At 37.8% G+C, this 71,482-nt stretch overlaps 5 protein-coding genes, 1 non-coding gene and 1 pseudogene across 9 annotated transcripts; 5 read left to right on the top strand and 2 right to left on the bottom strand.

Moving 5' to 3' along the window:
- Positions 1–511: 511 nt before the first annotated feature.
- LOC144707704 (protein TIC 20-I, chloroplastic-like) lies at positions 512–2,724 on the top strand. The gene is made up of 3 exons (XM_078580918.1): positions 512–671; positions 1,436–1,629; positions 1,989–2,724. The coding sequence occupies exons 2-3, from the start codon at positions 1,446–1,448 to the stop codon at positions 2,588–2,590; spliced, it is 786 nt and encodes a 261-aa protein (XP_078437044.1). The 5' UTR covers positions 512–671; positions 1,436–1,445; the 3' UTR covers positions 2,591–2,724.
- Positions 2,725–22,304: 19,580 nt separating this feature from the next.
- Positions 22,305–28,375, top strand: LOC144707959 (Transducin/WD40 repeat-like superfamily protein). 3 transcript variants are annotated; one of them, XM_078581245.1, is made up of 14 exons: positions 22,305–22,682; positions 22,784–22,842; positions 22,919–22,999; positions 23,167–23,240; positions 23,631–23,713; positions 24,889–24,992; positions 25,071–25,213; positions 25,305–25,352; positions 25,664–25,743; positions 26,231–26,283; positions 26,617–26,701; positions 26,923–26,989; positions 27,071–27,181; positions 28,180–28,375. In XM_078581245.1, exons 1-14 carry the CDS (start codon positions 22,360–22,362, stop codon positions 28,342–28,344), a joined length of 1,476 nt encoding a protein of 491 aa, XP_078437371.1. In that variant the 5' UTR covers positions 22,305–22,359; the 3' UTR covers positions 28,345–28,375. The 3 variants fall into 3 exon arrangements, 2 of the variants coding, with proteins under 2 accessions (XP_078437371.1, XP_078437372.1); XM_078581246.1 differs by lacking the exon at positions 25,664–25,743; XR_013582604.1 differs by lacking the exons at positions 27,071–27,181; positions 28,180–28,375 and having other exon boundaries at positions 25,664–25,769; positions 26,923–26,985.
- A 3,669-nt stretch (positions 28,376–32,044) lies between these two features.
- On the top strand, positions 32,045–35,975 carry LOC144707863 (uncharacterized). 2 transcript variants are annotated; one of them, XM_078581114.1, is made up of 9 exons: positions 32,045–32,204; positions 32,562–33,295; positions 33,606–33,794; positions 33,865–33,973; positions 34,055–34,113; positions 34,195–34,321; positions 34,965–35,011; positions 35,089–35,204; positions 35,646–35,975. In XM_078581114.1, the coding sequence occupies exons 1-9, from the start codon at positions 32,072–32,074 to the stop codon at positions 35,716–35,718; spliced, it is 1,587 nt and encodes a 528-aa protein (XP_078437240.1). In that variant the 5' UTR covers positions 32,045–32,071; the 3' UTR covers positions 35,719–35,975. The 2 variants fall into 2 exon arrangements, with proteins under 2 accessions (XP_078437240.1, XP_078437239.1); XM_078581113.1 differs by having other exon boundaries at positions 35,089–35,266.
- Positions 35,976–36,764: 789 nt separating this feature from the next.
- Positions 36,765–39,042, top strand: LOC144707733 (uncharacterized). The gene is made up of 7 exons (XM_078580965.1): positions 36,765–37,097; positions 37,262–37,326; positions 37,440–37,469; positions 37,611–37,796; positions 37,920–38,307; positions 38,390–38,554; positions 38,699–39,042. Exons 1-7 carry the CDS (start codon positions 36,933–36,935, stop codon positions 38,777–38,779), a joined length of 1,080 nt encoding a protein of 359 aa, XP_078437091.1. The 5' UTR covers positions 36,765–36,932; the 3' UTR covers positions 38,780–39,042.
- Positions 39,043–58,377: 19,335 nt separating this feature from the next.
- LOC144707814 (GPI-anchored protein LLG2-like) lies at positions 58,378–61,166 on the bottom strand. Its single transcript, XM_078581060.1, has 3 exons — positions 61,006–61,166; positions 60,879–60,935; positions 58,378–58,813 (listed from the first exon to the last, which is right to left on the bottom strand). The coding sequence occupies exons 1-3, from the start codon at positions 61,088–61,090 to the stop codon at positions 58,446–58,448; spliced, it is 510 nt and encodes a 169-aa protein (XP_078437186.1). The 5' UTR covers positions 61,091–61,166; the 3' UTR covers positions 58,378–58,445.
- Positions 59,568–59,679, bottom strand: LOC144708177 (5S ribosomal RNA; annotated as a pseudogene).
- A 9,370-nt stretch (positions 61,167–70,536) lies between the features above and the next one.
- LOC144708131 (small nucleolar RNA Z223) lies at positions 70,537–70,631 on the top strand. Its single transcript, XR_013582671.1, has one exon. It is a non-coding gene; the product is annotated as a small nucleolar RNA Z223 (small nucleolar RNA).
- Positions 70,632–71,482: the final 851 nt, after the last annotated feature.

Here is a 71,482-nt window from a genome sequence, read left to right as displayed (position 1 = left end):
TACATTTCTAATTTAATCCTAGCCATTATAACTAAATATAAAAGCTACATTAAGATATGATCCTAGCCCTTGATATATATATCCTATCTAGGTGTAATCCTAGCCATCTATCCTTAATTGTATTCTAGCATTAAATTGATTTGAATCCTAGCCGGTAATTCTCATACTTAGTAAAGAGATACATGTTCGATTACTACTAGCTAATCTTTATTAAGAATCCTATCGGTCCAGCTGACAGTTGACTGGATGCTTGGTTTGCTGACTCACTTTACAGGTTGAACTGATTGAATCTGTTCGAACTTATCGACAATCGATTTCGATTTCCAACCTGTTCGATCAAACGTCTAGATCGATCTGGATGGCATACGGGGTTCGACCAAGGAATTCAATCAGATTGAATCGAATTGGATTTTGATCAAAATTTGATCCGTAATGTCTAAATTATTCAATTAGGTTGCCCCATCTTTTTTCCTTCACTAACAGCTGACTCGTTGGACGACTCGGCCGTTCCAGCTGACTCGGTGGATAGGTGAAGAGAAGGCAAGAGCACTTATCTAATCCCTCTATCTCTGATGCTGCATTCTCTCCTTCTCTTCCCTCAAGCCGGGCAAGAAATGCGGGTCGGATAGGGTTTATCCCTCCCCCTTTGGGCAGGGCGATTGCCTTGAAAGGTGGCGCGCTATTACACTCCTCCTCGTCTCTTTACTTTTGCATTTCCGGGTTTTCATCAATCTCTGATTCTGTTCCGCGTTTAGCTCACGGTGTTCATCTGAATCGTCGTTGCGAGTTGTCTTGATTATAATGTTTCAGTCAATCATTATTTTGTCTACTTCTGCTCGTAATCTTGAGTTTCTGGTGACAAAATTGTATTGCCCCAGTAGTTGATGCTCTCCGTTGCGCTGTTTGTGGAAATGGGTATACACCTCAAAATTTATTTTTGAGCTTGCTGCGTGGATTATGAGTTTATGGTTGGCAAATTACGTTGCGCTATGAATTGAGGCTGCCCATTTCTCTGGCTGAAGATGCGGGTTAACCCTAAAAAATGATTATTTAGATTTATTGGTAGGTTATGGGCTTCTGGTGAAGTAAATCTAAATTACACCATCAATTGAGACTTCCCATTACGCTGTTTGAGGAGATGGGTTTACCTAGAAAACGAATTTTCATCTTGTGGCATTGATCATGAGTTTATGGTCACGCGAATACATTACACCAGGAATTAAGACTGGCCATTGAGCTGTTTGAGGAAATGGGTTTACCAAAATAATATTTTTTCAGCTTTCTACTTAGATAATGAGTTTATGGTTACACGAATACGTTACACCATGAATTGTAACTGCCCATTGCGATGTTTGAGGAAATGGGTTTACCAAAAAAATGAATTTTCAGCTTTCTGCATAGATTATGATGTTTTTCTTTTAAATTTCGCGTCCAGAATTTCTGAGATGATTTCAAGCTCATTCAGTATGGCTTCGGGCATGGCCGGTGCATTGAAGCCGGTTGCCCGTTGGCCATGTGCTGCTAAACCCCAACTTGGACGTGTTTGCTCTTCCTCTTGCCGGGCTGTCTCGCCTCGAGCTCTGAGCTCTGGTGGAAGTTCCATTGATAGACTTGCCTTTTCTTGGGGAGGTACGCATTTTTCTCTTATTTTTGGATAGATTGGGGATATTGATGGTGGACCTTCTTGCCTGGAATCCAAGAAGCATCTGCAAATTTCCATTTAAAAAGTTGCCAAACAGACACTACACTTACCTGGAAGAATCAGATGTTTAAAAAAATCCTCCAGCTATCCAATACAAGTGATATTTGTTATTTTTTATGGCTGACTGTAACGTTAAGACCATTGATGTTGACGCCGACAAATCATCAACCAGTTGTCAACATCAACATCCCATGCCAACATTTGCTCTCCCGCTCAATCAACTCATGAGAAACTTAGAATAATTCCTCTTGAACCCACAGTTGTTATCCTTCTCTGGCAATGGCAGGAGCACCATCCATTAGATCTCCGTCAGTGCTGCCAGAATTCGGAGCGGGTCAACAACGGCGGCAGCGGGGCAGGGCGGCACGGGCGTCAAAGGATGTGCCGACGAGCTTCCGGTTCCCGGCGATGACAAAGAAGCCGCGGTGGTGGTGGCGGACACTGGCCTGCATCCCCTACCTGATGCCGCTGCATGAGACGTGGATGTACGCAGAGACGGCATACCACTTGCACCCCTTCCTGGAGGACCTTGAATTCCTCACGTACCCGTTCCTGGGGTTCATAGGCCGGCTGCCCAGCTGGTTCCTGATGGCCTACTTCTTTGCCGCGTACCTTGGCGTGGTGAGGAAGAAGATGTGGCCTCACTTCTTCAGGTTTCATGTGGTGATGGGGATGCTGCTGGAGATAGCGCTGCAGGTGATAGGGACGATCAGCAGGTGGATGCCGCTGGCCGTGTACTGGGGGAAGCTGGGCATGCACTTCTGGACGGCAGTGGCCTTTGCTTACCTCTTCACCGTGCTCGAGTGCATGCGCTGCGCCCTTGCTGGCATGTATGCTGACATCCCCTTCGTCTGCGATGCCGCCTACATCCAGATCCCCTATGACTAATTCATCACTGATCACATCTCCCTCCTGCTTCCATCTCTCTCTCTGTCTCTTTCTATCTATCCCCTTCTTTTAGACAAATAGATGTGGAACCTCTTTACTCGCTCACCATATCTTAGGGGGCATTTTGACTGTGATATATTCTCTCTCTCTCTCTCAACCTACTTCCATTCTCTCTCTCTCTCTCTCTCTCTCTCTCTCTCTCTCTCTCTTACCAGGGTGAAGCCATCTTCCCATTGTCCATTCTTTTATCTTGAATGTGACATGCATTGAATTTTGTCCTCATCTTCATGAGAGAAAGTCAGGCATTTATTGACCAAGGCAGAAAGTATTCAACCTAGAAAGGAGAGACTTGGAGAAACAAAGAGTTTTAAGTTTGGAAGTGACAAAAGTTACCATTTCTTCTTGAATCATAGATTCTAGCAGTAATTACGTAATTTTATTCTCAATGAGAAATATTAAGATCATTATAGATATACAATATTATGTCCTTCTCTTAGATCATTTCCCTACATGAAAATTCCACTAACTTCCAACTCTTAAATTAGGTTCTCTTTTGAAATGGCTTAACCTCAGTCTTTATTTCTCTAATCGTTTTATTCCTTTAAAATCTCACATACAATCATATTTATAAAGATTCAATACATCTCAGCTTCATTCCAGGTTCCATGGAAATGACCTCGACTCATCCACTGTGTATGTAGGCTATTAAGGCATTACTATTAATTTTGTAGTTTTGATTGAATGCGTCTTAGGCCTGAATTACACCTAAGAAACCTACTCATCAACTTTATATTTTGATGAATATCAAATGGCTGAGACTTCAGTCTTAGACTTGTTGAGCTCTCCCTTTGTATGTGAGTTCCACATGACAAGTCGCAAAGCGTTAAAACAACATCACCTGATTTTGTTTGACAGTTTTTTGAAGAATAAAAGACAAACTCACCCAGATCAGACAATATTATCAAGGATTATTATATCACAATGATGTCTCCATAGAATATAGGGAACATGAGCAACATTAGTCACAAAAAACACATGAAATATCAGTACTTAGTTGAGAGGCTCTCATACGTATTTCTACTCGATGGTTCTCAGATATATATATACATTTGATTTGAAAATTAAGATATCAGAGCTAATTTGGAAAACCATTTAGAGCAAATTTGGTAATTTGGTAAGATGAAGGCTGATTTGAAAGGGATATTTCCAAAATTAATTGTTCTATCAACCACATGAGATTAAAATTGACCATCGTACTCACAGTAAATAAATTAAGATTACTTTTATAAATATATATTTCATAAACAAACATAGAAAATAAAGATATTTTTAAAAGATAAAATCAGTCCATCACAATCGATAGAAGTAGAAGAGATGGAATAGCAAAATCATAATAGTTAAGGAGCTTGTTTGGTACTCTTGAATATAAAAAGTGTTTCTTCAATTATTCCAGTAAGACAATAAAATAACTTATCTTGAATAATGAAATAAATTTCTTTGACACACTTATTAAGAAGCACCGTTTGCAAGATTTATCTATCAATGGCATAATTCTAGCATGATGTCCAATTTTGGTTACTTTGGAGAGGACGCAGAAAGCATTGAATTGAAAAGTTACTCCTAGAAATCACATAAGTTTCTTTTACAAAGAGAAAATTAATATTTATAACAACAGTTGATTTTTATTTTCTCTACAACCCCCTTAATCATAAAAGAAGGGAGATTGAGGAGGCAGTCCCCGGAACTACAGGGTGTTGGGTCCGATGGATTTGATTAACTGTCTAAGATCAGATAATAAGTGATAGAATGAAGAAATAAATACAGAATTTATATATAAATCTGAAGATAAAATAATATCACAATGTATGGATCTGATTCTTCTTTTACTTTTCTCTGAAGGTATATCCGGCAGGGCCATCCGTTTCGCGCCTGAGGACTTGGCGAACTACATCGCCGATCTGTTTTGTGATGGCCATGGCTCGAGCGTGTACTCGCGACCAGCGTCATCCCGTGAGATGCTCCCCGGGCGCTCCCACTGAGCCTATAACTTGCACATTGAACTCATTACATGTTGTCGCCCGGCTTCTGTGGTGGCTTCGGCTTACACATATATATTTTGTTTGAATCCGTTGCATGCAAGCTTAAGGAACAGAAGGAAGATACCTGTATTCGAGAAGATCAAGTCCCCCATGGTCTCTCTAGTTCTAGCATGTACTCGCTAGTTCATTTTCAGTAGCTGCACCATTGGTTTGACCCATGTATTGGTCTGGGTAATAAATTGAGTGGTTCAATAATATGTATTAGCCTACTTAATTAATTATCTATGACAGCATATACATTTAAGCAACTAAGGATTGATAAAACCGAATAGTTAGGTTAAGCTTTCAACTGTGGGTTGACAAGCTACACCTCCTGCTCTAGAAGATACAAATTATTAAAGGAACTCTCTCATCAAACATTTATCACCATTAGTTACTAGAGATGTTGAATACTTCATTTGTAAGAGACTTCGGATTAACTCTTGGTATGGTTAGTCATCAACCACTAATATGTCATTCAACTTGGTACTGATGCATAATGTGGATCATTGGAGAACACTTTCTCTGATATCTCCAATACCATAGCTAGGCATTTAATGCATCTTCTTCCTCACATAAATCTCCTCTTACACCGAGGGCTGATGGTACCATCTTGACCACTCAATTATCTGTGTACTTCTTAGTATATCCAAGCTAAGACTCATATAAATCCCATGATTAGGAACTTGTAAGTCATTGTCAAAACATACCTATCCATCCACAAGTCGTCCTTGGTATATCAAGTCAATAGATTGCTTATGAAAATAGGACATGGATCAACCCAATTGATGTTTAGGTGTAATCCCAAATACAGATCCATTAAGGTTAAATTGAATGAACTATTTCTCTAAAGAGCACCTATCATGTGTCCTTAATTTATCTACACTAATGGCCACAAGATCAGCCATACTTATCGTATTATTAGAATAAAGAAATGTTATATTTTCCAAATAGTTCAATTTTTATCTTGAGTATCAATCGAATAGGAATATTTATAATACAAGTTTAGAGACTAGTGATCACTTTACTATAATGGTATTCATTGACTTCATTATAAAGATCAAACAACAATATTATATAATAAATATTAATTTCAATGAACCTAAAATGACATGGACACATAATATCCATCAGCATGCCAACTAATTACCTCATTTTTGGCACTTTAAACCTAGCAGGAACACATGTCCCTAAAATAATTAAAAATGTATGAAGCATTGCCAGTTTATTTATGGGCTTCGAATCATGTGGCCCCACATCTACTTGCAAGAAATGAACATGATAGATAATAATGACACAATTATTATGCCTTTTCTCACTGTTAAATCTTGTCTCCACAAGTGTACTTGCGCATTTAAAAGACACCATTTGAATCAGAGTGCATTCATTGCAAAAGATGTCTTTTTTACCATCGGTTGAGCTTTAACTTAGGTGAAAAATCATTAAAAATGTATGTAGGAAAGAGCATCACAATCATTGGCCACAGAAAATATTGATTGTTACCAATCATGTGCCATAGCCCATGATGGCTAACTCTAGCCGATCCCTGTAATTTGACAAATTAGGTTGTGCCACCTGGCAGAGCAGATTAACTAGCATTTAAAACCTTTTAAATATTTAAATAAACCCATAAATATACATATTCCAACTTAAAAAATTAGTTTCTTACTTTAACACCAGAAACTTCAATAAAAATACCAGAAAACACGTAAAAATGAAAAAAATCACTTTTAAAATAAAAACCCCTAATAGTAAATAAATAAATCCAAAATATATTTTCTAACTTTAAAATTTATTTTATTTATGAAATTGATGTCAGAAAATTATTTTAATATACCATAAAATCAAGAAAAATCATAACATCATTCTACAAATGTGATTGTTCACTTTTAGCTTTAATAACATCTATTTATGATCATTTTGATTAAATCACACGCATAAAATATGTGATATTTATATGATATATGGTATTCATGATTATCAAACATCAGGAAAATGTAACCCCATTATGGTCATATGCAAAATTGTGTACTAGATTAACCCTTTTTAGTATCCTAATAGGCAAACAATAGCATGCAAATAATGAGCGTACACTTCAGAATACCAGAAATTTGAGGTGATTAATGAAGTCTTTGAATAAAATGGAGTGATTAAGAAAATGTGTTGAATAATTGATAACATGATAAATGCATATATATTTCCATACATTTTAGATGTTTTGATATTATTAATTTAGAATTTATCATGTTATCACTTGAATTAACTAAATATTTATGCACTAGCTATAAATTCTAATTTTTTCACATTACGGTTATTTTTGACTAAAATCCTTGACTTCTTTGAAGTCAACAGATTGCAGTACTGATGAATATTATATAATATTTCACATGTGCAGAAATTTACACGAATGAGAAGATGGTAATTCTTAAACAATTGTAGAATTGTTTAGAGTTAACTGATTCTCAAAAGGGGCTTGAAAGGAGCAAAAGGTATTTTGGGCCTTCAAAAGAGATATCTGAGGGAGACGGACCACAGACTGGCATGCCCATTGGGCTCTAAAAGCCTTTCAAAGAAAGAAGCTAAACATTACAAGGGGAAGCTCTCAACCAATGGAGAAAAAGAGGTGAAATGGCAAGAAAAGATAATAGAAAATGCCCAAGGGGGTATTTAAGTAATTATTCCAATGTATAAATACACTTTTTATCCCTCATTTCCCCTCATTCTGGATGTGCTCAAATAAGTGGCTGGCCAGCAGGACAAGGCATGTTTTAAAATCCAGGTTGCTCAACCTGCTTAATGTAAGTTTATTGAAGTTTTCACTCAATCTCAACTCTTGTTTGCATTGAAAAATGCCTGATACTGGAAAAATATGAGGATCCAGAATTGAGAGGAAGCATTGAGGTCCCATTAAGCTTGCATTGAGGTTATAGGAACTTAGATTTCCATTTTCCCATCATTATCCATCCATTTTTCCTTTAAAAAATCACTTTCTCACTCTAAACACTCATTTTTATACTTCATCTCTATAAAATTGGTTCGTTCTCTATATAGACCTTAATCCACATCCCTATTTCGTCCCCCTAAAAATTTCATAAAAAATCTCTTTCATTTGCTCCTTAAAATTCCATCTCAAACTCCCTCGACCCCCTTCTTCGCTTTCTCTCTCTATCTCCTCATTTTGACATTTTATCTCTCTAAATATTTTCCCTGTCTCTCTAAAACTTCATCCATACCCCTATTTTATACCCTCAAAATTTAATAAAAAATCTCTTTCATTTACACCTTCAAATTCCATCTCAAACTCCTTCCACACTCTCTCTTCATTTTCTCTCTCTCTATATCTTAGTTTCGGTCATATTCTCTCTATAAACTCGTTTTTTTATCTCTCTAAAAATATTTCTATCTATCTCTAGATCCTCCAGCATTCCCCACTTCGAATATCAAAAAAATCTCATTAAAAATCAATTTTATCTTGTAAAAAACTCATTTTCTCCATCTTGCCGTCGCCATCGTGATGTGCGGCGCTTGTACTGCAGGGGCACCCCTCTTCCCGCCGGTCCACATGCAACCGCAGGGCACAGGAGTGCCCTGTGCAGGACTTAGCCAAATCGGGTAAGTCATGATCCTATTGGGTCTAACCCATTTGGCTAAGTCCTGACTTAGCCAAATTGGGTTGATCCTTACAGGGCTTACCCACTAAGGCCAGTACTAAAAGGGCGCACCAAGCCCGCCGGCCCATTCGGTCTGCCGCCACCGCCACTGGCGGTGATCGCTGGAGCAGGTAATTTCTCTATTTTAAAATTTAAAATTTATAAAAAAAATCAGAAAAAATCAGGAAAAGTTAGGAATTTTTTGCATTTAAAGATTCCAAAAAAATCAGGAAAATCCCTAAAATTAATATAATTGATTTCTAGAGATTTTAAGATCTAAAAAAGTTCTAAAAATCCCTAACTCTCATTTTAAATATTTCTAGTGGTTTTTCGTGTAAATTAAATTCCAGAAAATTCTAAAATATATTATTTTCGATTTCTGTTGTTTAAAAAAATTAGGAAAATTAGTTTTAAATATTTTTGGTGTTTTTTGTATTTTCGATTCAATTTAAATCATAGGAAAGTTAAATTAACTTGAAATCCAGAAAAATCCCAGAAATTTCAAGCTTGAGAAAAAATTCTGAAAATTAAATTTCTGGCTCTATGTGAAATTAAAATTTTGCCCTATATAATTATAGAGTATTCAAGTGAAAATTTTCATAAATATTTTTGGTTAAGTTTAAATTAAAAAAATGACATAAAACCCCTAAATTTGGACTTATCAATAACATGCAATTTTAACCATAATAACATTAATTTTTTATTTTGATTTTCAAAAAATCATAAATGCATTTTAGTTAAGCTTAAGAATTTAGTATTTTTAAGCTTGAAATTCTTATTTTTGCCCAATTTTCTGGTCTTTTGTCTTTCACAGAATTTTATGACATTAAATTCATAAATAAAATATTTTTAAATACAGAAAAATATTTTTTATTTATTTAAATACATTAATGGTTTATTAACCTTTTATAAAGACATTATATTGTTTTCAATTTTCTGGCTGATGATGAGTCTGGACACACTTAATTGGATGGTCCTCAATCATAAAGTCATTAACTAGACTAATACATGGGCCTAGAGGGTTACACGCAAATGGTCTTTGGACGTCGAAAGATATACACAAGTTTGGGGGATTTTTATGAATACTACTGACTTAGTATGGATAGGGGAATGCCTTGAATGAAGATCACCTAGTCTAGAATTGTTTAGATGCGATTGGGAAGGTATGACAATTACAATACAGGGTCAATGGAGATCATCACGGTGAAAGAGGAGATTTGACATGCCATGGATCACATGGATACGTCTATACGCTACATACATGAGCAGCTCAACTCGTCTCACTCGAGGATCCAAGAAATAATAGTTGTGATTCGTGCATAGGTTCCTCATTTCAAATTAAGAAGATGATTGAGTGGTCAAGATGGGATCGTCCACCCTCGGTATAATAGGTGACAGCTCAAGGAAGATGATGCGATGAAGTCCTTGGCCAAGGCAGTGAAATATCGGAGAATAGTTCTCCGATGATTTCTAAATGCATCAGTACTAACTCGGACTACTGATTAGGGTATGATAGTTTACTATACCCTATGTCATCCTTGGAGCATCAAGTAGATGAGAGATTATTCGTACACGGTAATTGATAACAAACAGGTTCCATGAGTAAGTCAATACACACTCCTTTGTATCTTCTAAAGCACGAGGTGTAGCTTGGCACCCCATGGGTTGAAGATTCAACCAATCGATTGGGTTAAATTGATCCGACGTTAATTAATATATATGATGATATAGCTAATTAATTTGGAAAGTCAATAAAGGTTATTGGGCCAATAGTGTCGTTAACTAAACTGATACATGGGCCTAGAGGGTCACACGCAAATGGTCTTTTGGACTTCGGAAGATATACTTAAGTTTTGGGAGTTTTTACGAAAAATACCCACTTAGTATAAATAGGGGAAGATCCTGAATGAAATTTACCCAGGCTAGAATTGTTCAGGGGTGTTCCCCTTCTTCTCCCTTCTCTCCACACCCCCTTTCCACTCCCGATGCAATCGGGATGACGTAACGACTATGATAGAGATTGAATGGGGCTCGCCAACGAGAAGGAGGAGATCTGACATGTCGAGGACCGCGTTCATACATCTAGAGGATGCACACCTGATTAGCTCGGCTCGTCTCGCTCTGGGATCCAAGAAATCACAGATGAATTTTGTGCACAAGTTCTTCGTTTTAATCATTTTAATGATGTCGTTTGATTCCGTTTAAGTCTTCCGTTGTGAAAAGTTTTTTATTTTTTCATCCTCATCAAGGCCTCTAGAACCCAACATTTTGGTCTCTATTGCTGCCACTACAAATCCGATTGACTCGTTGGCCTTGCCAGCAGAACCTGGAGCTTGGGGGCTCTTCTCTCCCCACTTGGCCAATACCCAAGGGACTATTGACTCCATCTTCTTGAAGTTGTGCATTGGGCCTTCCGCTGGATCTGCCGTGATCTGCTACATATTCTTCCAACGCCAAGCCATAGGTCATGCTACTTTCCCCTTATAGTAGTGTAATTATTTCTTTTAGTGTGGGTCTCTAATTGCTTGTCGCCCCTAGAGAGTTTTATACTCTAATAGGACCAGCCAGCGTTCTTGTGTTAAGTAAATTTTCTTTGACGATGTCAGATTTGTTTGTTCATGTCGACAGTGTGGACAATCTTGGATGGAGATCGTTCCCCACTCTGTCGGTCTTTGAACTGATTACAAGGATCATTGGGAGCTTGGCTGTGCCTTGACTCTACTCGGTGACGTTGACTGGGTTACACCACGGATCACCCGAACCAACGCACCTTCTTGTTAATTCTTTATTTATTTATTAACACACATCATTTCCTATTGTCACATCGCATTGCACGTTAATTTCCCCTGTGGTGTAACACAAGCCGCTCGATTTTGGCTGTTGTGTTACACCATATTGGTATCATAGCCAGATTATGCTAACCTCTGCACTTAGCACCGTCGATCGCATTTTACTCGTTTCTGCATTTTTAAATTGCATGCATTCATATTTTGAAATTCATTGTACGTGCATACATACATATATTTCCTCATCGCGTCATTCTAGATAGGGAATCCTAGACTACTATTTATATGGCCAAAGGATGGTTCAAACAAGCGGCCAATTTCGGTCCACAGTAGATGTTACATCACACGTAGAGGACACCGTCTTTGATCACAAACTCCCCGATCTTCCCTTGGAAGATCCCATGCTGGCATTTCCTTAGGTCGCTATGCTTGACTTCGTCGAGGTTGAGTCATCTCCTCGAGCCAATAGGGAATCCCCTCCGAGGTACCCTACTCCCCCTAGCGAGCTGCCGATGACCGCGACCCTACCTCGGTCGGATGACCTTGGACATACCGTATTACCCTCGGCGCCTGCGTCGACGGCGAGCTCTCACCTGGCTCCAGCATGATCAGACAACTTCGTCCAACAACCTGAGAAAGCGTCGGCCAGAGATAGCTCGAAGTCCCAGCCGCCCCTCAACGTGCCACCTCGATAGCTCGAGTAGCCAACATGCCCCTATCAGCCACGTCACACGCCATGGGGACAACAACAACGTCAACAACCGCCGAGCGGCCAATATCATCCTCCGCGACGCAATGAGGACCGATACTACTACCAGAATCGCTCACAGCACTAGCCAGAGCTGAGGTTTTACCACGAGAAGAGGCATCCGCCACAGCCGGATATTGGCCGGGAGGACCCCGTCATGATTACTAGGGCCGACCTTATGAGCTGGCTCTGGCTCAGTACCCGACACATGACGCTTACATGCTGCCATACCCGAATGGCCACCCACCAACAAGAGAGGAGCCATATTACCTAGTGGCTCCTTAGGCGAATCTGACACTGTACAGACCAGCGCCACCATATGACACCTAAGACTACTATGAAGGGCCTCATGCACCCACGACATTACTACATCTGACTTACGCGCCGGCACTAACCTACGCGCCGTCATTGACCTACACGCCACGCAACCCTTATGTTGCCTCGACGCCACCCGTCGCACCGCCGGCCGCTCCCGCAGCCTTTGTGCAATACGCGCCACCTGCCCAATACAGTCAGTATACTCAGTCGGCACCACCCGCACCAAGGATAGTCGACGTGCCATCCGGACCGCCTGCACCACAAGATTATTATCCAGCCCATCAGGTCCTGACTCCCGCACCAACCCTAGATCCACGAGATCCATACGGGCCATAGGAAACCCAGTGGCACCAGCCAGCCCATCGTCATTATGACCATGACGATAGAGACTTTCGACGGGAGGCCCATCGAGCCATGATTCAGAAGAGTGTCTGAATCGAAGTTCCCGTCTACAAGGGCACACATAATCTGAAAGACTATACAGACTGGGAATCTGATCTAGAGCAATACTTCTGATATGGGCGATGACCTTTGCGTCGCATATGCCGAAGCCAAACATGGAGGCCAGGCCAAGATATTCTAGAAGAACGAGAAGGATGTCACGAGAGATCAAGGAGATCCACCGATCACTTGGGAAATCATGCCGAGAAAGCTTAAGGATAAGTACATCCCTAAGCTCTCTATGACACGACTCCTCCTGAAGTGGATGGATCTCAAGCATGCAGACGCAAGGTAGGCAATTACATTAAGGATTTTGAGGAGTACCATATGCGCTGCCACTTTGTTGATAGCCCACATGTTCAGATTGCACTTTTTGTGCATGGCCTCCATCCCGAAATAAGAGCTAAGGTGTTGGAACAAAACCCAACATCAGTGGATCAAGCTTATAGTACAGTGGAAAGCAATGAGTTCTCCATCAAGGATACACCTTCGGTGGCGGCCCTGACTTCTCGTACTCAATCTGCCGCCACGACCACAACCATCAGATCATCCCCGACTACCGGACTGATGAGAGGGCGATGGAGGACCATCTGGCCGACTCCGCTTTGACCCGTCGCCAGCCCCGTCGCGGAACTTGAGCCGACGTGAAGAATCCACAGTTCCACTACCAGGTTTGATAAGCCGCATCGTCGTCTCGCTACATGTCCAATGTTCGGGTGCAAAATTTTATGATTTTATGTTTTCATTGTTGTTGAACTGACAAGTGGCCCCTCCTGCGCGAGTACCGGCCTCGTGAATGCGTTCCTTATTTGAATTTGCTTAGTGTCCTCTTTAGGGGAAGAAAACCTTGTTGGGTTTCTCTTCCCCTAAAGAATCCTCTTAAGGGGAGCCCAATAGGCTCCCCTTAAGAGGGGGAAGGGCCCAATAGGGCACCTTCCCCCCCCCACAACTGCAACTTCCCCAATATAAGAAGGGAAGAGCAGATGTGGAGAGGAAGTCATTGTTTATTCCAGATCTCGTTTTGTGTTCAGCAGTTATTTTTTTCTTTCATCGTGTTTGTACTGTGAAAGGAGAAGAATGAACGAAAGGGAAAAATAGAAAGCCTGGATTGTTACTTGGTGTTGACCAACACCAGATCGCACCAGTGTTCGCTTGAAGAAGTGCAGATGTCCTCTTCCAGCTTCGACCTTTCAGATTCTTCAAGGAGTGTCTTGTTCAAGAAGAAGAACATTGATCGATTGTTGCCACTCAAGGGAGTGGTTATTTCTACAATCGTGATTAAACAACGGTGCTTGTGGCTCACTTTTGGCAGAAATTTACCATACTTATTATCTGATCAACGACCTTCACCAAATTCTTCCTCATCTTTCTGAAATCGTCGTCAACAAATCCCATTCTTTAGTCCTTGGATTGTATTCTAAGCCGCGCGAATTATGATGGGAGTCGGTTGCCTTTTATTTGGGTGATCGATTCCCCAAACTACTGAAGATTGCTTGAAGACGACTCAGCGAAGTTTTATACCGTCACGTAATTTTTATGGCTGCTGTTAATGCAAAATCAGCGATGGATCGGCTCTGGGAAATCCCATATTTCTGAATGACGGTGGTGAAAATCAGTGTTGGAATTGCTCTCCTTCTTTGGGTATAACTCATGGATTTGACGAGAATCGCCACCGGCGGTAAAATTATCGTTGGCTTCAGCTCTGGCCTTCCACCATTTTGACAGACGTGAGCTGCCCATATCAACCAGTCGGGAGAACGAAGCACCTTGACAAGCAAACCCCCCCCCCCACCTGCGGAATATTCTCACCGGCTGTTTTGTGCGACCCCCTGAGTTCTGTCGTGGACTACATCACCGATCGTACCAAGTACCGATCTTTCCAAGTCCACCACCTCAGCCGCTCGATGAAAACTATCTCTGGTGACTATTCCTACTACGGTTGTGACTCAGCCAAGGAGGATTGTCACTACTCTTGAAAGTGAACCATCATCACCGAGGTCAGGTTTCCTTCCCTCTCCTCGATTTCTTTACAGTATTAGTTACCTTTTTCAGTGCCGATCTCTAAGTTGCTCAACGCCTTGAGTGATCTTAATCGAAATTTTAGGAATATCCACCTTGTTGTGTTAGAAAGATTTCTTGACAGTGTTGGATCGGATCGACTACATTGGTAGTGCGGACGCTCTTGGGCGAAGTTTATCCCCACCACGTTGCCTCTTTGAGTTAGTCACCTGGATCAATGGAAACTTGATTGTGACACCACCCGTCACGTGTTGTATAGTTGATCTGTGTCTCGGATCATTCGACGATCAACGTACTTCTCGTTATCATTTTCTCAAATCATCTTAATATTCCACATCATTAACATTGCATTTTGTGTTTATCATCTTGACGTAACACGAGGTATCAATTCCAATCGTTGTGTTACATCAGAGGGGTTCCCACTTCCCCTAGGAGCACCGCTCCTCCACTGACGATGCCCACTACGGCCCCTGGCGTCTCTTCAATTGTCTCGACTTCTCGCGTCCTGACCATGACCCGCGGGCAACTACAATGCTTCAAGTGCAAGGGATTTGGGCACCAAAGGTCTGACTACCCATCCCTACTTTTTATGGATGATAGCGGGAACCAGATCGATCCACCACTAGAGGATGATATAGAGGTTGACATCTACCTAGGCGCATGCCCCAAGAATTAGTTCTATGAGGAGCTGTTAGGGTATATCTAGATTACTCCCACTGCTCTAGCACCGATGTCACCATTAGTGAACCTCGGGATCCAGTAGAGGCTACATAACGAGTCGTCCCTGGAGTTCAGCACCCTACCTCGATCGCGCCACCCACACTACCAGCTAGGACTTCAGTGGTTCCCGTATCGGCGCCACATGCGCCCCAGGCATGTCCACCCCCAGTGACACCCAAGGTCGCATCGTCACGGACTCCTACTCTTGCGGTCATATTACCGCCTCCGAGGGCACAGTTGGCACATACCTCCGATGAACTTGTGCAGCACACTTCGATCTTCTACACCTACATTAAGATCAGGGGACACATGTGCAAGTTGATCATAGACATTGGGAGCTGCATCAATGCAGGCTCTGACTATACTGCGGCCAAGCTCGGCCTTATTTTGATGCCGCACTCGACTCCCTACATCGTATCATGGATTGATGTCTCTACTCTTTCGGTGCGATCACAGTGCCACGTACCGCTGAAGATGAGCATCTATGACAAGTGTATACTATGCGACGTCCTGCCCGTGAAGATCGACAAAATAATACTGGGATGTCCATGGCTGTACGACAATGATGTCCAACTATTGGGTCGAGCGAACAAATTTTCATTCATGTATGGTGGACGACGATTGATATGGTACCCTGTGGTACGACCATCCACTCAGTTAGCGCCAACCGTCCCAATGTCGGCTCCCTCGTCGAAGGCACCGTTGATTACCAAGGGTGCATATTTCGACGAGAGCTTGACTAGAACTGGGAAGACCTGCCCGTTTGCTTCGCTCTCACCCTAGATGTTCCCTTGGAGGAAGCACCACGAGCACCCGATGCTCCCGAGCTGAGCGAGCTCATGGCCAATTTCGGGGATGTCTTCCTCGAAGAGCTCCCCGACGAGCTCCTACCTATGCGTAGCATCTAGCACGCCATCAACTTTATTCTCGGTGCATCACTCCCGAATCTATCACATTACCAGATGGGCCTGGTAAAATACGAGGAGTTATATCGCCAGATAAAGGAACTCCTGGCCAAGGGTCTCATATGGGAGAGTCTCAGTCCATGCACCGTCCCCGCACTACTCGTGCCAAAGAAAGATGGGATGTGGCGCATGTGTTGCAACCCTGGCACCATCAATAAGATAACTGCGAAGTACCGTTTCCCGATCCCTAGAGTGTAGGGTCTGTTCAATCAAATGGCCAAAGCGACAATCGTCTCAAAGATTGACTTACGTAGTGGATATCACCAGGTTTGCATCCGACCAGGGGGACGAGTGGAAAATATCCTTCAAGATTAAGGATGGCCTTTTCCAGTGGAAGGTCATGCCATTTGGGCTTTCCAATGCCCCGAGCACGTTCCAACGTTTGATGATCGAGGTCTTACACCTGTTCATTTGTAGATTTATCATCGTTTATTTCAACAAGATACTGATCTTTAGTAGGTCCTGTGTAGATCACCTACAACACCTTCGAGAGTTGTGTGTCGTGCTGCAATGGGAGAAGCTCAACGCCCACTTGAAGAAATGTAGTTTCTTCATGGCCAAGATTTCCTTTCTCGGTTTCATCATATCAACATGTTGTGGCCTAAGCCGAAGGTTGTTCATGATGTACGCAGCTTCATGGGCTTGGCGACTTTTTACCGGAGGTTCGTTCTAGGATTTTGCAGCTTTACCGCTCCTATCACGGATCTTATCGAACTCAACAAGTTCAAGTGAATGAAGGCAGCCGACAAGGCCTTCGAGGAAATCAAGCACCGCATGACTAAAGCACATGTTCTATGATTGCCCAACTTCAACAGGGTGTTTGAAGTCGCTTGGGACTCCTCAGACGTAGGTATTGGTGGCGTCCTTAGCCAGGACAGGCACGCGGTCGAATACTTCAGCGAGAAGCTGAATGACACGAGGCGACAATATGACAATTACAATCACTCTTGTTTAGTCTCTCTGCCATTGGCGTCACTATCTCCTACCCAAGGAGTTCGTTTTTTTCTCCGAGCATAGTGCCTTGCGGTACCTGCACAACCAGAAGAAAGTCAGCGACCGACATGCCCGTCGGATCGCCTATCTATAGGACTACACGTTTGTCATCCGGCACAAGAAGGGAAAATATAGTGCCGTAGCTGACCCTCTTAGCTGAAGGCCCAATAACCTTTATTAGCCATCCAAATTAATTAACCTTTAATATCTGATCGATTTAACCCAATCAGTAGGTTGAGTCTCCAACATGTGGGTTGCCAAGCTGCACCTGCTGTAGAAGATACAAAGGAGTGTGTATCGACTAACTCATAGAACATGCTCATCAACGGCTATCATATATGTATAGTCCCTCTTCCACTTGATGCTCCTAGAACTACTTAGGGCATAGTCAACTATCATACCCTAATCAGTAGTCCGAGTTAGTATTGATGCATTTGGAAATCATTGGAGAACTCTTCTCCCAATATTTCACTACCTTGGCCAAGGACTTCATCGCATCATCTTCCTTGAGCAGTAACCTATTATACCGAGGGTGGACGATCCCATCTTGATCACTCAATCATCTTCGTGAACTTCTTGATATATCCGAACTAAGACTATTTAGAATCCCATGATTAGAGACTCGTTGGCCATAGCCAAAGTACAACCGTCCTGTCCACAAGACGTCTTTGGTGTCTCAGGTCTAAGGACCACTTACATAGCCGTGACGTGAATCAACCTGATTGACAGTTTGGTATAATAACATTCAGGGATTTGTACCGATCAATTCAGTGAACTCTTTCCACTAAAGAGCACCCACTATCTATCCTTAATGTCTCCACACTAACGGCTACAAGACCGGCCATACTCATCATATGAGTGAGGCTAGATAGTGTTATTATATCTGGATACTTCGATGTCCATCTCACGTATCCTTTGAATAGGAGTGTTTAGAAAACATGCTCAAAGACTAGTGATACCCGTATTACGATCTGATTATAATTCACCAAGTTCGATCATGTATTCATGGACTTCATTTTAAGCATCACACGTGCACTATAAATAATATGTTCTATTAATGAACATGGAAAGAGATGTGGAATGTGTGATTGGTTTGCCAGCCACATATATTTCCATCAATCTCCCACATGGACAAGATCCAATCACTCTTAGCGAATAAACCCTTTGATTTTGAGTAATGTTTAAAATACACTGAGCTAATGGCTCCGTCTATGGATCTGATATAATGTCGGTCAATAGAACACTTCCATTACATAGTTTCTTACTAAAGATGATCTTCTTAATCAAGTGAAGTGTCTTAAGAAGTTCTCTAACTTCAGATGAGACCAAGACTATTTCACTTGTGCAATAGCACCATTGGTGTCACACAACAATGGAATAAGGTTCATGATCAAATATAAATCTAGGGTTAGTGATGAACATTTCAATCACTTTTTCTCCATTTCGAAACATCAACTAAAATGATGTACCCAACTCTCGTCGTCAAGTTTTAATTTGACCTACTTGGAAACTTTCCAATAGGTTATATTTCCATACAGTATAAGCATAGCTTCAAATGTAGACTTTCTATCATTTGAATTTCATTGAGAACTTGATTTGATGTAGCCCTTGAGTTTCAATCCATCTTCTCCATGAATTAAAGTATTTCCTTTTGTCTTCTCAAGACATCAAAAACATATCTCATATTGTTTTAGTACTCATAACTATTAGAGCTTAAGCCACTTTAGGCCTCGCACATAGAATGATGTGCGTGGTTAATCTTATTATCATGGCACAATGAACCTCTCTCAGAGTTTTTCATCCCAAAACTCCTTTTGGTGATGACATCTATGTTTATGGAATTTTAGAGTAGTGATAACCTTCTTGACATATCTCTACAGATTCGTATTCTTAATACATAGGTTACTTCTCCAAAATCCCTTCATGGAGAAGATATTTGACAATCATTCTTTTATCTATTATAACATTCTTACATCATTCTCAATAAGTATAATGTACTCTACATAGAGAATATGATAATCATGATTGTATTTGTGCTCCCACTAGTCGTCATGTATACTCACCTGGCTCATTTTTCATTCTCAATGAAGACATGAGATTTGATCACTCTATCAAAGCTCATATTCTAACTTTGGAATGCCTTATTCAATCCATAATTGGATTCATGAAACTTGCACGCTTGGATGTATAATTTTAGGTTCTATCATATACAACTTCATCCATTTCTAGATTCCATAATCATAGTGTATTTCTATGGCGAGAATGATTTTAGTGGACTTTATCATGATAGTTAGTGCGAACCCTTCCTCCATCAACTTTTCCTTTGAACTATTTCAATTTGTCCATCACCATTAATCTTTATCATAAGATCCACTTACTCATAATAGGTACCATACCCTTAAGAGTGTGGAACAAGTTCCAAACTTGGTTGAGGTGTGTGGACCAAATTTCAGAATCCATATGTTCTCGCTCATTTCAAAAGTTAGAATAACCTGTTTATAAGTTAAACATCACCACCTCTTAGATAGAATATTTTGACATAACTTATTATCATAATGTCCAGCATCAAGATCGAGTTATCTTGTCCTTTTTACCAAACATATGAACTTCTTTGGTATACTTTTGATTAAGTTTAAGATTATGTCCTCATAAAAAGAGGTTATGATATTTTTGGATATGGAATTCCTCCCGAGACTACTTTAGCTCCCACTATCTTCTCATAGAAGATATGTGTCTTCCAACAAGACAATCCTTATCCAACAAAACACTTTTATTCCTTAGGACGGTAAAAGTAGTATCCAAATTTTCTAATTTGGATACCCATAAAATACATATCCCATAGTCCTCAACTCCATATTATCTGAGTTAAGCTCATCTTATGGGCTAGACTTCCCATTTGTAAACTTGGGCTTCATTATCTTTACGTAACTCTCATGGATTATAATTCACAGATTTAATGGGTAACAAGTTCAACATTTATGCAACTACAATGAGTGCATGTACCCACGAGTTCACTAGAAGTCTTAAGTTGCTTGTCATGGATTCCACTTTGTCCAAAAAAGTGTGAGTCCACCTTTTAGATGAAAAATTCATCTCATAAGTGAGTGGATGACTAATTTGAGATAGGTAACATTATCATGCATGAACTATGTGAACTTCATACTCAAGTATTATTTTCTTCGATCTCAACGAAAAGTTTGAATACTCCTTCAGGTATGTAGAAACATACATCCCCATGTATCGACTAAAATAAATCATTGACATGTTCTCCACTTTATTAGTTTGGAGACACAAGTATTTTACCCAAAATATATGGTTATCATTTAGCATATGATTCAAAATCAAATGTACTAACTATGGATTCCATGCATCCTAAGTTCTTTACCTTTTGCCGATGCTATGTATGCTCATAAAGATGAGCTTTCTTCACATAGTTCTTGCTCTTGTTAGGAGCAATACTACTTTGAGATAATGGTAAGAATCATCCACTAGAATTATTCCCTTTCTATCAATGCCGAGGCAATCAACTTATTTCTCAAATAAACAGAAATATGTTATTATCAGATGTGATGTTCTGCTTCATGCTAGGAACATGATTATCTTCCAAAGATATCATATCTCCAAAGTGACACTTGAGGTTAACTATCCATATAGTGATCATTGTAACCTTTACGATACTTCCTAGCCTCAACGTCATGATTCCTTTTCCTCAACTTTCTTCCACGTTTTAAGCAATTGAAACATCCCTATGTTTCAACTTGCTCCGAGCTATCTTAACGAGTTACTACACATATTTCCTCTTCTAGTGACCTTTCAGACCATACTGTAAATATTTATTTCTGGTTCTATCCTTGTGTGATTGGGATACCTTAACATGCGTTGTTCCTTTGTCCTTCTCAGGGACATGGAACACCTTCACATTGGTCATATTAAATAAGGTGTCTTGGGATGTTACCTTCTAAAGGTTCACCTTGATATTCTTAAGCAAGTTAAGTTTAAGTCATGAAGGAATAGAATACCGAGATCAACAATAAATTGAACAGAGAACCATTCTCCTAGTCGATATCACTTTCTTGTCATTTCAATCATCTTCAGCATATCCTCATATGCAAAGGATCCCTCGACCATGTGAGCTTTGAATAGACTCTTGGATCACACATCCATAAGTCCTCTTCTACTCTTCAAATAACAATCATATATTGTTACGTGGTCTTAGGTTCTTTGTCTTCATGCTACTTCAATAGCTAACAACTCATTGAAAGTGTATTATTTCTAGAGGCTGCACACTTGAGCAGTTCGACTCGTCTTGCTCCGGGAATCAAGAAATCACGGAGGCGATCCGGACACATGTACTTCTTTCAATAGCTTTATCAATGACGCACGATTCCATTTAAGACGTACGTTGCATGGAATCCTCGTCTTCCTCCAGATCTAGGCCTCTAAAACCCAACAAAGACTATTAGCAGCTGTCAACTAAACTGTCAGATAAGCTGAAATGCAAATGTCTGGACGAGGCTTCATCACAAGAAAGGGTGGGGTGGCTGTGGCGGCATGAATACCTCAGTGGTGGGTGTCCAGAAAGTCTACTGCATAATCACGATCCTAGGTAGCAGACTTGCGAGAAATCAAGATAATTTTTTGATATTTAAATGCTTAAAAAATGCTCAAAACCACGCATCTGATTCCCCTTTAGGCCTACATAAAAATTCAAGAATTCAAATTGCACAAAAATTCAAAAATTCAAACCGAATTGCGCAACCAAAACCACACAACAATTCAAATTTTCAAACCTCACTGCGCAACCATAACCGAGACCGTACACCACACCGAAAAGACCATCCCCACTTTAAGCTGTAGTGCACTTTTATTGCTTCTTGCAGGTTAAAAATATACAAAAATATGCACACTTGTGTACTTTCTACTTTGACTTTGACCTTGACATTATATAATCACTATAAAAAGCTTCTTGCATAGCTTCTCTCTCTCTCTCTCTCTCTCTCTCTCTCTCTCTCTTCTACAGGAGAGAAGTGCTCCTCTCCGAGCTCGCAGCTATGGAGGTGGCGCCGGACGTAGAAGCGGAAGCGGAAGAGTCGTCCATGTCAAGCTCGGAGCAGGGAAGGGAGTCTTCGATCGACGGAGATGGCAAGTCCGAAGCCCTCGCCGCCGACGAAGAACACGACGTCAATCGCCAGCCATTCTCGTGGCCGGAGTTCAGATTCGACCTTCCCCCTCGGAAAATCCACCATTTCCACAAGCAATACCGCGATAAGACGAGGATTTCGGGAAACAACTTCCTCAAAGGAGTGAAATGGTCTCCCGATGGCTCGGCCTTCCTCACCAGCTCCGACGACGACTCCCTCCGCCTCTTCTACCTGTTAGTGTCTCCCTTAATCTGCCGCTTCCCATCTCAATCGGTTGATCTGATTGGAAGCTTGGATTGCTGATCAATTTCGAGGTTTTAATCGATTTTTTCAGCCCCGAGGGCGGTGATGGCGGCGGAGTAGCGCAGGCGGAGGCAGACGTTGACCGGGAAGGTACCACCTTTGCCATTGTTCTTGAATTTAAAGACATTATCATTGAATTTTCGTCATTAATCGGTGTTCTGGGCAGATTCTTTTGAGTCTAATCTCATCGTTTGGGAGGGGGAGTCCGTCTACGACTATTGTTGGTACCCTTTCATGTCTCTTCAAGGTTAGATTCTCTGTTTTGTTTCTGAATCTATGTTTGATCGATCAATTTATGATATCCATTATCAATGCAGTCTCTAGATTGATCAGAAGATCGTTTCGATTGATCTTTGTTATTGGATCATATTGAATGATTGACGGGAGGACCTGAGATTTGAATTTGAATTGCAGACATGAATAGCTGCGTGTTTGCAAGCACTTGTAGAGACCATCCGATTCATCTGTGGGATGCTTTCTCGGGGCAGGTGCAGACTTATTTCAATTGATTCTAGTGGAAGCATGAAGAATTGTTAATGACATTGTTATTGTCAATGTCAATGTCATCAACCCTTGTTGATGGTTGACTTTGATGATGACAGACGAATTCCGGGGCGGCTAACGATGACAATTATGGGCTTTCCTAAACAGTTGATGTTGATAACATTGTCAACAACATTAGATCAAGATTTTTTCAACACCAACTTCAAGAGGATGGCCCAAATAGATGTCAACCAATCAACATTGTGTCAACGCCACCCATGGGCTGTTATCATCGATGTTGACCTTGACAATGTCATGGACAAATCATCAATACGCTGTCTTAGTTTGCCAAACCCTGTGAATAATGTTTATCGTCTGGTTGAATGTATCTGCAGCTAAGGGCCACTTACAGAGCTTATGATGCCATGGATGAGATTACAGCGGCATTGTCTGTTTCCTTCAATACCTTCGGAACCAAGTATGGGTGACCGCGCTGATTCGAGATTATTTTTTATTTATGGTGTTGCCTTAGACGTAAAATTAATTAATATTGGGATCATTTTAACTTCATGAGTTTTCATAGGATGAAGTGAATGCAGTTTTAAAAGCTAATAATCAACTGTATTGGTAGTGTTCAGCATGCCCGACGGCATTGACATGTGATGATGAGTAGATCCTGTCAGGATCTATCACTGCAAACGTAGAAACCAATTGAATTCGCCCTTTCTTCAATTCCTTGATGATCGGTTAAAGGAAATGTTGTTAACCCTCAATGAGGAGGCCAGTCTCAAGAAGGAAATACAGAATTGTAGAAGTAAGTTGAAAATAGAAGAAACTGAAATGGAGAGGATGACTGAATCTGCTCCTCGCTCACTTCCGGTTTGGGAAATATCTCCCAAAGTCCAGCGAGCCTCAGCGGCAATCAAATCTCTGTCAATGACATTTTACGGGGACTTTCCTCCTTTTTATAGATTTTGATTCCTGCTGTTAAAAGTCGTTTGATCTCACATATCCCCCATTGAGTCGCTTTGAAGTCCCTTGTACCTTAGACGTTCTTGTTCTGATGGGACCTGAGAACGTTCCTATCAGATGACGATGTTGGTGTTTCTGGTTGGAATTTTCCAATGACAGGGTCAATGTCAATGGGTGTCACCGTATTTGTCGCCGCCAGCCATCCATACTGAAAGAAAATTTCCGTCCATACAGCATTGTCATCATCAACTAGGCTATACATCTATGTGTTTTCATAGTGCGAATTGAATTCGATTTTAAAGTTAATAATCAACCTTACCAGTAGGATTTTGACTTGTGGCATCCACATTATTGTTGTTGGTTGACAGTTTTCTAATGATCTCATCAACGTCAATGCTTGGCATCAACTCTGCCGTCACCACTCAACCATTTTTTAGGAAAATTTTCATCAATATCATCTTCACTGTCAAGAAGGCGGGTTGATGTTGACAGGGTCAATATTTTTAAACGAAAATTTTACAAAGTTGACAGCTGATGTTTACTGATGGCATCAACGTCATCAGTAACCTCATCTACACCATCATCATTGTCAACCACCCTTAAATTTGTCAATGTCAACGCCACTTAATTTATTTAATTTATTCACCTTGTGGTGCTAGTGAGTCGTACCCTTGTTGGCAGAATATTCGCTGGGTACAATAAGTGCATAAGAATATTTGATGTTCACCGTCCGGGACGTGACTTTGAGCTGCACTCGACTCTGAAAGGCAATGAGGGACTCTCTGGTATGCTTCTCTTCATCTGAATAAATGTTTATCTAGGATTTTTCAAGGATTTTTTATAATTTCCTTTTCCTTATTCAGGAATTGTATCTTCAATCGGATTCTCTCCGTCGCACAATGGCCTACTGGCATTTGGTTCATTTAATCAGACAACTGCAGTGTATGCTGAAGGCAATATGGAACTTCTGTTTGTTCTTCATGGTCAAGAAGGAGGGGTTACACAGGTATGCCTAAACTCGCCCCAGATGCCTTTCTCAGTTAGAAGTTTGAACACTCAAGTTTCATTGACTGACATTTAAATCAATTGAATTCCAGGTTTTGTTTTCCAAAGATGGTAATTATTTGTACACCGGCGGTCGGAAGGTAATTAGAGATTGATGTTACCAGTTGTTTATATTCTGGTCACTTTTTTTGTTTTTTTAATTTTCTTTCATATAGTGCGCAATATTGTTAATGTGCCCTGATGAGGCCCAACAATGGGAACCCTTGTAATTGGCCTTTCTCAGACATTAGCTACCATGGCCCCAGGTGTAACCCATATAATATGGGTTATCTCATGATTATTTCATGTCTTCTTTTGAATTCTTTGTTAATTGTACATTCGCCATGGTCTTTGAAATGTGACTGTGTGATATCTTGGTTGTGTTCTATATCCTTCTGATAGATACCTGCAGGAAATCAGGAAGATCAGAAGTATGAGATGGGAAAGGCAAACAACAGAAGCAAACTACTTCAAAATATCCCACCGTTCCCAGTTAGGTTCACAACGTCTCTCACCGGGTGACAATCCCTCTCCTAGGTTTTCTTCCTCAAATATAATCCCTGCCCTAACTTCAGTTCCCGCCCTCATTAGTTGAGTGGGTGCTCTCGTGTAGCTTCAGCTTTTTACAAGAGTCGTGAAGCCACACAGGTGGCTTTTTAACTCCTCCCGTCTAACTTCTTGGACAGTGAAATTCAGAGGTTTAAACCCGTTGGATTTTTCTATCTTCCATAGAATCCAGAAAATAAATAATGTCATTTTACGAAATAATGTCACTTTTTAAAATAAATAGTATTATCTGTACTTTAATACTTTCCTCATGTTTGGACATCAAACAACCGTTGTACTTGGAAAATTATGTCAGCTTCTTCTTTTGTGTAGCCTTTTCAAATTTTTGGAAGAACATGACTAAATTGTTTACTGTATGTTTCTCCTTTTTCATATCTGGATATTTCTGATTAGAAGGGAATCCTTGGTTCAGGATCCTTATATTCTGTGCTGGGATATTCGAAATACTGCTGGCGTGGTCTACAAGTGAGTTTCGTTAAGCTTTTCCTGGATAAGAATTTCGAATCATTTTTGTAAAATCTCATTGGGAAGGAAGAGAGAGAGGGGAACAATAAAGGTAGGTAAGAAGAGAAGAACGCAGGGCAATGCCAATAAAACCAAAACTCTATTAACAGCTCTTTCAACGATGGAGGATCAGAAAATTATAAGGAAGACCCTACTTGTTACAATTTTTTTGCCTCACCTGCTGAATCTCTGATATTCATGATGGATAGAGAAAGAGTGATCATATCTCTCTCTCTTACTCCCCGCCAAGTTTATGAAATGACTGTCTTCTTTCCCTGTTGAACCGCTATGCAGGTTGTATAGGTCAGCTGAATCCACAAACCAAAGAATATCCTTCGACATCGAGCCTTGTGGAAGACATCTTGGCACTGGTGGCCAGGCATGAAAAATTCTCTTCTTCTTCTTCTCTCTCTCTATCTCCCCCTATCTATCTTTTTCTCTTTCACTCTCTCAATTTGTATCTCTCTCTCTCTCTCTAGATATATCTTCATCTTTCTCTCTTTCTCTCAATCTCTTTCTATATCTCTCTCTCTCCCTATCTCTGCCTTGATCTATCTTTTTTCTCTCTCTCTTTGTATCAAATTTTTATTATGCCAACAGGATGGTTTGGTTCACATTTACGACCTCCAAACTGGGCAATGGGTATCTGGGTTTCAAGCTGCGCATGGTAATTTGCCGTAATTTCAACAGCTCTCTCTCCGTTGACTTTTTAATCCTGATTTCTTACTGTGCCATCTCCTCCTCTCAGACACGGTCAACGGGTTCTCCTTCCACCCGTCTCTTCCTCTGGCGGCTTGCACGTCTGGGCAGCGCAGATTCAACTCCCCAGAAGATCCTGAGGAGATTATCAATCTCAGAGGTGATTATTGTCCAATCTTTTTTGCATTTTCAATCGTAACATTGACACCGTAGACTTGTATAATTTGACTTGAAAATTTTCCTCATTTGACTTGTCTAATTCGAATTATAAATTTTGTTCGGTTGACTTCCAAATTTATCCGCTGTCTCTCGTAAGTTGTCTTTTAAATTTTGTCGCGTTGGCTTTTGTGGCTTGACTTTCAAATTTTGTGGCGCTGACTTGTGTAGTAAAATTTTCTCCCTTGACTTCTGTATTTTTTCTTGGAAAGTGGAGTCCATCGAGTTGTATATTTTAACTCCTAAATTCTTCTACGTTGGCTTATAAATTTTGCCTCGTTGACTTGTGTAATTTGGCTGATGTTAGGCCGTTGACTTGTCCGAGTTTTCTTCATTTACTTGTGTAATTTGCCCGGTAAATTTCCCTTGGTTGTCTTCTCCAAGTTGACTGGCTAATTCCCTCCATTGACTTTGTAATTTGACTGTTAAATTTTGATCCGTTGGCTTTTGTAACTGGGCAGTATAATTTTGATCTGTTGACTTTTGGATTTTGACTTATAAAATTCTTACCGTTGACTTTTGCATTATTATGTATAAATCTTGGTTAGTTGACTTGTGCAATTTGACAGGAAAATCTTAATCCTTTGATTTGTGTAATTTGGCTGGAAAACATTAATCTTTCGACTTATTGAAGTTCCCTCCGTTGACTTTTTTTACTTTGGCTGGTAAACCTACATCAGTTGACTGGCAAATTTCCCCCTGTTTTTATTTAATATGACTTGCAATTTTTCATCCGTTGGCTTATGTAGCTGGACTCATAAAATTATACTTCGTTGATTTTTCCGTATTTTCAGTTGTAAATTATGTAACGTTGACTTATGCAATGTTATATTTTTTCTCCATTGAGTGGTGTATTTTCACTTGTAAATTTTGGTGCATGGACTTTGTTATTTTGACATAAAATAGGCTGATGCTTTGGAAACTCTTCTTTAATTGGCGCAGGGGATGAAAACTGTTCGACCGTCTGGCAGTTCTCGAGATCTCCCGACGTCGACAACCAGCATAGCCTCTCATGATACATATCTAAGGTCTAATCATTATAACCAAAATAGTCTCCAATTCCCTTTAAAATATATTTATTTGGAAATCAATCCACACTGGTTATAATGATTTGAAAGGGATTGATTTATTTGGCCAATCCAGTTTTGTAGGCATCTTGACATCAATTTGATCTGACTTTCAATTGGTCAATTTATCCATGTAAACTTAGTTCACATAGTCAATTCTAAAATTGAAGGTGCTCATTGACCAAGCTGACCAGCTTAGCATCACAAAATACTTGCACATAATCTAACCATTATAACCAAAATAATATTTTACTGTCTGCATAGAAGTTGCTTTGGCGTTAGAGTTTGGTACAGTGAAAGTTCAGTCTAGATTTTACCTAAATTTGACTAGATCATCTATTTTTAACAATTTATTTAAATTTGGGAAAGTGAAAGAGAATTTGAAAAAAATGACAGCTTATGATCTTATTGAGCGGGGCATTGATATGATATCAATGTATGATATAAATTCTTTAACCACGATTCAAAAATGCAATGAGGGTAAAAAGACTGACCTGCACAAGTTTTAACTAGTTATTCTTCGTGAAGAAGTTAATTGAAAATTGATTTAGTGAAGTTAAATACTTAAGTGAAATAAATTTGAAAATAATGTAATTTAATATTGGTAGGTGATAAACCACATTGACTGAGGCATGAATGTGTATTGGATGATGAAAAAAAAGATGAAATGCAAAACCTGTGATGAAAACGTGCAACACTATTTCTCTCGTTGGTGAATCATTATTGAATGTTTGAACATATTTTTTCATAGATGATTTAAGCTGACATTTTCATAATTGAGCATTGATATACCAAAATTATGTTTAAATAAGTCGTTTTCAGGCTCTGATTTATGCTACAAAAAAATTAAAAAAATTCTTTCCTCGAATAGGATAAGGATCGAATTCACAAGGAGCATATTATGAGAGAGTAAATTGCAATTCAAATATATTTTAAATTAATTATTTTATGTGATTTTATATCTTTTTGGATTTTAAAATATTTTTAAAGATAGGAATCAATGAAATGAAGGGAAACTAGTCAAAACTATTTTAAATAAATGAAATAAATATCTAATTTGTTTAAGATAAGTTCTAAGAATTTAGCTTGATTTTAAAGAAATTTTGCAATTTTTTATTGCAAGAAGTAAATTTTAAGTTTAAAGGGAACCTTTGGCTTCCCTTCCCCACGGCAAAATTTGCAGGTGGGTGCGTTGGCTGGCGTGCAATTTGCAGGCAGAAAAATTGGGTAGCAAGGGATAGTGGATAAAAAATGCCGTTACTTTTGCAAGAGGAGGATTTTTTAGTGCAGTTTGATGCGTTGGAAATCTTGAAGTCAAGGCTATCCGTTGTGATATTTATGTAGAGAAAATGATGAGAAAATTAAAATCTGACATTCAAGAGATGACACAAACCTTGCTGTCATTTCCCCCAAGGGCCAAGTGATGTTTTTCTCCAAGAATCTTGATCACCCTTGAACTCTCTCTCACACACTCTTGTAGGAAAATAATGAATCAAAGAAATATGTTGCACTAAGTTTCCAACATCAAGTTGGGAGCAGAAACCCAAAATGAGATACAAAGCGAGGGGAGAAGAGATTAAATAAAATTGATCTAACTCTCCCATCTATTGAATTTAATTCCAAGGTTTTAGAGCACTAGGATTAATTGATTCCTGGCCTGGATCCACATTCCCTCCTTCCCAGATTTAAAAATTGGGCTTTCAAATTTAAATTGTGGATTGATTTCACAACTCTTCCCTTTAGTTGGCCAGTTTTTAAAGAGGGTTGAATGGGCTTCTAGTGTAGGCTTCTTGTGTGTCTGGCCTCTTCTTATTATCTGGGAGATGGCTTGAGTTTTCCTTTCCTCCTATTTGTATATTAAATTCCCCATTTTGTTTACCTAAGTCTTGTATTTGAAATAAAACTCCAAGAAAATGTGAGGTTAGTCTAATAAATAAATAAAATTCATAAAAATAAATAAAATTCATAAGGAAAATAAATCATAAATTTCTCAATTTATCCTTAAATGGTGAATAAGAGTAAAAATATTTATACAATCATAATTTTATTGATGTAATTTGATGTTATCAAGCATTAAAATTGTAGTTAAAATATGTCATTTCTTAGAAAAATAACAGTAATGCCACTGATATGTTTAATGATGAGAATTGAAATAAAAAAGAATTCCAAAATGTTATGTAGTTTCCCTAATGAAAATCAATCCACATTATTTAAACTTCAAACCAAATAGCAACAAAATAAAAAGGTACAAAGCGATGTAAAAATTATGGATGAGAAGCATTTTCTCACACTACTTGTCATTGTAAGAAACCTCCTTGTCGCCACCCCCACATTGCAAAGTCATGCATTTTTGGCACATAACATAGACTGCATAAGGAAAATAACTGATAATGGATAGCTCATTACATCAACTCATTGAATAGTTGAAGTATACATTTTATAGAAATAATGATAGGCATGAGAAATGTATCAAATGTTTACAGAAGTAATTGCACTTCTATTTACACAATTAATTTTAGAAAATTATTGATTGCTCATGTACTCAGCTCCTCCAGCTCTAGTCAGAAAAAATGGCTTAGCTGGTCAGGGAGACGAAGAAGAGCAAAAGATAAGTGTGAGAGAAGGTGAGAAAGAGAGAGGGAAACTTGTGTCAGACCCACAGATTGGGAGAAGAGACTGGCCGTAGTTTCTAAACCAAGACCTAAATTAAAGGACCCAATCACCCAAATTGTTACATAGGATGAAAAACTATTCATTTGCTAATATGCCCTTATGTGATGGATGGTGATGCTGTTCGGACAATGTGACTAAGACAGGATACGGCAGTGCGTGACATGTAAGGTTTGACGGTACCAGTCCAGTCTGGGTTTTTAGCAAAGACCTAAACCTTAACTAAAGTTCTGTCCAGTTCCGGTATGTTCTTGATTGGTCCTAGTCCAGTCCGGACTGGTCCCAGTCTGGTCAGGTTGACTAGTCAATGTCAAAACGAAAGTAGAAAGTTCATGTTGATGGTTATGCTGAATATCAACATAAGCAACTTTAGAGCCGTTGTCAATGAGTATCCTTTCACCTCCAATAACTATTGGAGTGAATAGAGAAAGAAGAATGTTTGATAGAGGAAGAGATTTTGATGGGTTCTTGCAGCCCACCTTTGAAGAGTAACGCTTCTTCATAAAGTGGGTGATGCAGATGATCAAATATATTGCAGCTATAATGAGCTCAATAGAAACCATCCGGAGAGTTGGATTTAATGTTAGTTACAAAAAAATTAAATAAATATTTAATAATTTACTTCTAGTTTGGGTTTGACTCTTGGACCTAAACCTGCCAGACCGACCGGTCCACCCTCAAATGGAGGACTTATGGTCCCGGTTTGGTCCATTCTGACCGGTCCTTGGTCCTAAATTTCCAGCCCTAGAAACGTGTGACATAACGAGACAACTTTTCTTAAATTCCAGGGACACGAGACATGACAGGAGACGTGACAAACTACCCATGACAGCCCTTCCCATCACCAGTCGTCATCTGTCCCCTCCCGTCCCATCCGTCCTGTTCGGGACGTGCCGCTCCCTTCATCCGAGTTGCTCACTGAACAAACCGTTTCTAACCATTTCATACATATTTATCTAAAAAACATAGAAATTTTTTTGAACTGGCTTAGTGGGCCCCCATTGAATTTCAGTAGCCCAAATCAATTGTTGCTATTTTTTACTTAAGAAAAAAATAGTAATTTTTTTACTTAAATCAAATCCTCGAGCTTTCCAGTCATGGCGATGGCGGCAGCGACACGACGCCGATCGCCGGCCGTCGGTACAGAAGACGAGCACCCGGCAAAGAGAATGAGGCCGCTCGAGCGATCATACCCCATCGTCTCTCTGAATCCCGCGGACTGCGATCTGGGTTCTCATCGATTCCTCCTTTTTCTCCTTGCCCTAGTCTTGCTCTTTATTTCGATTCTGGAGTAAGATTTATACATTCGTCCATGCTTTTCGATTCTTGGGATTTTCTTAATCTTCTCGTTCTTGTTCAAAAAATTGGTGAAAAATCCTGCTTGTTGATGTTGTTTCCATTAATTTTCCGTCAATTATCAAGTTACCATCATCAACTATCCGTCCTGACTTCGGAACAAGAAACATAATGAATGGTTGGGGTCTTCAGGCGGAAATGGGACGAAATTTCAATACTGTGATGGATGATTGAATGAATTGCTGTCCTGTTCCTCAACGTGATCATCGTTTTGCTTGCATCAATCTGCAGATTTCAATGTCCATGGCGATGGACTGTGGGGTAGTTCTCTACATGAAGAAGGATTTGCCTACTGCTGGTCCGGCGCTCGCGCCACGGTGGGCATCACCGGAGGAAAATACTGCTTTGGCTGCAGAATTCTATCTCAACAGGATGTTAGAATGGAAGACACGCCTTCCGATCAGCAGCATCTGTGTCGAATTGGAGTCTCCAGCAGGGAAGACGAAGTGGGAAGCTTGGGAGAGACCGTCGGAAGCGGCGGATTCGGCGGCACGGGGAAGTTCTCCACAGCAGGGAGGTTTACTGATTATGGGGGGAAATTCAGCATTGGTGATACTGTCGTCTGCGCCGTCGATCTCGAGAATTCGGCTTCCGCCACCGTCGGATTCTATCTCAATGGGCTGTGGCTGGGGGAAGCTTGGAGATTCGATGCGAGGGAGCTTCTTCTTCGGAGATCGGCGCTCTTCCCGCATGTTTTGCTGAAGAATGTTGTGGTGGAGATGCAGTTCTGTGAAGGAGATGGCCTGATTATCGAAGGCGGAGGATTCAAGCCGTGGAGCTCGGCGTTGGGAGATGGGAATGCGGTTGTTGGACCCTCGTTTGCCGTCGTCAGGAATTGCGAGGTGGTGATGATGGTTGGTCTTCCTGGCTCAGGGAAGAGCACCTGGGCAGAGAAGTGGAAGGCTGATCACCCTGAGAAGAGATACATCCTCCTTGGCACCAACCTGGCTCTTGATCAGATGAAGGTTGTAGCCCTTTTCTTATTCTGCCTCTATTCCTTCTTTTTTTCAAAAATCATCCTCATCAGCTTCTTCTTCCCATTTCATCCTCAAATTCTTCTTCATTTTTCTTCTTAATCATCATCATAATCATCATTGTTATTATCATCATCTTCTTCTTCATTGTATTCTTTTTCCTCATCATCATTATTTTCTTCTTCTTCAGTGTATTCTTTTTCCTCATCATCTTCGTCTTATTCTTCATAATCTGAGCCTTCATCTCCATCATCATCATCATCATCTTTGTTTCTTGGTTCTGATCCATGCTCCATTGTAGGTGCCGGGGCTGCTGCGGAAGAGGAACTATGGAGAGCGATTTGAGAAGCTGATGGAAATGGCGACGGGGATCTTCAATACCCTGCTATCAAGGGCTGCGAGAACCCCACGAAACTACATCATTGACCAGACCAATGTCTACAAGAGCGCGCGAAAACGGAAGCTCCGCCCCTTTGCCGATTTCCGCAAGGTGTGAATAATACAAGAAAAAGCTCACTACTCTTGCATCATCCTTCATCTTCATTTTCCTTGCCCTGCAGGTTGCCGTCGTCATCTTCCCCACCTTCGCAGAACTTAAGTCCAGGTCGGACCGGCGGGCTAGAGAGATGGGAAAGGAGGTCCCTGCAGAAGCAGTCAATGAAATGATTGGTACTCTCTAGACCCACCTCCGCAACCCTAAACCCTGAACCTGGAAGATCTTATCCCTAATATTTTCAATTTGTTCCCCAGCCAACTTTGTCTTGCCTGTTAGCAGGGACATGCCTCATGCGGATGAACCCTTCGATCAGGTTTTCCTTGCCTGTGTTTTTCTAATTTCTTTGAGATAATGAAGGCTGCTTCAACTCCATAACAACTGTCTCCCTCTCCAGATCATTTTCACAGAGCTGGATCGGAGGGAATCGGCGAGGTCTCTGGAAGAAATGAAGCGAGCTGTTGGATCCTCTGTGACTTGTAGTGAGAGAAGTAGACTCTCCTCTGGCCCGGCCACTCCGCCAGGTTTTCACCAACTCTGAATTACTAGTGCCAATATCTCTCCTGCTCAATGCCTGAGAACAATAGGAAAATGAATCAAATTCTCTTCTCATCAGTAAACTGATTGTTCTTAATGATGATGATGATGACTAAAAGTGCAATAAGATGATGTGCACCCCTTCTGCGTTGGTAATATTGTTTTGTACGATGGCTATCATCGTCATCATCAGCTCCATCATCTGTAACTTGACTGAAGATGACAATATTGCCATCGTCATTGTCATCCTGGCTGCAGATGAATGACGATGATGATTTCATCATTATCTCTCGTTATCTAAGTTAACTTATCAGAGGTAGGGTCATAAGAGGCATTGGAAAAAAAATCATTGTCTTCATCATTATCCTACATGCAGAGGGGTCTGATGATGACTCATTGTCGTATCATCATCATCAGTGAACATGAATCAGTAAGATGATATTTCTTACTGCTAATGATGATGATGATGATGCCTCAAACAACAGGAAGACGATGACCATCCTCTTATCATCAGTAAGATGATTTATTAAAGACAATTCAGTAGGATGATATTTATTAATTATGATGACAGAAATGATGATGAAAATGTGCTTAATATCATTGTTGATATCATCCAATCCATCTGCGCAGTTCCTGGAGCACATCTGAGCCATCTTCATCCCCACACTCCTTTCCAGGTCTGCAGAATCCCTCGAAATAGCTTTGTCTCCCTCTTAGACTGATCTTTCATGGAAATTCTCCTGATTGGCTGCAGATGAGAGGCCCAACCGTTTGTATGGGGAACCAGTTTAGCAGTCCAGAGTTCATTCCGCGAGCTCTCATTGACCATGCAAGCCCCCCGGGTCAACGCTACGTCGATTCATTTCGAGGGTACTTGCCGCTGACCAGAGATCCTCTGTTCTTCCAGAGAGACGCCTTTCCCTCTTCCCAAGGTAGCGATTCATCAGCTAGAGAGATAGATAAGCAGATATGTATCTATATGTATAGTTAAGGCTTGTGGACAAATGACGCTCCGTCATCAGTCATCTGTCCTGACCTCAGAGTGGAAACCGAACAGAATCCTTTGTGTGTACTGTCCCATTCCGTCACTTGGTGGTTATTTACTCCAGGTTTACAACCGCCCTCCATCTGTTCGATCATTTGTTCTGTCCATTCCTCCCGACGGAAACAACACGAAACTGCAGACTGTGTGATGGATGACTGGCTGAAATGCCGTTCCGCTTGTCTTATTCCGTCATTAGTCATCTGTCCTGGAGTCTCCTATGCACTCAGATAAATGCCGAACCATCTGATTTACGGTTATTTTTCCAGATGGGAGGCCATCTCCTCGGTGGAGTTTCTCGCGTCCAGGTGGCTGGGACGACAGCGGCCACAGCTGGGATGACGGCAGGCGAAGCTGGGATATCGGCAGGCATAGCTGGGATGACGACGCACGTAGCTGGCATGATGGCCGCTATCCTCGTCGAGGGTCTTGGGACCGTTGACCTGCCTACTTGTTGACTGGTAGTTTTGTCTTGTCAAACTCCTCCTCACATCTCTCTCTAACCAAGTCCCAATCTACATGTACATGTTATGCAACTGTGTATAAAGTCTATCTATCAATTTTCTCACTGATTTAGAATAAATTGAAATATGGTTACACCACCAATTGCAAGACTGAGAGAGAGAGAGAGAGAGTAAGGAATTGGCTGTTGTGGTCTACCCGTTGACCGTTGACACTGACAGCCTATGACAACGATGACGGTCTATGCCAATTATAATGTTGACGGATGCTCAATCGTGTGGAATGCGTTTTTTTAATCATTCACTTTGGTATCTTATTGAACAAAAATGGTATAGGAGTTAGAGTACCAGGCAATAAGTTTAAGTATATTATAGGAATAAAAATATTATAAAGGTTTAAATTATAATGCAAATATACGAGAGAGCAGAATCTGAATCTGAATCTGAACGCTCCTAAAGTCGCGCCTTCATCTTCATCTGAACGCTCCTAAAGTCGCGCCTTCATCTGATGACCAGACGGCTTCCTTGACGATGACACGGGGTCTCGAACGGGCTATGATGTCGCTGTTGTTAGACGATGATTTACCTGGCGAGTGGTGGTGCTCTTCAGGCATGACTGACAGCGAAGGTTTGAGAGTCACGAACACGATTCTCTAGTTTGTGAGTTGCGGATGACGGATCATGAGTTCGTTAGCCACAAGTAGTGAACTTTCATTTTTATGAGACGAGAGTTGTCCGCAATGTCGCTGTCGACATGAATGACAATTAAGTTTAGAGACTGCACAGATGGACAGGCGTTGACGTCAATGCCTGTTGACGACGATTTCATCTTCTTAATTCTGTCATCTGTTCGTTGACATCGACGTCGTTGACGTCATCGTCACACGTCGTCGTTGTCTTTGTCGGGACGAGGCGATCCCATCGTAATGTAAATCATCGTTGACTTATGATGGGACGGGACAGGACAGAAGGCACGAAGGTCAGGACGGATGACGGTGACATTTAGCTGGAAGGAATTTCTGTATGGGCCTTTATTGGGCCTGGTATTGGAGCGAGGAAGGTGGGGCCCACTTTGAGTAAGATATATATACGTATATGAATATAAAATTTTTTTTATTCAAACTTCGAGCAACGGTTGTGGGAAGCCCGCCAGACGGAGGAAGAGAAGGGAAGATGAAGATCGGGAAGAAATCCGCGAGAAGAGATCGCGTTCCAGAGATTGGAATCGCGGTTGAAACCTCAGATCACTGGTCGTTTCTGGTCGGTTGACGGTTATCTTCAATTTCGATTTCTTCGCAAGATTGTTGGTCTGAGCGTCTTTTAATTCAAATTTCTTAGCTGTTTCTTGTCATTTTTGTCGGTTTTCTATGTTATTTGATCGAATTTGATGTGATTTTGTCCAATGCCGGCTTCCTATTTCGTAGGAGGAAATTGAAGCGCCGATGTGGGCTGACCTGAAGCTAGAGGCGGAAAAAGGGAGCCAGGATACGTGAGTTCATACAGAATCGATGAATTAATCTGTTCATCTAGTTTTGCGTTGAAGAAGGTTGTATTTACTTGTATTTTTACATTTTTTTTGTTTCTCTTTTGCTATGTTCGCAGCGACGAGGAGTGGTTCTTTATTTCTCATCCGTAAGTTATCTTCTACTTGATTAATGTAAGAAGATAAAAGCTCTGTTGGCAGGACAAAGGAAATTAATTGAATGAAAAATTATCTTTTAGTGATTTTTATCACCCGAGCTTTCCTATTAACTTTCTTTTGCGTTCTTACAGTGTTCATCAGCTGTCATCTCGCTTCCTCAAGTCTTCCATCCATGATAAAACTCAGAATAAAACGAAAGTCTGGTGCTCTCCCTGCCTACCTGAGTCCGTCTCGAGGTCAAGGGGCAAACATTACAATTCCGAGAAATCCTCTCGCAAGAAGCTCGATGTTTCACCTTCTAATCGCCATCCCATCCGGTAAATATGCATCTATTGACATTTCAGACTCATTTTTTGTGTACAATTTAACTTAATGTGACTCATTGCGTTATGAAAATTTACATCCATCTTATCGTGGGTGTGGAATATCATTGTTCTTAGGAAATTTACGGGATCTGAAGCTAAGATCTCCTTCCAGAGGAATGATGATCCTGCAAAAGCAACAAAATCAGTAAGAAACAGTTCATCCCAGACGAAATCAATGAGCAGATCTGACAGCCACAAAGCCAATTCTTCTATTTCATTGCGTAACATGAGTTTGAAGAATTCATCAATATCAGCAACTGAAACCGTGGATTTGAAGCCTATTTCTAGGGTTCATGTTACACCAGGCCGAGCAACAGAAATAAAAAAACCCACAAAGTCTACGAATAATAAACCAAGTAAAATTATCAAAGGCAGAGTGGATGGAAGCTCTGATGCTTTGAAGAGACCTGGTGGAAAGGATAAGCCAAGTAAACCCAACACCAAAGTAAAAGCTGATTCCAAGGTGATACTTTTTTTTAGAATATACAATTATATCTAAGTATTCAAATTAAAGTCCATCGTTGATGTTATCATCGTTTTGGCAGGTTTTCGACTCAAATAGATTAAGAAAGCCTCTGGCTTCTCTCAATGGGGTTACCGTAAATAAGAAACTGATAGAAATTCAGAGAAAGGACACTATCCCTGAAAAGAATTCATGTTCCAACGTACGCAAAGAAGAAATTCCGAACAAAAGAAATATTGTTACCAAGGTGTGCCCTTGCAACATAAAAATTTCCGAGTGTCCTTGCTCTCCTCTGTTTCTTAGATAATTTAAGACATTATCCTTTAATTATTATTTGAGAAAAACATTTAACATGATTTTCCCACTCAGCTGTTCTTGTCTTCTTTGACAGGGTAAGATGACCCATGGAGTGAAGGATGCCATCATACCTACAGCACCCAGAAAAATAGCCTTGGCCAAGTACATGCGATAAGTTTTCTCTTCTCTGACTTTCTTCCTTCTAAATGATATTTTCCTTGGTGCATGCTTTTGTGTACATATTATTTTGGCATACCTAGTTGATGCTTTCACAGACTTAGAACAAAAATTCGAGAAACATTTTGCAGTGTTGGGTAAAGCAGAGAAAATCATATCTCAACTGAAAGAAATTTATGAGCTTTATCTCAAGTGATAATTTTTGCCTAGTGCACGATTTTGAATTCGTATTCTTTTCACCCCAAACTGATGGATATGCCCACCCATGAAACGCTTGGCAGAATGTTGAAATATTTAATGTTTGAATTTCCTTGGGATATGTTTTCAGAATACGATGAAACAATCTGGATTTTGCTGAATTAATCTTGATAAACTTTTGCTGAAGGCCAAAATTGTTGGTTGATATGATCACAGCAAAAGAAAGATGCTTAATTAGACTGCAAAATTTGATAACCTGAAACGATTTTTGTTCATTGATCAGAAAAATATTTCAGCTGAAAAAAACAAGTCTCGTTGATTTTAGCCATATTATTCAACTTATATTCTGGGAATCATAGGAATGGTATTCTGTGCATGCATGTGGGGTAGAGGGCAGCAAGTTATCTGACCATGTTAATACCTTATTGGCTTTAAAGTAGAGAATTGTAACATAATTCTTTCATTTTGACCTTAAATATTCTTTGAAATTTGAAAAAATCTTAGTGATCTTTCAATTAATTTAGTGTTTTCTTCTAACCCAAAGATTATACTGTAGTTCTATTATTATCTTACTCCACTTGCTTCATTATACTGCTTAATTATAAACATGCGCGTCATTCAGATTTTTCAAATATGGAAATTTTGCATATGATGTGATTGAATCAAGAATTTGCCATTCGTTTTTAGTCTATGCATCTACGTTACATTTAGTTCATCATACCGAAGCATCTTTTAACAGTCAATGATTCATCAGTCAAAATTTTGTCAATGTTATTATAAATGGCAATGAGGTTCAATGACATAGACGCAATGGTTGGTGTGTATGAACCCTAGGAGAGTCAATGACAATAATGTCATTTTCAGGGATTGATAAATTTCCGCCATCTATTCATCTGGTCATGAACTTGATATCATCCGTCATTCATCAAACCCTAACAGAATTAGCCCTCGTACTCGTCCTCATGGATTTGAATAACTTAAAAGGGATGCATCCCTACCTAACAATTAGGGTTTGACGGTCCCGGTCCGGTCCGGTTTTATGGCATGGACCTAAACCGTACCTAAAGTTTGGTCAGGTTCCGGTCCGGTCTTCTTCGGTCCCGGTCCGGTTTGGTACGGAGGGTGGCAGAAGAGTAGGGGTGTGGGGGGGGGGGAAAGAGGCATTGTGCATGCGAAGCAGTGTCAATGAGCTTTGGGGCAGTTATGGAAAGGGAGATGGGGAGGGGAATGTGTAGTATGTGGGATAGGGTCCGGTCCAGTCCGGTTTCGTGGCATGGACCTAAACCTTACCTAAAGTTCGGTCCACTTCCGGTCCGGTCTTTTCTTGGTCCCGGTTCGGTCCGGTCCGACCGGTCCCCGGTCCAAAATGTCGAACCCTACTAACAATAATGACGATGAGGACAAATGAATCGTCAATCAACTCCCAACAAAACTTAGGCTGCTGGTTGGATATCACATTACCATCTCTAAGCTACTACTGATTTTTTTATGTGGTTGAAATAGTGTTCAAACAGAGTAAATTGGGGCCAGATTCCTTGCTATCTGAGTGAGGGCCTAAATGAAATAAATTTCAATCAAATATTAGAAACAAAGTTTTGAACCTTATAATATTTGTTATTTTTTTTTGGATTATAACTTGGTAGGGAAATCTAAAAAGAGAAGGTCAATTAGGTATTCAAAAATTCTATTTACCTTCTGTGTAAAGATAAGATAATAAGCATGTTACTCACAGGGAAATGTGATATATGAGATGGAATGGCACAAGGAATAATACTGGTTTTGTTCTCAGTTAAAACTGTCATATGAAAAGCAACTTCTCTCAGCCTCAATAAACATTCAACAAACGTTAATTTACATATTTTTTTTCTCTCAAAGCCATAATCCCAATCCTCAAGTCAACCTAAATACTTTCTAATCCAATTCAACTCATATCATCTTCAATTATCTGAATTCTGAATTCAGTTCACTCGAGTCTCATATACATATATATCTCCGCAATCCAAGCCAAACATCAATTATAAATGTCTAGTTTAACCCAATATCTATTATATTTAATTATGTGTGATTTTGACAATTCAACATTGGTCATCTATCTCCACATTAAAACTGTCAAATTCAAATTATATTTATTTATGTCTAAAAAATTGATTTCAAAAAGGGCATGAGTTACATAAAAATGATACATAGTACCACTGTATTAGTCTTGGTTATTATTTTTATATATATCATTGATCTCTGGTCCTTTCTTTACTTATAATGGATGTTAATCTTGGAAATCATCTACTTAATAAATGGATTAGTATCAATTACAGTTTACCTCAGTCAAAAATAGATTATAAAGAGTTATTCTATCAACATTTACCACCTCATTTTGCATTTAATGGATCTATATTTGAAGGTTTTCCCATTTATTTTAGAGTTGTATTCTTAATAATTTCAGGCATGTTTTACGTTCCACTTTGAAATCTTCTTCTCTCATTCAGATGTTAGTCCTTAGCATTCATACAATCACAAAGGCCCACATGTGAATGCATGTTATTTGTGCGAAGGTGGTATCACTTCACTAATATTAATTATGTATTTTAATCATGAACTGATCTTTATCAGGTGTATTTTTTCATTGCATACCTTAAACATTCTAAAACTCTTTATAAGATAAGAGTTGATCCACACAGAGGTACAAAAATAATTACTTCATAAAATTCTAATTTTAATACACAAAACAATTAGGTCAGGCAGAAGGATTTGATCAGGTTCAGGAGAATCCATGGATGTGAGGCAAAGGGTATTGCAGCTCTGGAAAAAATAGATCAGAGAGTAGCTGATAACACGAATTTTAGTACGTTAATATAACAAAATTTACATGTTTATTTGCATTAACTTGATTATATGTGTATGCTATCAAGCCAAAAATGATTAAGTTTTAATTTTATAAAGTATTTTTAATTTTAAAGTGTTTTTAATGGTTTTGATGGCATAAACTTATGAAAGAACATAACATTTTAGTTAGAATATGATTTTTCCTCAAATTTTTAGGCATTATATCCGAAGAGATATCAGTTTAAAATCCAGAAAATATATTTCTAATATTTTTATGAATTAATATTTATTTTTTGGAATTATTTAATGGCTCTTTAACTTTTGCAAAAAAGGAGGAGAGGAAATTTGAGGGCTGCAAATGATCTAAATTCAAATCGTAAGAACTAACGATCCAGACGGAGTTTCGGGCCAAAATTTTGATTGGAGCGTCCTTTTTCTGCCTATTTCCATCCATGTAGTTGGATCTATAAATAGATCCTTGGATTGTTGAAAAAAAATATATTTGAACTCACTCCTTCCTAGATAGTCTGATTGAGAGAGAGTGAGGATCTTGAAGGTCCATCAAGGGTGTTTTGGTGTTTTGAGTGATTGGAGAAGATAAACAAACAAGTGAAGAGGCTGATTTGCATCAGACAAGTGTCTCGATCCCAGAGGAACATAGGGATCTAAGGTTAGTCTGTTCCCTTAAAATGGTTTCTCTCTTTCACATATCTTTAGTTAGACCGATATCCTTAATCTTAATCATCATCTCATTATCATCAACATTTTCCACAATTACACCCAACCACATCCATATCCAATGTCACCCGCAATCTTGTCACCTTTGTCTCATATAAAATCCTAGATCATCTAGCCCATCATCCTCTTCTCCATGTCACAACCACCCACCTATTATTCCATCAGATCCATTAGTTAGATCATTATCATTTATTATTCCACCATTCTATTTATCCATCATCCATCCACATCCACTCACAACTATTCACCCATTTAGTCATCCTGTCTTCTTATTCATCTTCCACATCCATTATCACTTCACATTTTCATCCATCGCGCTCTCCTTTCCATTTAATATATCCACATCCTTCTATGTATTAATCTTATTATTCATATTATCCTTATAATATAATAATTATCACCCTCTCGCCACCTATCTGTATGTATCGCCTTTGATCCCTCTAAAAGCATCATTTAAAGAGTATCTAAACCTTAATATTTATTCCCTGCAGAGGTGACCCTTGATCATCAGTAACTGGTCAAATTATGTTATTTGTAAAGGTTACTAAATGATTATTTATTAACTCAAATATAGACTCCAAATTAACACCCTAAATTTGAGTTCATCAGTAGGAAGTTGACACACTTGTCAGCAGGATTCTAGTAAGTCTCTAGTGGGTAGAAATGACCAGATAACATGTGGCTCTGATGATAGATGGACAATACATTACATGGTTGTCTACTGACTTTGGCAAATCAAGGATCATGCTGTAGTGTAACAAGCAGTGGAAGTGGTATCTAGATTCAAATATTTTTAAGAGCACAAAGGAGGAAATGTACATATATATATATATTATTTGATAGTACACAATTTCTAGGGTTAATTTTATGAAATATACATGTTTTTACGCATTAACATAGTTATATATGAGTGTTGTCAAGCCTAAATAATATAATCTATTTTTTAAAGTTATATTATGGTTTGTTGGATTTTTTGGTATTCTTATGGAATTTTATGATCATATTATTAAAGGATTGATTTTTCTAAGCTAGAGTGTAATTTGATGGATTTTATGACATTAAATTCATGTTGATATAAACTTTGAGTGTCAGCAAGTTTATATGTCTATATTTTTTGGCATTAAATTTAATCTTATATCAACGTTGAAGAATTTTAGGGTTTTATTACTATCATACCAGGTGTCATCATTTTATTCGTTGAATGGGGACCAATCAGTGATTTCCATAATGATTTTTACTGCCAATCATTGTGAGAAGGTACTGTTATGGCATCACAAATAGTGATGTCATATGTCCAATCATTAATGATGAATTTTTTAATCCACAAGGGTGACATACAAATATAAAACTAAATTATTAAACCACAATATATGCGTGAAAATACCAAGAAAATAAATATTTAATTTTGATATTTTTTAAAGTTGAAAAGTCGAGGAAAGCGGGGTGGTGATGTGGCATCTTTTGATTGGCAAGAAAGGAAAAAAATATTGATGTGGTGTCATATTTCATGTCGCCAAATCACGCAATCATTAGCGCGTCATTTAATAAAATAAAAAGCGTGTTGAGGTGGCGCATGGTAACATGCTGATTAATTAATAAAATGTACTTTTGCCTTTGTCTTTCGTACGATGTGTGAGACTCTTGAAGCTTCCAACTGTGAAAGACAAGGAGGTGGCCAATCATTACAGCAGAATGTCTAGGATTTTTTATCACCAATGGACAATGAGGAAGCGACAACGTTTCAGATGAGAGAAAAAATGGATGACCGTAGTTTTTTAAGTTCAGATCTTGAAATCTAACAATGTAAAAGGTTGATTGAGCTAAAAATTTGAGGGTAACTTTTTTCATAGGGTCTTTATATCCATCCCCTCTTATCTATAAATTGAGACATGAATCTCTGTAAAAACCATTCTAAAATTTTCTTCCTACTTGTGTGGGCTATTTGAGAGAGAGAGAGTTTTTAAGATCCATCAAACTCATCGTTGGTGTCATGGGCATGTGATATGGGCAATATAGAAGAGTTGGAAGCTTACCTGCACACAAAGATCGATGCAACCCTGGCAGTACATAAGGATATATGATAAGCGTCCTCACCATACATTGGTTCTTTTCAACTTCAAAGGCTGTGTCCATCCATCCCATCATCCCATTATACCATATTGTCACATATCTATATCTAAACATTTTATTACTCTTTATGCCTTTCATGTCTACTCCTATTTTTTCATCTTACCGTCAATTCCCTTAGATAAATCCTTATTTTTATCACATATCTATCATTTGTTTACTGACTTATCCCTTTATCGTCACTCTTTTTTCACTTTTACTTGTTCATCTAATATCCTTGTTATCATGATTTGTGATAATCATCTTGATCTTATAGCTAATTATCAGCTTCTCACCTTACATTTTCTTCATCTCTCAACCCCATATTTTATATGTATGTCCCCTCATCTCACTATTCACTATTCAAAAAATATTAAATCCTTAGTTTTTATTCCCTATAAAGATGATCTGTACTCATCACCAACTATATTTACTTATTTGACTATATTTTTATATTTTATTAATTAAAATCAAAATCACTAATCACAAATTAAAGCCCTAATTTTGAGATGACCAGTGTTCTATTAAGATATTTAAGTTCACAATAAGAGGATTCAATGTTAAAAAAATTAAGATAAATGAATATGCATTTTATGTACTTCAACTAGTTTTACCAACCTGAATTTTGAAAAAGGCTTATCATTCTTGCAAGAAGCTTTTGTGGAAATTCCTGGATGAGGATAGTCATAAATTAAAGGAATAAGTAGACTTAGATCCTGATTATTAAAATGCACTTATCTATTTCCCTAGATTACTTACATGTCATCCCGTATGGATTTCCATCTATTGTGACTTTCACATTTGCTTTCTTAAGGTCCAACGTGATCCTCCTTGAGGGGGAAAGATCAGGAGAAAGATCAAGAAGTTTAGGAAGACAATTGAATGTTCAATATGGGATCATCCACCCTCGGTATTAGAGGTAACATCTCAAGGAAGATGATGCAACTACGTCCTTGGCCAAGGTAGTGAAATATCAAAGAAGAATTCTCCAATGATTTTCGAAAGCATCACAACTCGTTTGGATGACCGATTAGGGTTTGATAGTTGACCATGTTGGGTTATAGAGGCCTTGAATGGATTAAGAAATTAAAATGAGATGTCACAGAAAACATTGTGAAAATTGTATGACATTGATAAAATCATGAAACGAAGTACCTTTGCATGGATCACATCTGTGATTTCTTGGATCTTGGAGCGAGACGAGTCGAGCTGCTCAAGTGTGCAGCCTCTAGACATATCCATGCAATCCTCGACACGTCGAATCTCCTCCTTCTCATTGACGAGCCCTGTTCAATGTCCGTCATTGTTGTGACGTCGTCCCGATTGCATTGGGTATGGAGAGGGAGTGTGGGGAGAAGGGAGAAGAAGGGGAACAACCCCTGAAAAATTCTGTCCTGCGTGAATTTTGTTCGTGGCCTTCCCCTATTTATACTAAGTGGGTATTTTTCATAAAAACCCACAAAACTTAAGTATATCTTCCAACGTCCAAAAGATCATTTGCTTGTGATCCTCTAGGCCCATGTATCAGTCTAGTTAATGACTCTAATGACCCAATAACCTTTATTGGCCTTCAAAATTATTTAACAATATCATCATATAGACTAATTAATGTTAGATCAAGTTAACCCAATCAATAGGTTGAGTCTCCAACACATGGGATGCCAAGATACACCTCGTGTTCTAGAAGATACAAAGGATTGTGTATCAACTCACTTCATGCAAGATGTTCATCATCGGGTACAATGTACGCATAATCCACTTGATGCTCCTTGGATGACTTAGGGTATGGTCAACCCTAATCAATCATTCGAGTTAGCATTAATGCATTCAGAAATCATCAGAGAACTCTTCTCACAATATTTCACTACCTTGGCCAAGGACTTCATTGTATCATCTTCCTTGAGTTGTTACCTCTTATATCGAGGGTAGAAGATTTCATCTTGACCACTCAATCATCTTCGTGAACTTCTTGATGTACCTGAACTAAGACTTTATAATTCTCTCTCTTCTCTTGAAAAATCGTGATCTCTCTCTCTCTCAACTAAAAGTTCTTGAAAGTTCTGGCTGGTGGTGAGGAAATTCAAGACTGGTGGACGTCATCATCTGCATGTTTGTGATTACTGATTCTTCAAGAAAATCCTGCTTAGATTGTTCCATATCTTGTTGAAGGTTTTTGATACCAATTTCTTGAAATCAAGATACCAATTTCTTGATTTCTGTTGAAATTAATTTGAAGGTTCTTGAAATTCATTGACTTTCGTAAGTTAGAATCTAAAATCAAAATTTAAACATTCATAATTTGAAAAACTGATTTTGATCTTGGATTTCTTGATTTCTGTTGAAATTAATTTGAGGGTTCTTGAAATTCATTGACTTTCGTAAGTTAGAATCTAAAATCGAAATTTGAACATTCATAATTTGAAAAACTGAGTTTGATCTTGGATTTCGGAAATCTAAATAACAAGTTGTTTTTGGTTTCTTGATTATGCGAAATCAAACATAAAATCTAATTGAAATCTTGATTGATAAAGATTAAAGATTAAATCGCTTTTTACTACATTGTTAATTGATATAAAATTCAATTCGATTATGATGTTTGCAATTATTTGAAATCATATAACCAACTTTCTTGGACTTCTTGATTATTGAATATATTGACAGCTTTAAATCTATTTGCATTCTTTGATTAATTCAAAGTAGTTTTGAATTCGATGTCAAAATATTGGAATATTTTAGGCATCCTAATTCTAATTGATTTCAAGTAACATTCTTGAAAGTCAGTTTTCTTCAGATATAAGAAATTCAATTCGAAAATTATTCATTCATCTTGTAAACTTGAATTTGAATTTTAGATTGGATGAAATTAAATAACTATCTAAATCGATTTCTTGAATGCATTAACTCACAAATTCAAATACATTTGATATCTCCCATATATATATATATTCGATCATAATGGATATACCTATTGGATTTGAATTTATATATCTTTGTTATAACTGATCAGATTTGATACAAGTGTTTGATTTAAATTGATATCATCTAACTACATTGGATCAGAATAGATATAAGAGTTTGATTTAAAAATTGATATCATCTAACTAGATTGGATCAGAATTGATATAACTATTTTATTTGAATTGATATTTGTTAAATCACATTTAACTTGAGTAAAGACAATTGATCTTTAATATTGATTGATCTGATTGTCTGCTTTGAATATTTCTGATATTAGTAAACATCAATTGATCTCATTGGACTATCTTATTACAATTGAGCAGAATTATTATCAGTTGATATAAGTTAGATTTTGACTGCATTTGATCATATCCATTGGTAGTTGACATCAATTGACATTTGATACACGATTTGTGACTTGAAAGTGGAAAAACAGAATTTAGGAGAAAATTAGGGTTAGGAGAAAAGTTGACTTAAGGTCAACAAAGATATTGTCAGTATATTGCTTTTCAGGGAAGTGCACTAACAGGAGAAAGGTCACATTCACTTGAACACGGGATGGTGGCCTGAGACGTGAGGACTTCGTCAGCACAGAGTGGATTGAGGAGAGGCTCAGAATGTTGCTGGAAGCTGAGAAGGCACTCGATTGAGGTCGAGGAAGGCGTCGGCACCGAGCAAGTGTTTTTAGTGTGTGATTACTTGAGATCAGTGCGAGTGATTGTACATCGTGAACAGTTTTTCTCACTTTGCATTTGCCGAAGTGATTAGTGGAGTCAGGGCAACTCCTCGGGCGAGGCACGGCTGCAGTAAGGGCACATTAGTGCCCCGAAGCAGGGTAAAAATTTATTGTCCCTTGAGTGAAGTAAGAGAGAGTTAAACAAGAAATCTATATAAATAAAAGAATTAGAACTAATTCACCCCCTCTTAGTTCAACAGATTTCATCATAATTCACTAAGTTCTTCCATGTATTCATGGACTTCATTATTAGCATCACACTTGTGTTATAATGAATATGTTATATTAATGAACATGGAACCAGATGTGGAGTATGTGATTGGCTTGTCGGCCACATATATTTTCATCAGACCATACCTTAAGTCATCCTAGGAGCATCAAGTGGATGAGGGATAATATGTACACGGTGCCCAATGAGCAACATGTTCCATGAGTGAGTCAATACGCACTTTTTTATATCTTATAGAGCATGAGGTATAGCTTGGCACCCTACGTGTTGGACACTCAACCCATCGATTGGGTTAAATCGATCTAAAGTTAATTAATCTATATGATGATATAGTTAACTAATTTGGAAGGCCAATAAAGGTTATTGCTCCATTGGATTCATTAACGAGACTAATACAAGGGCCTAGAGGGTCACCTGCAAATTGTCTTTGGACGACAGAAGATACACTTAAGTTTTGGAGGGTTTATGAAAAATATCCACTTAGTATAAATAGTGGAAGGCCTTGAACAAAATTCACCTTGTCTAGACTTGTTCAGGAGCCTTCCTCTTCTTCTCCCTTCTCCCCATGACTCTTCTCCATTCTCGATGCGATCGAGATGGCATAACGATGATGACAGAGATTGTACAGAGCTTGTCAATGAGAAAGAGGAGATCCAACATGCCAAGGCTTGCGTGGATATTTCTAGAAGCTCCACACTTTACAAGCTAGACTCGTCTTGCTCTGAGACCCAATAAATCACAAATGAGATCTATGGACAGGCACTTCATTCAATGATTTTAATGATGCTTTTCTGATTCTGTTACATCTCTTCTGCTCCATGGAATCCTCGTCTTCATCGAGATCTAGGCCTGTAAAACCCAAAGAGAAATTATTATTATTATTATTATTATTATTATTATTTTCATTTTTAGACTTATGATGGGCTACATGCACTAACAAGGACGACGGGCCCCTCGATTGGTGAATCAGAAAGGAGAAAAAAGGTGAAATGGCCACCAGAATAGGTGAGTGATATGACAAGGGTGTAAAAACTTTTGGGGGTTCATAGGTGTGATTTAATTGCAGATGTTCACAACTTATCACATGAGATCCAATGCCCCGAAGCAAACATATCATCCATGCCCTTGGCCATTGATAATTCCAAAATTACAATCTATACTTGTCATTAATGTTTTTGAGATTATTCAATAAAAAAATAAACATCTACTCACTTAGTAATTTTATCTAGTGATGACTTCATATTGTATCCACATGAAACAATGTCTTAGGATTTAATATTCGTAATATAGTGGAAATCGAGAGGACATGAGATACATACTAAGTATGAAATCAGGCAATGAAAAAATGAGACAGAGATGGTTATATTGAGGGGAGAAGAGTAGTTCAGATATAGTAATAATTTGGATTCGAGAAGGCCGAGTGAACGCCAGAATGAATAATGATGATGCAAAGGGTGATGGGAATGAGGTAGAGAATGAGTCAAACACAGAAATGGATGAGTAATTATTGATTAAAAAAATGATGTGAAGGTGATAAGACATGTTTTACACAATGTGTGGAGGTGATGTGTTGGCAAAATGTGGTAGTGAAATCAATTTAAGACACCAATGATGTCAAGAAAGAACAATGTAAGTCGAATATGCTCATTGTAGATCCTTATTCTCTGTTAGGATCATGGTGATTTGGGTGTGAAAGTAAGATCCCCATCTTCTCTGTTTCTTCTTCCCACACACCCGTAACACTAAGAACATATTTGATAGATCTCTAAAACTCACTATCTTTCAATCAGACTACACGAGTAGGAAGACGGTTTAAGGATGCTTTTGACAGTGATCGTTGCCTCTATTTATAGATTGTATGGTAGGGATGAAAAGAGGGGATGAAGAGCATTTATTTCAGCTCAATCCAACCTCTGGATCTTCAGATATCACGCTTTGAAGTTGGAGCAATTCTACCCTACCATTTTTTTCTCCTCGTCATGGATGTAGACGCTTCCTCTTTTTCTATTTTTGGTTCAGTTGTCCAATCATCAGATATTAACAATTAGTGTTATTACCTCATATTCCACAATTTCACACTTCAAGAACGCCACATGTACCTGCAACTAGAAGGACAAAATTTTCTTTTTGACTCTTATTTAATCTTGATGTGGTGACATTCCCCCTGTGCCATGTCACATTCTCTTTCCTCTTCCTCTCTTTCCTAATGAATGACACGCTGACATGTGTCATTCATATCAGAAAGAGGTTAGATTCCCTGATGATTGTATGACATAGCGCGTGTTTCTGTGGACCACGTCAGATTTATATCTTTTTTTATGAACCGCCACGTTATAAGTGTGTGCCATGCTTATTGCCACACTTTTTGACTTTTCTTTTTGCACTTTTTTATTATTTTTTTCTTGATCTAAGAATTGCATTTATTGCGATTTAAACCCTTCTTTTTAAAATTTTAATGTGCATCAGATATGAGATAATGATTGTCTGATTATGGTATCATAATTTGTGATGTCATAATTGTGCCTTTCTGATTGATTAGTGCACCTAATCATAGCAGATACTCATGATTGGTCGCTATTCAACAAATCGAATGGCATCATGTGGCAGGCGCATATTCAAGCCAAAAAATATATTAATAAATCATTATAAAATAAATAATAAGTCATAAAGATATAATAAGTATATATCGACTAAGGAAATCTCATATCTCCATGAAAATAAGGTCAAATTTTCATAAAAATATAGTCCGAATTAGAAAATTTAGTTCTTTAAGAATATGATGTCAGAAAATAATAATATCATTAAATTCCTTTAAGATGTGATTAAATCCAAGAAAATAATAATATCACTATAAAAATATTTTTAATAATTTCAAGGTTGTTAACACACACTTTAAATTCTTTTAATGCATAATCGAGTGTAAACTTCCCATAGTTAACTAAATAATTTACGTGTTATCAGCTGTCATCCTCCTTCGACTAGACAGAAATTTCCAGCCAAGGGGGAACCACTGCCGGTGATCTGATGGCCTGGGAGGAGCCTAAAGGCTGATCCACTACATAGATGACAATGGGAGGTCCATCCAAAGCCTTTTAAAAGACCTTGATGGGCCCCTCATTGCCATATTTTGATCTCGATCCACGACTACAGCAGGAGAACCTTCCGATGTTGGGGCAAGCAAGAGGAGGGACAGGATAACCCTCTGACTATTCCCAACACTCAGGATGGTTCCAGATGAGCTCCAGGTCATAACCATAGCATGACAAAATGGAGGAGGGCTGTTGAGATGCATGCCAAATGGCACCCCCATCCCTAGCCGATTGAATCATTGCACTATGGTGGTGTTCTAAAACCACTTTGGTAGAAATTTTCCTTTGGGTCTTTGTTTCAATGTTAGCATTGATATCTATCCAATGGAAAATCTGATTTTCAATTTTGTTTCATAATTGGCCTCTTTGAGCCATTTTCATGAACACCTACGGGGCATCGATTGCCCCCGATTTATCTTATTTTTCTTATGTTTTACTTTATAAAAAACACTAAATGTAGTTATTCCATGTATAAAATTATGTAAACTGCATTTTAATTACTCGAAGATATTCATAAAAAATAATATAAATATGTTCCTACATTCCTCTTAGTTAATCTTCTTACTACTTCTGTCTTATCACAATCTTTCTCTCCATATACCTAGTTAATTAAAGCCTTTTAAATATTAAAGTATATCATCTTTCTAATCACTTAGGTTCTCTAAAATTAGATGATACCAATATTCCCATCTATCTCCCTTCAGCTATCATCATATAGAAATCATTATATTACATTATCTGTATATAACTAAATAATATGTCATTACTATACGTATATATATCCTATCTTGCACATAACCTAGTAGTAATTAAAATAAATAACCTTTATATATTTTCCTAATATTAGGATCTCATTATTTTTTCTAGCTTAATTAGTTTATATAACTCTTTTACTCCTTATCTTAAGATATCCCTACATTATAATATTATAAATAAAATGCATTATTTACTTAACATATCTAATATTCATAAAAAATTCAATCCTAAGAAATGATATAATTAAAACCCCATATTATAACTATCTTACCTCTTCGTTTGACTTATTCTCCATATCACTACTTCATATTATGTATTATTATATGAAATCCTAAATTATCCATTACCCTAACTCAAGTATTAGATTCACCTCTAAAATCCAGATCCTGTGGAGACGACCTCACTCCTACTATACATATTTGAGTGAGTTTTCTATAATTAGTTTTTTTATCTGACATAAGCAAATTAAATTTACAATGACACTAAAAATAACAACACAATTAGCCTATATCAATACTCCACATGAGTATTGGCCCACAGGTAGAGAGTCAGTGGTATGCAGGAGGTGGGACTAGGTGATGGATTTGTTGTAGTCATTTCTTGGCTCATCACATGATATCATGTACAGTCATGGGCAAGCATGAAAAAAAGAAGAATTTTTATCTTTCCAAATCTCCTTTGCAGACGATAGTGATGTGTAGCTAAGGTCTAAGCTTATATTGTGTTGACGAGTTAAAGGTTATGTCAAAATACTCTAGTAGTATTTAAGTAGTGGAGGGACTTTTTACTGGATGCTGATGTACAATAAATTGTTGCCAAAATCCTATAGTGACCTCACTATGAAAAAAGTGGTGTTCCATAGTCTCAATCTATAGAGAGTTGGGGCAACAATAACAATTGAGATACTTAAATAGTTGATAATGGGATTTTAAAGATTTTATGATGTATGGGATGGAATTATAAAAGTATGCTCCCTTTGGTTTTATACTAGTTAATGGGTGTAGGCTATTGGAACATATTTTGGGTTAAATTTTCTATTTTTATTACTGAAATGATTTTTCTACCCAAACATGGTAATGACATTTTACACTTTAAAATGATCTTTAAAAATAGTATTATTTGATGTGAAGTAATTTTTTATGTTTGAGACTTATGCAATAATATTTCTATACTTCCCTCAGTTTATAACAATTATAGGGTGAGAAAAGACAGTCCACATATAGGTAGCTATTCAAGAAATAAGAATTCAAAAAGTTCACAGAAGTTTTTATAAAACTTGATTTTTCTATTCATTGCACAAAAGGATAAATGTCTTTCAAATAATTGTTTATAACTTTACATGTAATCGTATATATCTTGGTTAAAATTAAATCACCGTGGTTTTTTGGTGGCATCTTGTATTGCATGGAGTGCAGAACTGCCACAAGTATGTGTGGACTTGTGTACCCAGTCAGATATTACATAGAGGAATCCTAAACATAGCCAAAAATTTTCTAAGTGTATAGAGAATCCTTTGAAAAAGATTTAGGTCAAAAGAAATTAGAATAACTTTGAATGGAGATAGAAAACTATTATCAGAGAAACTTATAATTTAATATTGATCAATTATGGCTAATGTCATATTGGCCGATTATGACTTTTAATACACAGTGTCATAGTGGGACTTTCCTCAATGATTGGCAGTTTAGTAATTGATGGAAAACTATATGAATCCAATCATGACATACAAAGGAGAGAGATAAAGTATTACTAGACCCCAAAAATAAATGCATTTAATATTTCTATAAAAATATGTTCTGAGTCTTAAATTAATTTCTCAATGAATCCATGTCAGATACATCTGTTAAAATGCCCAAATAATTATAAAAAGTTCCAAGCTTTCCAAAATTTTACATATCAATAAATGAATAAGCATTCGGTTCTCACAAATACATGAATAAACACTATATTACATCATATGAATAAATATCTGATTTCTATTATATTATTTACAACATAAATAAGTATTTAAATAAGTCACCAACTACATAATACGTACATGAAAGATTTACCCTTGTAATTTGATATTGTATTCCGATAGTTCTATCATCTTGACCATTGATGTAAGATATGTTGATAGTTATGAACTGAATTTGACGTTCAAAGCTCTTACCTATGCTTTTCACTTTATCCTAAAAGATAAATATATTAATAATTACAAAGATACTATGTACTAAATCTCATTTTTTCACCCCCAAGTTGATTTTTTTATATGCTAGAATTAATTATGAGATGCTATCAGGATGGAACACAGATTGAACGCTCATTTACTAAATTCAGAATGCTTTGAACAATGTTGAAAATTTTCATTGAGAGATTTAAGAAATAGTGCATAACTTTAAGGTTCATCAAACAATAAGGGGATGTATCAATTTCCTTTCCCTCTATCTTCAACTTAGATACCTAACTGACTTATTTTTTTCACCTAATATTTCTCTGCAGGCACTATGTCCTATACTAAAGGAATCAACCATAATTCTTCTTCAGAATTTTTTCTGTTGGAGCTTCAATTGAAAAGCACTAATAGCCAAAATATTTATTTTTTTGTGGGAGGGGATCCAAACCTCTATTATCCCAGTCCTGTATTAAAATAGTTTCCCACCCCTCCCTCCTTTTATTCTTTCTATTTTATTTGAGTATTCATACTTAGTAGGTAGATATTAACTCAATCTTAACCATTCTTGGTTGATAATTAAACAGAGAAAATTAAGAAATCTGAAAGAATATATAATTAGAAAATATTAAGTCAAATCCTTGGCACAAAAACCAATATACAATACCAAATAACCTGTGAAAATATTGAAAGTACTTATCTTATAATTTATCTAATTATTGTGAACCTTTAATTACAAAAGGGAAATCGTAATTTGAAATGTTTGGAAAATAAAATTTCAATTATTCCAGATCATGACATAGTAAATTTACAAGTCGCCAAGAAATAAGCTATCCATACAATAAAATTAATCCAAAATCAATCAAAATATCGTTCTTAATAATTTTAAAATAATGTATAGCTTTTAGTGTTTTATGCCATGATTACAATATCATTGGTAACATTATCAATGATTAATTTTTTTCAGAGGTATATCAATGTATGTTTTTTTATGCCAAAATAACAAGAAAACATAAGGTTGCATCAGTTTCTAAATCCTCTCGTCGAAATATATGTTCCCTTTATTTATTTAAAATATAATATAGTATGATAAAACAAGTTGTATGATGTGTGTACCATACAATATTGTCACATTTAAGATTCAAAACAGTGTGAGACTTGGTTGAAAATCTCAAGAAAATTTCATTAGCTATTGCTAAAATATGTATTCCTAATATTAATGTGACAAAATAGGTATATCAAAATTGCAATTGTGAAAGACTATTTATTAGAACATTTCCACTTGAAAAGGTTAAAATGTTTTAAAAAATCCATGGAAAGAATATATGGAGTCATGAATTCAGGTCTATGAAGTATGTGTTTGAGAGTGCATGTATAATTTTTCAACATAATAAATGGTAAAACCAATCAATTCCTTTGTTTATATGGTTACTTCATAAATAGTGAGATTCTTTATATAGACTGGAGCTCTTTATCCTATCCCATTTGATCAATGTTTTGGTCATTTGTACAGTTTGCACTTTTTTGCTCTACCCTAGAATTATATTGTAATAGGTCTTTTCACAATGAGAGATATCCATACAGTGGCAACATTTGAGTATGGAAGTTTCTTAGGTAGCTGACCCTGTTAGTCCATTATTTCAAGAATAGGAGTATAATACTTTTGGTTTCTTAAATACCATTTCCCCGCTTAATGGATAACATGTTGCTAACATTGGAGAATTAACTTTCATCTCAATTTAAGGTGATTGGATTTGCACCAACAAAATCAATAGAGAATAAATTTATACACAATCAATAGAGGGATATGAGAATATTTTTAATTTTTTTTTAAGTAGAAAATATTATTTTTCATTTTTTTGACTCTCTTATGTTAACTGTGAGATTATCACAAAATGAACTTTAGAATATACCAACTTGTAGCTGAAGGAAATTGTGTAACTTAAATTTATTAATCTGGCACTTTTGGCACGTTTATGTTTAGAGATTTTTATCCATCTAGGTGAATAATATTTTCATACAAACCTCAATCCATTATGGGTAGCTAGGGATTACCTGTCCCGATACCAATATGGGATTATGGAATCGGGACGGATGCTGTACTGGATACCGAAAATTAAATTTTTGGTATCCGTTTTTTTCTGATCTCTGATTATCGGATATCGGTTGCTATAGTACCGATATCGTATATCGGTATCCGTCTAGATGTCGTCATCCGTCTTAGTCTCACGTGGAGGATGACTATGTCAGATATCGGACTTGGATATCAGATTTTGATATCAAACTTAGAAAGGTTATATAAATATATAATTTAATCGTCATAGTGCAACAGTTTTGAGAGAATATACGTTGACCAGCAGTTTAGCAGTGAGCTTTCTAAATTACAAAGTAGCTCATTTAATATATACCTCTCAAACTTTTTGTTTTCTTCCATATGAGATAGCAGGATTTAGAGTTTAACATATTCTCCCATATGGAAGAAAACATAAATTTTGAGCTGTATTTACTAAACGAGATACTAATATATTTAACCTATATATTTATCACGCCTTAAATGAGGTAATAATATAGTAATCATTTATTAAAATATTATTAAAATATTTAATATATATCCTACCTCAAATATTATGTTTTCTTCCATATGGGACAATAGGATTTGGAGTTTAATGTTGAATTCCGAATCATGTTATCCCATATGGAAGAAAACAAAAAGTTTGAAAGCTATATATCATCCGATATCCAGATTATCAGACACCGTCCCCTTTTTTCCGGATATCGGGTATCAGATGTCCTATACCAGATATCGTACGGATATCGGACACAATCATAGGTAGCTTAATACTTTATGATAAACCATATAATGGGCACTCATGCCTCATTTTTGGACTGGGGGACAAATTTTTTTGACTTAAAGAAGATATATATTCATTTATTCATTGCCAAAAATAGAATGAACCCCATTTATTTTTTAACACAAACGGAAAGAGAAGGCAAGGAGATGCCGTCTATTTGTTTAAAATGATAGACATGACTCGAACATATTCCATATGGCATTAAGTGATCAAAACAAGACATAAGAAATTTGGAACTCATCATATTTTACTATTACCATTATACCAACCTCTATGACTGTAACAATAGATTTTTACTGATTGTAGATATCATTTCGAGGATGATAGGACTTGGTAAAGTTTTCAGCAATTTTGTTGATATGTATTGAGAGGAATTCCTGAAGAAAAATGTTCTAACAAATCCAGCATAAGTAATACCCCACCTTTTCTATTTAAGGTAAATATAATGGCATGAATAAACAATGTTGAAATGATCACGAACTTGTGTGACAAGTAATTCTAAATTATCATGTCATTACGACAAAAAGTGAAGGCTATCTTAAAGTACACATTATTTCTGTCAATTCATGCTATCTGGCGTAAATATGCATTAGGGGTAATCAGAAAACAAGATACTTAATTCATACTATTATCAAATTTGTGATTTTCAAGATTTTTCCTAGTGCTTCATAAAGCTTTCCAAATATAAAATCAAATCATAGGTAAATTCAAATTTTCCCTCCCTCTGTTTGTGGGTTTAAATCGAGATATCATCAATCAGCAGTTATTGTTTTAAAACCATATCTCTACCCAGGCTGATTGCCATGAATGATATAAGATGATCAGCTCATATGAACTCTCTTGAATCGAGATATCCTCAATCAGCATTTATTGTTTTAAAACCATATCTCTACCCAGGCTGATTGCCATGAATGATATAACATGATCAGCTCATATGAACTCTCTTGAAATTCCAAACACGGTTTGTGATAGGCCAAGTAAATTTGAATTAAAAAATGAGAAAACGTTATTCTTACCATGCATACAGCCTTCAATAGAAGACAAAGAGCAGCCATAAAGGGATAACAGCAGAAATGAAGGTTAGAGAGGCAGTTAAGGCTGGAGATGCAGAGATGTTGTTTCCTTGGCCGGAAGCAGTTGAGTTCACTTGATTGCATTCTAAACCTCTTTTGGAGCCCACACATGTGTTAGCGAAGAGGCCCGCCGGGTAGTTACCGTTCAGGTTAATGTAGCTGAACATGGTGGAGGCACAAGTGTTGGTGGGATCGTTCAACACATCGGCATAGGGGCAGGCAAACTTCACGAAAGCAGGACAGCACAGCTCTGGCGGGTATCTCGGGCCCTTGCACTCGGAGGTGAGGACGGTGTAATTCATGAACTCAAACGATATCGGGCAGTCTGCGTTGAATGGCAAATGTTCAGTTGATTGAAACAAGAGATCTTAACAGGGCACATCCCAGTTTGCTGGGTCATCCACAGAATGATAAATTCAATAATTATAGATTTTTTTTCAAATTTTGAACTGTGATCACTATAGATCCGGATTGTCCCGGACGAGGATGAAGGACGGGACGGGATGGATTTCGTCCCGTCCTACATCCGATGTTAGCTCAGGTACGAAGGACAGGATGGTTTTTCGTCCACCGACAAAAAAGCCGTCCCATCCAATAATCTCAGGACGGTTTTTCGTCCCGTCCAGTCCTGCCGGGACGAATTTTCGTCCTGAACAAAAAAAACCCATTTTATTTTTTTATTATAGATTCTTCTAAGTATTTTAAGGGAAATATGGAGGAGAGAGAATGCAAATGGACATATGTACAATTAATTCTGAGCGGCGTCAGTTTGCACACGCGAAAAAACACAAGGACCTTGATGCAAATTGTCATAGAAAGGCCACATGTTGAGATCTCAACCGTCGGATGTGAATCCGGCGGTTTTTCGTCCACATCCGTCCCATTCATCGTCCGATACATCCGGACGGACAGTTTTTTCGTCCCACGGGACGAAAACCGTCCCGTCCAGTGGCCCCCGGGACGAATTTTCATCCCGAAATTCGTCCGTATCCTCGGAAGGGACGATGTTTTCGTCCCGGGACGAAAAAATCGTCCCGTCCGCGTCCCTGATCTATAGTGATCACTTGCCCATGCAGTGGTCACCAACGAGGACTTCCCAGGCGGTCACCCATCCTGGTACTGCTCTCGTCCAAGCACACTTAACTTCGGAGTTCTAATGGGATCCTGTACACTAGTGTGCTGATACTAGTGTAGTTCAATAATTATAGATGGTGCTCAGAGTCCCTGGGACACAAATAAAACAGTGATCATGTTGGTGCCTTGACAAATGAGTAGGGCTTGCCATCTATGCGATCGAGGATGATGAAGGTGGCATGCTTGTTATCGTTTTGTCATTTGTCATTGTTCTCTCGTCACTCTCTCTACTTTTACTCTTTCAGATGACAAGGGGGGATGACAAGTCATCATCATCCATGTTATTTTCTTGTTTCTTAGATGATGATGATGATGATGATGATTTTGCCCACATCATTCTGAAAACCCTATCTGAGAGATTGAACAGGGGATGAATAAACTGATCGTTCATGCATAAGATAACAATGATCAGCCAGGAGAAACGATATTTTTTGAAGCAGGGTGGAAGCTGACTTCGTTCTGTCACGTGTTATGGGTGCATATGTGATGGGTAATGAGTGGATGTTTAATCTTTTCCAGTTTCCACAAGAATTCTGCGGAAATTTGAATGGAAAAATTTGGGGAGAATTTTAATTTGATTTGAATTGCTCAACAAAATGAAACCTGAAGCAGAGTACAGAGAAGGAGGAGAAGTTGATTAATTCTATTTTAGATTGCGTGTGTGATTGATAAGGAAGGGCCAAAAGAGAATGGCGACCAAGTCAAACAGAGAAAAGTAAAGACCAAAGTCACAATTGGAAACAAAGGTGCGGAGGTCAATCCTTTTTTGCTTTGACCATAAATTGAAAAGAAAACTGTTAAAATACGGTAGAAATTTGAGACTTGTCTGCAGGACGAAAATAGAAATAACTGAGTAGAAATATCATGATGGCCTGAAACAACAGAGAAGATCTTATAAAATTGAGGGAGAAAAGAGAAATAAGAGGAGATTACGGTTTAAGATTCCGTAAATAGTCCGAATCGATCATCTGCCAGGGATAGAAATTTGTAGAGAGAGCTGGGAAGGGTTATTAGCTGATTGCTGAAATTAGAGTATTGATCTTCATCGAAATGAGAGATTTAGAGGATTATTAGATGATTTTTCCGTTTCAAAAAACGATCAAAAGGGATCAAATTCAACAAAATTCGGCGCCGGAAATGAAGGAAATTTGAGAATCCAAAGCAAGGTGGAAGCCAATTCGAAGAAAAAACTCGGAATCCAAGCGTTGAAGAGACAGGACAAAATCAAAATCGAGAGAAATGGAAATTCTACTCACTCGTTTTTGCCTGGAGGAGAGTCCTCGATCTGGGCATGCTTGAAACCAGAGCACCCTCTGAAAGCCAAGAGAGAAAGATTAGAAATTGCGCAGACGAACGGATCAAAGAGCGAGAAAAGAGACTCACCGGAGATGAACCCGCTGGCCACGGCGGCACCGCCAGCGCAAGCCCAGATCACGATCATGATCATCGCCATAGCCATCCGACCCATCCTTTTTCTCTCTTCCCCTCTCTCTATCTCTCTCTAGGCAAAACGCACAGAATGGAAATATGTGCAAAAAAAGGAGAGAGAGATGATATATAGAAAAGGGAGGTTAGAGAGAGAGATGACAGCTGTACCGCCTATGATAAGCGTTATTTTTTTGACTTTGACCGGGGTCTTTACTGGGCCTAAGCCCATTTACATTTGTTTGGGTTGAGATGAAGACCCACACACCTATCCATATGTATATTTCTATTATATCCATTCATCTATCTATCTATATCCATATTTCTTCATATCCATTCATCCATCTATCTATATGCATATTTCTTTATATCCATTCATCCATCTATCTATATGGATATTTCTTCATATCCATTCATCCATCTATCTATATGGATATTTCTTCATATCCATTCATCCATCTATCTATATGGATATTTCTTCATATCCATTCATCCATCTATCTATATGTATGTTTCTTTATATCCATTCATCCATCTATATGTATATTTCTTTATATCCATTCGTCCATCTATCTATATGTATATTTCTTTATATCCATTCATCCATCTATATGTATATTTCTTTATATCCATTCGTCCATCTCTCTATATGTATATTTCTTTATTTCCATTGATTCATCTATGTATATGCATATTTCTTTATATCCATTTATCCATCTATCTATATGCATATTTCTTTATATCCATTTATCCATCTATCTATATGCATATTTCTTTATATCCATTCATCCATCTATCTATATGTATATTTCTTTATATCGATTCATCCTTCTATCTATATGTATATTTCTTTATATCCATCCATCCATCTATTTATATTGTATATTTCTTAATATCCATTCATTCATCTATCTGTATGCATATTTCTTTATATCCATTCATCCATCTATATATATGGATATTTCTTCATAATCATTCATCCATCTATCTATATGTGCAGTATTTTTGTTCTGCAGTCACAGGGCATTTCACCCTGCCATGAATTGTGGGATCAACATGGCTTGTAGGGTTTAGATCAAATCTGGATTGGATAATTTTTTGATTGAATGATGTCGGCTGCTCGTACCGTGATGATCATTCGATTTTTGATTGGCGATTTGGATTGTCGGTTTGAATTTTGGACGGGAATTTTAACTGACCTTAGCTCAAAGTATGGTTTTATTTTTTGATGTAGGTGGATTTTATCAGTGTGGCCACAACGGTGATGGCTGACACCAGGATGTGGTGGCATTTTATATGAAATTTCAAGTCTATAGAATAAATCACTTTGAATTATTCTACCATACTTCTGTTTAGTTAGTACCCTTGCGGATAGAATTCAGGTCTAGTCCAAATCTGTATAAAAAGTCTTTCATACGCTTCTCTCTTACCTTCTTCTATATACATGTATATATCAATGGGGACAATAGGATCGATAATGGCTGTTGTGAAAGACGGTTTTAGTAATATATATATATATATATATATATATATATATATATATATATATATATTAAGCGTAGTAAAAAAATTTAGGTTGTAGTGTTGATTAAAGATGTTTACTTCAATTTAAACTTTTGCAGATTGATAAAAAATGGTCATCCATGGAAATTGGGTACCATAGGAAGATTTATTTGGTTGATCATTTGTCGATTGCAATGGAATAGCAGTGACTTTTTAAGCACATAACTAATATCAGAGTCCAACATGAACAAAAAATAGTTTTATCATAAAGTGAGATTAGAGTGATATTAGTCAACCTACAAAGATTCATTTGGTTGATCATTTGTAAATTTTATTGGAGTCATTGACTTAATAGATACATACTTTCCGGGTAGAGCATAAAGTGATAAGCCAACAGAAAAACAAGAATTTCAAGAATAAAGTCATTTCATAATGATAATGGATATCCTAGGAATAGTCATTTGTTTGATTATTTCTCAATTTTAATGGAAGAGCGAGTGTAAATCATAGAGAAATAATCTAACTGAAAAAACAAGAATTCCAATAATGTAAAGTGAGAGTAAAACAGTATGGGGCCATCTAGGAATATTCCGTTGGTCGGTCTTATGAAGATTTAAATAGAAGACCCACTGACATCATTAGGACATTTGTATTGTCAGGGTCAATTATAAAGAGAAACTCAAACAGGGAACCAAGGTTTCAAACATAACGTAGGATTTTTCAATGTACTTCTAGAGCAGTGATTATATATGGTATATTGGCCGATAAGATTAAAAATTGACTAAAATACTCATTAAAGGACCATAGAAAACAAGCTTTTTTTGATTGAGCACCAAGGAAAATTGAAATATCTGGTAGATAATAAGTTGAGATGTTCCCTTCGTCGACACTTCTTCAGTTTCCACAACCAGTTAGCAGATGTGATGTAGAACAAGACAAGTGACAGCAGTACAGCAAAAATATGATGCACAATTGAAATATTGGGCATAAGATAGTTTTTAATTATGCCCAGAATGCTTGCTCCATCAGGTTTATCAGCCTCCACGGGAAAAAAAATATTCAAATTATATAAAATATTAGCTCATATTCGTTCCCATTGGAGCCAAAAACATTCAAAGTAATAGTCTAATACATGGCTTGTAATGAGAATATAGGGACATCAAGAGTAGAAGAAGAAGAGATGGTGGCTTACTTCTCTGAAAGTCAACAGAAAGAATTTTGAACTTAGAAAAAGAGCAAGAATGTTCCTTAAAAATATTTTTTGAGGGTGGGGGGGGGGGGGGGACTGGCTAATATTTATTTGTTCCACAATTTTTTGCTTGGATTGGTATTGGTGCATCTTGTTTTATAATTTTTTTTATTTTCAAAAATGTTACCTTGATAAGTCCCTTAGGTAAAGTTAATGAGAGATCATCCATCCCAAATTCCTCATGGCAGACTTGATCGTGGAGTTCCTTCTCCCAATATCAACTTCGGGAAGCCCAGTGGATGGTAATTTCCTTATTAAAGGTATTTTACTTCCTCTTCCTTATCACTTGGTTTTTTTCTTCTTCCTTTCTTTCTCTAGGATTTGACTTCATCCACCAAGTGATGATGAATCATCATTGTAATCAAAGAGGCTCCATATGTTCATCATCATTCATCAATGTCTGAGCTATGATAAACATTAAATCATCTCATCTTCGACATTATTTCCATCCAGCTTCCAAGGAACATCATTATAGTTTACAGCATCATCCATATACTCAATTAGTCATTATCATTGTTTTTTGTCCAAGCTAACCTGTTTTTGGTCTTGCTCTCAATGAGAGATTAATGGAGGGTTTCTCTATATCTATCGTACATGCGCTCAATTATGGACTCATTTATAGGTTTAAATTAGCCATTTCACATCATTAAGTTCATGAAAATAACTTACATTTTACTCAATATAGTGTAACAGTATGTCCACTATGAGAGAAATAAGTGATGATGGTAATTTGTTTTAAGAGAGATAAACATTGCATAATATATAGTTTTATAATAAGGAAGCCACATTTGTGTTCAAATGTTGAATTGGTTCTAAACTTGCCTTCAATGTGATGTGTACCTTAACCTACTGGATAATAACTTTCATCAATTTTAGAGTCCCTTGTCTCCTCCTAGCTGAAATATGGAAGGCTCATTTAGCAAAAAAGTAGTGGTCATCTTTGTGGTCAATATCACAATGCGGGAAATATCACACATAATGATGAATTTTCTACGATATTGAGGATTAATGATCACCACCTTTATAGACATATCTATCATTCACTATGATAACATCAAATATGTAGTGATAAATTATATTTATGATTTTTTTTACTATTTTTATCAATATATGCATAACAGTTATCACTTATTCATGTTGAAAATGAAATTAACACTCAATTTTTTAATTTTTTCTAACTAGTTTGGTTTAATGATTTAATAACAAACCCCACTTGGTTATCTTGAATCAAGTGGTTTTTCTCATGATTTCTTTGGAGTTTCATTGTATGAAAGGAATTAGTTGATGAGAATATAAATGATATATCAGTGAGGATGAGGTGAGGGAGCAAGAACACAATGAAGCTCATTATAGAGTAGGCCCATCTGGATCCCTCAGGGAGATTAATCCATACTAAAGGAGGGGCATATTTTCAAGGAAAAACTCAAGTGCAGTTGTTGCTTCTTTCTCGTAAAAGGGGCCTGAAAATTGACTGGACAGATTGTTAAGTCCTGGCCACACATTCAAGGTTTCTCACATTGAGAATATGGGATCCCTATTTATACACCTTTTCTGTTCCATGTTGTAAAAATCCTTGAATTTCTGTCCCACACTCTATTTTGGCACCCTTGACTGTAGTAGTGTTTCTTGGATCCAAGCTGTTTGAGTGTCACGTTGAGTGAAAAAGGGAACTAGATCATCAGATTTGGAGGAAACTAAAGAAGAGTGCATCAATAATTTATTAGAATATATTTGTGGCTCAACATGATCCTGACAAGGCAAAATACAATATCTGCACTTCTGAAAATCTGTAGCACACATATTCTATTGATTGTGGCAGAAGAAGAATATGCTATAGAGGATTTTGTCAGAAAAAGTGTGTTAGAGGATCTTGTGGGTCTCCAGGTACTTTTTTTGCAGATCTTGTCCACTTCTAGAAGTATCTATTTATGGGGCCACCAATTGCTAATAGCTTGAGGAAAAGGGCTTATGGGCTACATCATACTAGGATGTCAATTAAATGAAACTAAGAGTCATTTATCTGGAAGTCTAGAAGATACTACAATGAGGCTCTAGGCCATGATTGAATGTGTTGTCTTGAGTCGCACAAATTTATGGCCATGATCAAAGTTGTTAATGATTGGTGTCATTTAATCATTAAAATAAAATTGCTACGGCATCGCTAATAGCGATGCCATAATGCTATCAAATACTAGCTTTTCTTTAAAATCACAAGAAAGACGTGGACGAATAGAAAAAAAATACTTGATTTTTTTGCAATAAATGCGATGCTAAAGTGGCAAAAAAAAGTGTAATTAAAATATTCACTGTATTATACTTTGAAAAGTTAAGGTTTGTGGCAGTTAAACGTGGGCCTCACATGAGAAAATTTTATTGCATTTTATTTATTTTCAGGGATAGTTGGTAGCATGAAAATGGGGCACACATAATGCCATGTGATGTGGCACACAGAAACACATCTCCGCGTCACACGGTCAATATTTATTTAGCCTTTACATTTTTGTCTTTTTCACACACGAACATGTAGTGTGCCCTAAGTTGTCAATCACAAGTAACATGTAAAAACTTAGGCCAGTTATCACATTCTATGTATGTGCGGTTTAATATAAAAAATATGAAATGCAGCATAGCAGCGACAAGGACAACAAGAGAGAAATATTTGAATGAAATCAACACTAAGGAATTCCAACTTCAAGGCTTGATATACGATAACAAACATTTTAGTAGGCTAATATGACCATAATTACATAATTATTTGCATTCATTTATTCTATATGTGCGTTATCAACCCTAAAATGATTAAATATATTTATTGAATTTTAAATATTTTAATGGCTTTTATGATTTCAAAATCTGAAATAACATAATTTTCAAATTTGTATATATTTTTCACGATTTTTTTGGTATTATAATTGAAAAGATATCATTTTTAATTTCATATATATGTATATATTACTTTTGAATTAATGTCTATTTTTTGAATTATTTAATGTCTATTTGACTTTTTTGACTTCCAAAGTTGGAGGAGAGAGAAAATGGGATGGCTGAGTATGAGTCAAATCAGTTCATGAGTAAATGTTTATAAATTATTATGGATTAATTCAAATATAAACGTCAAATTAACACCCTAAAATTTGAGTCCATCAATATTTTAAAATCTAGAAGGGCGATCGAGCTGAAATTTTGAGTGTATCTTTGTCTTTCTCTCTTCCATGCATCCATATGATTGGATCTATAAAGTAAGTCTCCAAACTTTATAAAAAGTATTTTTAATCTCGCTTCCTCACCGAGATGCATATTGAAAGAGAGGTTTTGAAGGTCCATGAATGGTTTTTTTTCGTATCTTGAGTGCTTGGAGAAGGTCAATAAAGAAGTGGGAATGGTGGCCTGCATTAGGGATCAAAGATTAGCCTCCCTCCCTACATTGATCCATTTTCAACACATTCACTTGGGTATATCAATACCATTTTTCTCAACACCATCACCTTCATCTATCACACTCCATCATCATCCATCACAAACTATCATATATGTCACACATCATCTACATCGTCACAATCTCATCTAGTATTTTCTCCTCCCTTTAAAGCATACACCGTAACCGTTATCTTCTCCCATCTACATCTTCACTCATCTCCTACATCCACCATCTCTCCCTACCTCTTTGTCTCACTTCAGTCCCTTTCATCCTAATTGCATCATCTCACCCATGTCTCATCTTTGTATCGTCACACCCTAGTTAGGTACTTAATATCTACCATCTCATCTCTTCATTTCCCTCGTGTCACAACATCTAACTCCGCAAGTGTCCCTGCTTGTCCTACCCGAAGAACTTTTTACAAATAAGAAAATCCCAAAGGTGTGTTCCATACGGAGATGATCCATACTCATCCAGTATCTCGAAATTTACACGAGTATTGGTAGATTTTTTCATTAAACTCAAATAAATAACAACGTAACTTTTACCCACAACTTCAGTGGGTTAGTGGATTAGTAGGTTAGTGGGTGATTGGATTTTGATTTTTGATCATTCCTCTTGTTCTTTTCCCTCTAGTGACTTCTTCCTCTCTACTTCTCTCTTTTCTCAACATCTATATAGTGGGGTTCTGTCTCACTGCCCACACATCGTTCTATCACCAATTTTCAAGTACCTTCATTTCTCTTACTCATTATACACCCTTAATTTTATTTTATAAATAATTTGAGTTAAAAAAATCACATGTTATTTATCTTTTGTTTTATTGTTTTTTGTGGATCATATATTTCTTTGAACACATGTTTTAGGATGCGCGGCATGAGGAATTTCTTATGTGAATGTGATGCCTATTCTCCACCCTATATCCTTGTTGATTTTTCTTCTACTATTTCTCTCCAGTGGTTTCTATTTTCCTCTTTGTATTTGTCTGCTCCACTTCTCCTTTGTCACTGGGAGATTAGTGGAGGATTTATATACACATGACTCACAAGCAAAGGTCATATGAGTTGGGTGCTTGATTTTTGATGACCTCACACAAGTGGCAAACTATTTTCTGATATTCTTTATTACACCTATATATTCATTATTGTAAACACTGGGGCTTGCTCATTTACTCTAACTTATGATTAAGTATGCCAGAGAAACAAACATAGATTTAGAATGATGCATAATTGGAGGTTGAGAGAGGGGGCAAGGAAAAAAATGGAGGTAGAAAAAGTAATACGAGAGAGAGAGAGAGTATAGGTGAGCGAGTGGGAGGGAAAAAATATGAGGGATAAACTGGAGAGAGAAAATTAATGTTGAAAGTAGAAGTCCTTAGACATAGACAAGGAACGTATAGGATAAAAACCATTGAATAATGAGATGAGCGAGATATGTGAATGAGTGATGACAGACTGTAGAGAAAACATAAGGTAAAAATACATATGTGAAAAAGAAGTATAGAGGTTTAAAAAGAGATGTGAGAAAAAATTACAAGAGGCAGAAAGGGACAATGTTGATATAACCTGGGGACAAGGTAGAGACAAGGTAGGGTGTATGGAAGCTGCAAGTAATATTATAGAGATGAGAGAATATATTGATAAAAGATAAATGGGAAGATAAAAGTGAGAGGAATTGATACATGTATAAAGAGAGACTGGCGAGATGAGAGTGAAAAATTTTGTGGCAACAAGCGAAGTGAGAGGGATAAGAGAGAAAATTACAGAGGTAGAAATATAGAAGGGAACAAAAATTAAAGCTAGAAAGAGAGATGGGAGAAAAAATGTCAGACCTATATACATTTATATAGAGAGAGTGTGTGTGCGAGTGAGATTAAGAGAGAGAGAGATAGTGAGTGAGACAGAGAGAGAAAGAGTGAGGGGAGGGAGAGAGAAAGTCAGTGAGTGAGACAGAGAGAGGAGTGATGGAGACAGAGAGAGAAAGTCAGTGAGAGAGAGAGGAAGAGTGAGGGAGGGGGAGGGAGAGAGAGAGAGACAGAGAGAGAAAGAGTGAGGGAGACGGAGGGAGAGAGAGAGAGAGAGAGAGAGAAAGAAAAGAGAGAGAGAGAAAGAGAGAGAGAGAAAGAGAGAGAGAGAGAGAGAGAGAGAGAGAGAGAGAGAGAGAGAGAGAAAGAGAGAGAGAGAGAGAGAGAGAGAGAGAGAGAGAGAGAGAGAGAGAGAGAGAGAGAGAGAGAGAGAGAGAGAGAGAGAGAGAGAGAGAGAGAGAGAGAGAGAGAGAGAGAGAGAGAGAGAGAGAGAGAGAGAGAGAGAGAGAGAGAGAGAGAGAGAGAGAGAGAGAGAGAGAGAGAGAGAGAGAGAGAGACAGAGAGACAGAGAGACAGAGAGACAGAGAGACAGAGAGACAGAGAGACAGAGAGACAGAGAGACAGAGAGACAGAGAGACAGAGAGACGGAGAGAGAGAGAGACAGAGAGAGAGAGAGAGAGGGAGAGAGGGAGAGCGAGAGAGGGAGGGAGAGAGAGAGAGGGAAAGAGGGAGGGAGAGAGAGAGAGAGTGAGTGAGTCAGGGACACTTTCTTTAACAAAGCCACGTACTGGGCCTTAAATTTATTCGCATGTTAGTGCTGAGATCAGACCCAAAACTCCAATAAATTTCTGGCCGTAAGATCTTCATCCAACGGATTAAAACGTTTCCTTCTGCATATATATATTCTCCGAGCCCCTCTCAGTGATTATGCAGGGTAAAATCAGCGACGCCTCCTCTCACTTTCCTCTCCGCAGAACTTCCTTCCCTTCCAATCGAAGCGGGCTTCAATTAAGTTTCAATCTTCTTCATATGTTCTTCGCCTCCTCCCCCAAATTCTTCTAGATGTGTTTTGAATGCCTGGATCTTACTTTTATGAGCTATTTGATGTATTGGGTCGACTTAGATCTCTACCCTCTTCTACATTTTAAAATTCATGAACTGGGTTGTTTTTACATTGTTTTCTTACATTGACTCGATTTGGATTTCTGCCCTTTTTACACCTTTGAGCTTCATGGATGTATTTTTATCAATGGAGCTCAGTCATGGGGGCGACATGAGCTAATGGCGCGGTTACGTGGAGGTCATTCGATTGTTCCGTGGATGCGCCTCTAATTACCGCCGCTATATTCTGTTTAATTCTGTTTAAGTTGAATTTGATTTTGATTTTGGTCTGATTCAGTTGGCTGTGATTGCTCTGGATCGACTTACTGATTATCATTTTATGATGAGAACCGGTTAATTTTCAATCGATGAGCCGACTTATTTATCAATTTTTTTGACAACTTTTTATGATTGATGCGGCTATGATGATCAACTCTCAGCTTCAATATGCCAGTTCTGCTTCAGAGAATTCGTGATAGAAGAAGCTGCCCATTTTATCTGAGCCACTAACACCGCAATAATTGCATTTATTTAAAGTTATTAAGTTACTGCTTCTGAACTGTCAAGGATTTCAATTACCGGATATAATATGATTTTTTCATATACCACAATATGCCCAACTTTGTGCACAATGCTGAAGTTATTTTGGCAATTTTTACTCGGTTTTTACGGATATCAGTGAGATACTGTCAATAAGATGAAGTAATTTGAACAGATATAGAAATTGCATTAGTGCAGGAATATTGAGGGGCTCTTTTGAGTTGTCTGCCTAAGACTGATTCTTGACTAAAAAAGACAATTAATTGTACTTAAATGAGTAGAATGAAGAGAAACATGTCGTTACCAAGACGTTGCAGCACTGACTATCTACACTCGTTACATGCTAATACTTAGCATTGTACAGCTCAATGAATTTATTAAATCCTTTCAGTTACCCAAATTGAAGAACAAATGAGATGAGCGCAATTGATATTGGATTTAAGGGTTGCCATCCCAAATGAATAGAACACCTCCGTTTTCGTGAGGCTCTATGAACAAAAGTTGTAATATTTAATTGCTGAGTTCTTGTTTCTCGAATGACAACAAGATGTTCCTTTGAGAATTGTCAAATAAGAAATTTTAATTTCGTTTTAATAGAGGTCATATGGGCTGAGAACTATGTCATTAGTGCAAATTCAAGTTTAGCTCGTCTTCCAGAGCCTCAATCTTACCCTGTTCCCTTGTCATATTTCTAAGCCAAAGAATGTCATAGGGCACTGAATAAGAGAAGAAGGTTTTCAGGGAAATACTCCTTTCAATAAATGTTATCTTTCGGCTCTGCTTCCACTTCATAATTAAGTTCCAGTAAGTTTAAAACAGA

The sequence above is a fragment of the Wolffia australiana genome, chromosome 9 (genome assembly GCF_029677425.1).
Source record: "Wolffia australiana isolate 7733 chromosome 9, ASM2967742v1".
Taxonomy (NCBI): Eukaryota; Viridiplantae; Streptophyta; class Magnoliopsida; order Alismatales; family Araceae; genus Wolffia; species Wolffia australiana.
The sequence above is the reverse complement of the archived record's forward strand: the minus strand, read 5'-3'. Positions and strand labels throughout refer to the sequence as shown.

What these genes read in the sequence shown, in the direction of transcription:
- LOC144707733 (XM_078580965.1), top strand. Translation starts at nt 36,933, where the DNA reads ATGAATATAAAATTTTTTTTATTCAAACTTCGAGCAACGGTTGTGGGA. An exon ending in CAGATCACTGGTCGTTTCTG is followed by an intron (nt 37,098 to 37,261) that starts GTCGGTTGACGG and finishes CCTATTTCGTAG; the next exon opens with GAGGAAATTGAAGCGCCGAT. An exon ending in TGGTTCTTTATTTCTCATCC is followed by an intron (nt 37,470 to 37,610) that starts GTAAGTTATCTT and finishes GCGTTCTTACAG; the next exon opens with TGTTCATCAGCTGTCATCTC.
- LOC144707814 (XM_078581060.1), bottom strand. Translation starts at nt 61,090, where the DNA reads ATGGGTCGGATGGCTATGGCGATGATCATGATCGTGATCTGGGCTTGC. An exon ending in GGCCAGCGGGTTCATCTCCG is followed by an intron (nt 60,936 to 61,005) that starts GTGAGTCTCTTT and finishes CTTGGCTTTCAG; the next exon opens with AGGGTGCTCTGGTTTCAAGC. An exon ending in TCTCCTCCAGGCAAAAACGA is followed by an intron (nt 58,814 to 60,878) that starts GTGAGTAGAATT and finishes CATTCAACGCAG; the next exon opens with ACTGCCCGATATCGTTTGAG.
- LOC144707959 (XM_078581245.1), top strand. Translation starts at nt 22,360, where the DNA reads ATGGAGGTGGCGCCGGACGTAGAAGCGGAAGCGGAAGAGTCGTCCATG. An exon ending in GGGATGCTTTCTCGGGGCAG is followed by an intron (nt 23,241 to 23,630) that starts GTGCAGACTTAT and finishes ATGTATCTGCAG; the next exon opens with CTAAGGGCCACTTACAGAGC. An exon ending in AAGAAGGAGGGGTTACACAG is followed by an intron (nt 25,214 to 25,304) that starts GTATGCCTAAAC and finishes ATTGAATTCCAG; the next exon opens with GTTTTGTTTTCCAAAGATGG.
- LOC144707704 (XM_078580918.1), top strand. Translation starts at nt 1,446, where the DNA reads ATGATTTCAAGCTCATTCAGTATGGCTTCGGGCATGGCCGGTGCATTG. An exon ending in ACTTGCCTTTTCTTGGGGAG is followed by an intron (nt 1,630 to 1,988) that starts GTACGCATTTTT and finishes TGGCAATGGCAG; the next exon opens with GAGCACCATCCATTAGATCT.
- LOC144707863 (XM_078581113.1), top strand. Translation starts at nt 32,072, where the DNA reads ATGGCGATGGCGGCAGCGACACGACGCCGATCGCCGGCCGTCGGTACA. An exon ending in AGCAGTCAATGAAATGATTG is followed by an intron (nt 33,974 to 34,054) that starts GTACTCTCTAGA and finishes TTTGTTCCCCAG; the next exon opens with CCAACTTTGTCTTGCCTGTT. An exon ending in TGGCCCGGCCACTCCGCCAG is followed by an intron (nt 34,322 to 34,964) that starts GTTTTCACCAAC and finishes CCATCTGCGCAG; the next exon opens with TTCCTGGAGCACATCTGAGC.